Consider the following 60948-nt stretch of genomic DNA (forward strand, 5'->3'; position numbering starts at 1 on the left):
ATATTTTCTTTATCTGGAATTTTAAACAAAAATCTAAAAAATCAGGGAATTTTATTACAAGATTTGAGTAAATATTTTGTCAATTTTAAAAATCACGAAGCAAGATTACGAGGAAATAACTATATTTGCGTGAATATAAATGCGCCATCGTTTTTTCTCAATTCGAACAAGTTAAAACAAAATTTCACGATTGCCGAAGAAAATGGTTATCCGCTGAAGTTAACGTTCTATGATATAACGTCGAAATGTCAAAATTTAAATAAATGTCAAAAGTTTTCCAGTCATCTTTCGTTTGTCGATCAAAGATGTAACGAGGTTTCAGTGTCAAATATATATATATTTTTTTTAAGCAGCTGGTAAAAAGAAAGACTTATTTATGTAAAAGGACGTATTTATGTTTCAACGATTATCAAGGGACGAAATACGAACAATGCTAACGAACACCTGTACGCGTTGCAATGTAACGGGGCGATAAGATCGGAGAAAGTGCATCTTTTTTTTTTCTCGCTTCGATTTTACGATTGGTAGAGGCCAGGTTCGCGATCGGCACAACGTATTACGTGCTACGATCGGCACGGTGGATAGCAGTTTACAAATTACGCGATACCGGGACCTGTGTCCAAAGATTGGGTGTCGTTGAATTTAAAAATGCAATTTAAATCCAGATACGAATCGCGCACGGACAGACGTGCGGTTTCCCCGATAACGACGTTTGGACGTTTTCGATCGCGTCGTACCTATATAATATTACCGGTGATAAGATCGGAGGAAGTGCGAGGCGAACGGATCGTTTGTATTAGATGAAAAAACCCCGATTGCTGCAAAAATAGCATTTCAAATAATTCACGGATACGATGTAACTATCGCTACCATAATGGCAGAGAAACGTATAATCGATTATTCCATAACCACCGAAACTATTATTTTTTTAAATGTATCATCTTCGATTTTAGTTCGTAATACATATCGTACAAAAATCTATTTGTTATATTACATTAAATGTCTCTTTGTTAGAAAAGATCGCTTTATAAATATTTCTTTCAATAATAACAGTAACAACAATAATAATTCATCGATTTATCGTTAGTTCCTAGTGTCTTATGAATTATACGGAAGGAATTGTTATTTATTATACACGGTACTCTGAAGTGAATTTGATGACCCGGACAAGAGAATGGTCGCTTGCGATTTATTGTGTTCGAAATTAGACGTTTACGAGGATCGCTAATAAAAGAGATACGTTTGCGCGCGTTTCCGTATATGACGTAATATATCGCTGATAAGATCAAAAGTTCGCAGACTACGTGGGTACGTATATATATACACATTAGTTCGGATCGTTCGTAATAGATAGAAAGATTACGTTGCGATTGGCACGCGGTATAACATTTTCCTTCGCGCGAGTGGGATTAGCGCGAAATTACAGGGATAGAGAGACGTGTACTCCCAGGGAATCGCCTTTTGCGAACGGTTCTCGAAAGCGGACCTTGCCGACAACTTATAATTCAATCAGACATTTTATTATCGCGCAATAAATGCGTGAACGAGAAACTTAGAAAAAAACATGAGGAAAGATTACTGGCTTCGAAGCCGATTCGATTATCGTATCCAGGACGATTGTTTGCCATCAGTTTACGAAATAATCTGATGTAAGAACAAGTGATTATATTTTTCAAATTGTGTTCAATTTTGCCTTATTTCGTTCTTTTTAAAAACGATAATTCAGGATCTACTTTTTAAAAAAATATAAAAAATCTTAAATTTTTAGAGATTTCTCGTGTACTTAGATAAATCAGGAAATTTTATTGGAATTCAGGAATTTAAAAAAAAATTTTTTTTTTATTAAATTTTCTTCTTATATTGAATCGATTCGCCAATAAGCCAAGTTGTGAATTATGTGTTCGAAATATATGAAATAAATATATATTTATATTTCTGTTCATTTATTAAATTTAAAATGTCTGAACAAAATATTGAATATGCAGTACATATTCTTTATTGTAATTTATCGTAATTTTTAGTGATAAACAAAAAATGAAAAGTCATGAAAAATGTTTATCTTACGAAAGCTACTCAGTTATTTTTTTCATACATTTGCAAATTTAACACTTGAAATTTAAACGGCTCTACGTTTTTTTTATGTGAAAGAAAAACGTAAGAAAAAAATTTTTTTTAATACTTTTAATCTGAAACTTGGACAGAAATAATTAAAATATTTTTTAAGGAATTTTTTCAAGATTTAAGATACCTACCTTTTAATCACTTTATTCTACTTTATAATTTATAGCGCGAGAGGTAAAGCCATTTCAGCACAAACGATGACAGCGCGAGCAAAACGCGTGCGCTGTACTTGCCTGTATGAGAGCCTCTGGGCACAGATGTCCCCGCCTAATTAGGCGGACTCGGAAAAGGCGAAATTACACGTTTCGGAGCAACTGGGAAATGAAACACAATTCATTACCCGGTCCCGTACCTTAAAGCTCGTTGCACGCGCGGGATGCGCCCGTGACCCGCTCAACTATCTCTCCAACTTCTACGTCGGAATACGGTATAATTGGCCCTTAGAATTTCAGCGCCCCGGCAGCTGCGTCGCAGATATACATATGTGTGTCAAAGCTACGAGCTCAGTGAGCCGTAATCTGTCGACTTCTCTCTGTAAAATTTCGCGGTAGCATAATCATCAATTATAAAAGGGTGAAAGGAAACGCACGTAGCGTTCTTGAACAATTTAAGGTAATTTAACGATTCAAATTTTCTGCAATTTTTGCCAACAGTCAGTCTTATTTAAAGAAAACAAATTCACAAAGTAAGAATAAAATCACAGTAATTTCAATAAAGTCGGAATAGAATTAAATTAGAAATAGATAAGAATTTCACGCTTTTATTTGCAACAGCTCTACTCTCGAGAAATTAGCGAGGGGGAGAGGGAGAACGTGGAGAGACGTGGCAAATGCGGAGAGACGATGCACCCCACAGCTGCCCCCGTACAGTCGCAGAGGGGGTGGAGGCCATTAAGAGAGGTTTGCCCGAGACCGTTGTTTACGCGGCGGAAGTGGACTATAATCAGACCGTGGTGCACAAAACCGCAAGGCAACGATATTACTGTCATTTGAACGCGGACTCGCCCCCGCCCGGACGAGGAGGAGAGTCCTCCCTCGCAGTCGGCACCGAGGATACCGGGAGAGACCTGGAAATTAAATGCTCGAGATCGTTCCGTTATTATCCAGAATAGAGGGGTGGAAGGACGGGAAAAGGGGGGAGGGGAGGGGAAGGCAGTCTCTGGCGATCGGACTCGGATTCGCGAAAAAAGCTCCTTCTGATTGTCGGAACGACGATGTCGCCGGCGATCGACCATAGATCGTGACCAATCACGGATCCAGATCCTCTGAGTGTGTGTCCATTATTATAACAAGTTCTTATTATCAACTCCAGACGAAAGATCGCTTACAAATCGTTGGAGGTGAATCGCTGGGAATTAAATGCCCGCGCGAGTTCGTGCCGGTTATTACGTGGTGAAATATTAGACTTTTATCAATTATCCTTATAATGGCACCGAAAGGGATCGTATTGTTACGATGGGATGGATGTTGCTCTTGCCGGCTATTTGCGAAATGATCGTCCACAATGATTCCTTAACTATCGATTGCAGAAATATTTCGTATAATTTGTCATTGAAGTCGATCGATTTATTATTATTACTATTAAATTATTAGTAAAATTGATATTATTATTATTATTGCAAAATACTGTTCTACTATTTCTTATCTTTCTTTCTTTTTTTTTTTTTTTTTTTTTTTTTGTGTGTGTGTGTTAATCTAGAGAGAATTTCTCTCACAAATAATTGTCTTTATGTAATCATTACATTAGATAGCATGGTAATTAATTAACGCTTCTCTCTAATAACTTGCATTAAAAGTGCGTTAATTAACAATTCTCTGTAATTTCCTGGTTTGAATAGACTGGTAATCAAACAATTAAATGGAATAAGCCAAGGAAAATCAAGTAAAAACATCATACTGTCGATGAATATTGAATAACTCGTACAGTAGAGCGTAAAGGAGCGTATTAATTGGATTATAATTTCTACAAACATATAATAAATAAATATAAAGAGAGAGAGAGAGAGAGAGAGAGAGAGAAACATTTATTTAGCGCTTTGAAATAAAATCTTAAACGCAATAACAAAACTTACAAAGAAAGAATTATATTACAGTTCACATAAATCATTACTAATTGTTAGTGCATATAAACCCAAAAGGTCGAAATTATACAAAGAAATATTGTAATTGTATGCAGAAAAAATAAAAGGATTAGTTCAAGACAATATTCATATGCGCAGATGCGAAGAAGAAGAATATTCTTAAAAGGTGAAAACATTTAATAAATGATTGTTTAATAAATGATTTGTCAAAGAGAAAAATGAACCTAAAAGAAATGTACATCGAAAATGATGTGTCATTATATTTCTATCAGGAGAAAGTGAATAAAAGCTTTAAATTTATTGACGATTTAGAAACTGTTTACAAAAGTAAATAGTTTCAGTAGTTGTGAAAAGATCGTTTAGCTCATTGTCAATCTTGCATTGAAATAGTATAAAAAGGTCTTCAACAATATTAATATCTGTTACAGATCTTGAATAAAAATTTTTACGGAGAAAAATTTCTGTTAGAGTTTTTTTAAATGGGGATTTAAAATTTAAAAGGTTATTAGGTGAACTCCTCCCCGTAACTTATCTTATATGTACACAACAAAATCAATTCTTTTAACATCAATTTTAAACCATCTTCCACAATATAAAATGCATATCTTTTTTTTAATTAAAAAATTAATTTGACGCAGGCTCTTTTGTGAGATTCTGTCTTTGTGAGTAATTAGATCTGGTAAAGATATATACTCATAAAGAGAAGAAACATATAAATGAAAGATAAATTAGAAGTATGACAAGCTTTTTCTTGTTAAAAAATTACTTGTTATACATGCTGTCTTAAGGTCCATTTACACATGTCTTAAGGTCCATTTATACATATCCGTTCCGTATCCATACCGTATCCGGCAAAATCAGATTTGATTGTTTATATATATCCGAATCACATTCGTGGATTTTTTGAAACAAATTCAGTCTTCAGACGTACGTAATTATGGCAAATCTGTCAGAAGATGACTTAGCTGTAATAGCGTCGAACTCAAATATGCTGATTTTATTATACTTGCAACATGTGTGTTATATAATTTTATTAAAGAAATTGATGAAAATCATACTATTAATTTAGCAGATAATAACAGGGCTGAAGATCATACAACTTTGCAAAATATAAGTGTTCGTGATGGAAGTAGTACGCGAGTAGCATTTACAGTAAAAGAAACTTTTACAAAATTTTTTAACTCTTCAGCTGGATCTGTTATATGGCAAAATGAAAGAATGTAATTTATGTCTACTGTCTTTCTTAATCGCTGACGTGCACGATGCAGATACATAACGGATATGTATAAATGGACCTTTAGTTTCAATTGATTGTTCAAAAAACTTGTTTTGTCGTTCATTATTATCTTGTTTTAAAACAATGTATTCATATAGCGCTACTAGATTTATTTGAAACAGAAGAGAAAGAGAGAGAAAGAAGAAAAAAAAGAGAGAGGGTTAAATACATAAGTGAAAACTTTTTTTGTCATTCATTATTATCTGGTTTTAAAACAATGTATTCACACCATGAGCCACCAGATTTATTTGAAAAAGAAGAGAAAGAATTAGGCACATAAGTGAATTTCTTTGAATTCACCTTTAACACATTTAAAAAACTTGTGTTCAAAACCTACAATTATTATTCCTTTTGTTAAGTTTTTTCCTTTGTAATTTCGGAAATTTAGGACTTTTCAATAGAATTACATCTGTTCTTAAGTGCGAAGAGCCTCATGACCACCTAGTCTGTCTCAGCAGGTGATGTCCTCATCGACAATAATGCGTGGTGTGGGTATGAATGATATCTCTAGGGTTGTGCTCTAATTGTGGTTTTTCTTTTTCTGATCTTTTTGAAGTCGGTGGTGAGAAAAAAACCGCCATTACGGTAGACCGAGAGAGACCAAAGGCAAGGAAGAAGAACCGAGACATCAAGATCACCGAAGGAAGAAAGGAGAAGAGACAAGTGAGAAAGGGACGAGAGGGCGGCCTAGGTAGAGATGGGAAGAAAGACAAATGAACCGCGAAACAAAAGGGCACATGCGGACAGCCCGAAGGGGTGGCTGTCCAGCGTTGGAGGGGCAGTGGCGTAGAAGGGAGGGGGGCCTCAGCGCGGGGGCGTGGCAAACACGGTATTAAGCAACCGCGCCACCGCATTGTAAAGGGCAAAGTGTTATTGTTACGACCGCCGGCTCGACCCGAGACTCGAGTTAATTGGATTTAAAGGCGAATTGTTCGGGCACCTACAGAGGCACGTTTCTCTCCTCTCCCCTTCCCCCCCCCCCCGTGAGAGGACCGCGACGACGCTTGCCTCCCTTTACCCTATCTGCTGCGTGCCCGGGCTGCGAAAGAGGGGGCGCATCTCGAGTTTACTGGGCAATCTTCGCTGATAAGCTTCCGCCGCTCCGGCGAGTTTCCTATATTGCGATTGTGTGTGCACATTGAGTTATCGAATCAGTCTCAGGAAAAAGGATTCCTCGATTGATTAGAATTAACCCTATCACAGTAGAGACAAACAGGAAGAGACGTTCTCGCTATTCTGTGAGTGTGTGTGTGTGTGTGTGTGCTAAATTATTTTCTTTAATGGCACCTTTTGCTTAAGCACGGTATTGTCAATCCTGATTTTTTTTCGATATATCGAATATAAGTACAATAGAAAATACATTGAACAAAATTCATCTAGAAAAAAAATATTTTCCAAGACTGTGGGGTGGAAGGAACTCGTTAAAATATTTGTGAAATATATGTATAGCAACTATAATGTACGCTACATTAATTACTATTAATTTAGATTTGCGTTTGCTTATCATTTATAGAGAATTGCAAATAAAAAAAAAATACTGTTTATTCTCTCATTACTCGCCGACCAGTTTATCGAGAGACGACCCAAGTCATCACAAATTTGCCGAGGCAATGTATTTTTTTTCCCCTTTGTAACGGTATAAATTATGCATATACATGCGCATCACATTCAACCCCATTTTGCACCGGATGCAACCTAACCGGAACCAACGAAGAAAAAAAAGGATAGCGGCAGAAAAAGACGAAAGACTAAGAAGTGTCGGTGAATAACGCGTAGGACGAAGAGGAAAACGCGCGACGGAAGGGAACGAGACGACGTAACGCGCTCTCGCCCGGCTCATTGAAAAAGGTGAGAAGGTGTACCGGGACGGTATATAATTAGAGTTATTACCTTAACAAGCCTGTTACAACCGGAGGAGAAGAGAGGAATCGCGCGCGGGACCGGGAAGGTAGGGCAGAGAAAGGAAGGAGAGGAACACGACGGCGACAAAGGGAGGGAAAGGGGGAGGGAGAAAAAGGGGCACGGCGGTCGGGGGGGTAGTGGTAGGGGAGGGGGAGGGTGGAGGCCGCGGTCGATGCATTGTTGCCGGCTAATGCAGGCCTTCTTTGCATCATAAAGGCGATGTGCAGCCCCGGCCTTTCATGCAGGCGGCCGTGCACGAGGAGATAGATATATGCGTACAACGACATGCACACGCGCCTACGTCAATTGGTGCGACACCGATACGCGCGGAGAGACGGAGAGGCTCCGAAAACTCTCTCACGTGTGCATACATGCGTGCGAGCGGCACCCGATCGGGTCTCGGTCCTCGGTCCGGCTATCTATATGCTAACTTATCGACGCCAATTAATTTCACTTAACCAGGCCCAGCTGCTCTCCACCTCTGGCGACATGCTTTTTTTTTTTTTTTTTTTTTTTTTATTAATGCCATTCTTCGGCGTGTAAAACCGATGTAATGTCCTTGTGAGCTGTGAAAATCTCACTTACGGAAAAGATTGAAGAATTCCGTGCGGTTGTTCGCTTCATTAAATCTGGAATCATTTATAATACTTCAATAATATGCAGGTAGAAGGTTTTCTTTGTCCATCTTGTATAAATTCTGGAACACGTGCGTGACAATGTGTTATTATACTTTTATTTTTCGGGAAAGAAAAGTTTTAAGAAAATGGAAAAAACCCTTTATCTCGTCGAAAATTCTTGAACTCTTTTATTGTTAGAAATATATAACTTGACGAAAAATTATTATAGAATTATCTTTAAAAGTTAAGAAACAATAGATGGTATAAAGATATGAAAAACTTTTAAAATCCTAATAAAAAAGTTTTACGCTTTTTATATCGAAATTTTATAGTGAATTCAGTAAAGAAAATTTTCAATTTAAAGTTTTTTTATTTCAATACTTGCGTTAAAGCTGGACTTTTAAGAAACATTCTGTTTATTAATCGAATACAAATTGTATTCTAAATTTTTTGAAGTATAAAAGTAGAGATGCTGTGCTTTTAAAAATTTACAAATTAAAATTTTTTTATAAACAACCATGTATGCGCATATTTCGATTTTTATCAAATATTTTATTGCCTAAAAAAATATTATCCTATTATAATATTACGTATTATCGAAAACATATCCTTTTGTTGCACAATAATTTTTAAAAGTACTAATTCTCGTTAATATTTTGTTCATAATTTATTGTTAATGCAAAATAAAATAATATATTTATGTTATTATATTCTTACACGTCTCGAAAACATGCAAAAAAAGATACAAAATAAGTAACATGAAATGATTATTAAATGCGTGAAAAGGTGGAAAAACTACAGAAAGACAAGTATCCCATATATGGGAAAGAGTTATACTCTTTTACTTTGTCGCACATGTAATCATCGCGCACGTCGCGGTCATTTAGAAGCGGGACGGTGTCCCACGGCGTTTACGCCGTCAGAGATAGAGTCGTCACGATCCGAGCGATCGGCACACACGCTGTAGAGCTGCGAGCATGTAGGATTGGCACGTTTTACGATTCGCCTTGGGATTCGCGCGGATTGCGTTCCCGCGATTTCCTCGTTCGCGGACGTTTTTGCAGGACGTTCCGCGCTCGTAAAACGCGCGCGGAGAGCGAAGGAGGCGCCGTAACGTCCCGTGAAATAAGACCGTTCTCATGGTGAGAGCTCTAGTCGGGGTGCAATGGGCCGGATAAATCGTCAACGTGTTTCGCGGAGGAATTTCGTGACGCTTCATTAGGCCGAGCCACGGTCGCGCTGTGCCTGTCTCCTTGACAAGTTTGACAAATTATTCCGTCGCAGGTTGCGTAGCCTGTGACGTCCTCGCGCCGGCTCGACTGAGGGGAAGACCACGATGAGAGAGGATCAGACTTTTGCATTACGTGAGGATATGAGCGTCGGTAGGGGGAAAGATGATGATTTCGCCGCGCAGAGTGTCTTGTCAATTGTGTGTCATAATTATCATATAATAATCAAGAACAGACTCATGTATGCATAAGTCATACATCTCTTTATAAGAATGTATTATAGGAGAAAAAACAATAATCCCTCTCTCTTCTCTCTTCTGAAAAAGGCATGTTATTTACATATTGTTGCCTCTTTTCCGAGATGCTGATTGGTTGTCTCGATGTCTCGTTGTCAAGTGCGTTATTGCGACTTGTTTCGCGCGTGTCGTCTGTAGCTGTCAAATTTTGACAGTTTATGTGACAAGTTGTTACAAAATTAAATTTAAGAAAAATTTTTTTAAAAATTAAAGAAAACGAAGAAGAGAAAAAGAGAGACAAAAAAAGGTACATATATTATATATGCATGTATTGTATATGAACTTATGTATAAACTTTTCCCATGATATTATATGTATATATTTAATATATAATTTATATTTGTGTAATTAATATAAAAAAGAAGAGATGGAAGAAAGAAGGAGAAGGGATATAATATTAAATAAAGAAAGAGGAAGAAAAAAGGATGGTTTCTTAAAGCCAACCGTAAATATTAAAATTAAATATTCAATAATCAATTAGCATTGCGGAAAAGTAACACTTAACTTTAACATGCACAATAATAACCATACAACACAATATAAACATGCACAAAATAAATGGCGCGCGTTTAAAATATTTTAGTATATATTATAAAAGGGAATGAAATGCAGTACCCAATTTGTCTTTATTTTTCATCGTATAGAAATGATTAAAATTTATTTTCGGTAAGTTTGAAAGATGAGTCATTTATACAAAATATACGATTTATATATAAAATTATAAATTTCTATTTTAAATTTTGTTTTGAATTATAGATTGTTCAAAGTGGGAATGAGAAGTATAGAAAATATAATTGTCTATTTTATTGTTTCGAAGCATCTATAGATTGTCGTTAGAAATCGCACGCGCATAGGTATTTTATTCATTCTAACAAAAGATCAAGGCTTTCGGTGACCGTATCTGCGCAATATTTTCACTCTTCATATCTGTACCTCCCTTGATCATACAACGATATCGTACACGATACATTCCAAAAAGAAATTCGCGATTCGGCGTTCCATCCAAGCTCGTTTGTAACAGCCCGAGCACAAAGTCAGTTCGGGCGCAAAAGTTTTTTGCCGTATTATTTTTGCAATTAAAATTAACAACCCCGGCACGCTGCCAAATTAGCCCCCTAATGTACCCACCTCCCGTTTCATCCGCGCGTCATCCGGTCTTGGTCGATCTCTCTTAGCAATGCAGCCGCCGCTGAGGGAGGAGGGACAGGTAGAAACGAGCGGTAGTTAAAAGACGGCAGTGCTACCATCATCAATATGTGTCGCCGACTTATGTGCACGAGCTTCTTTCTCTTCATTTCTGCATTATGTAACGGACACGTGATATTATAGTTATATCGCGAAACATCACCTTAATGAGAATTCCTTGTAACACCATAGTTTTAATGATTCTCGCCGTTTTAGCAGTTCTTAGCAGCCAGCATTTATCTTCTTCCGCATAAAATATTTATACCAACAGCCACTAGCGAAAAGTTATAAGAATCAATCCTCAATCTTTATACTCTTTGTTTAATCATTCGTTCGGTGAAAAACTAAATAAATAATTGAGAAAATTTTAATAACAAGTAATTGTAATTTTTTTTTTTCAAATATTATACACAAAATTCATTGACTTTTACCATATATGTGCATCTCGTCGAATTTCACGCATGGCAAAATTCTTATCCGCCACCGTATGCGTACGGTAGGAAACAAAGAGGCGAGATATCAGTTAAAAGATGTGCTACCATCATCAATATATGTCACAGAGTTATGTACTCGACCCGATATGCGCACAATATGCCACGAATACGCACACAGAGATCGGCGTTTACTATGTAGCACCTTAATTATCCTGCTGTCTTCCCTTTTGACGCGGCTAGGCTGCTCGACCTCTTCTGATATCTGCCGCGATCGCTTGTTCCTTCTAACGACGCGGACCTGCCGGCTTTTGGGCATATATCGACTCTCCGAGTGAGACACTTTTTTCGACACGTTCCCTTCATCTCCTGCTATCTCTAATATTCTCGCAGAAAAAATATTATAGAAATTAAGATTTAATATTATAGAATATTTTATTAATAATATTATTAATTGAAATTATTAATAATAATTAATATGTAATATACAATTAATGTTAATATTAATATATAATATATAATTATTAATAAAATTATTAATAATCTTAATAATAAAATATTATTAATATTATTAAAGTAGAACCTTCTTATTGAACAAAAATTCAATTTGCTCGATATAAAACAGGTTTTATAGACTTTGTCTGAAAAACACTTATTGCACTCAAAAGTAATTTACAAAAGGGCCTTGTATGTATACAGGGTGTCAGGGTAATTATTGCGCAAATCGCAAAATGATAGAAGACTTTTATGTTCAGTTTGACCTGCTCTATCTGTCCTAGAGAGGTGGAGCGGTAATTACCAGACACCCTGTATAATGTAATATTATTTTTATGGATAAAAAAATTAAAACATCTAGAAATTCTGAAGCTTTGGCTTTCCTCAAATGACCACTTGTCGCAATCATCTGAAACCGGTAAAACTAAGTGCGACCGATGCAGCTGCTAGCATGTCTTATCGACGAACAAGTGCATTCCCGCCGATAAGCGCCATCATGGTTTCGTGATTTCTCAGACCAGAGAAGGCAAGATTACAGTGTATCCGTTAAGAATGCAAATAACCTCGTCAATTAGCAGCGGATTAACGCTAGTTGTATCGAGCGATCGGTATTCTTGAATTAATTTGCAATCATCAGCTGCGCTTAAAGTTCGACGTGAAGAGAGGATGTTACATTAATGAAAGAAAGATTACATCAGAAGAGAAATATCTCGCATCATCACAGAGCAGATAAATATATTACACATGTGTAAAAAATGTTTATATATTGATTTACTTACATATATAATATCAAAATCTTACATAAATTCCATCTCCTATATTCACAGTATTTACCGTAATCGCTGATTAATCTTCTCTGTAACGGACAGTTTCACGAGCTTCCTTTATTCAGATGTAAAATTTTTCTTTTGTAGACGTAACTTTCAATTACATTTCGCAGTACAGATGATGCGCTTTTGAGCTTTCCCACATCTCGACGAAGCATTAATATAGTTGACTTACATGTCATTTTGGATACAAAGAGTACGTCAATCCAATGGGTTAACGTCCGTAGAAGAAACTTGGCACTTTCTATGAAGAACTCGTTTTATACATAGTTCGTAAGAGGAAACGGGGCCCGTCGCGCCGATCCGGTTGCGCTCAGAAGCGATTCGAGAGCGCCGTATTAGCGACGCTGCCCGTAGGACCCCGGCCATCTCGATCTTCGTAGACGATCGTTGAAATGATTCCACTTATCCGCTACGGGGAGTCGCCGAAGAATCCGAGTCAAGCCTGGTACAAAAGCTGATGGAAGCGAACTCGATCGCCGCGGGACGCCCGGCTACCGAAGATATTTCATTTACCGGACAAAAACTGTCCTCCCCCTTCCCCGCTTCTTCTTCTTCGTATCTCCTACTCACCTGGTCTGGTCACGGCAGACCAGAGGTAGGAATTCGAATTAATATTCGGCGCTGACGTACGAAATTACAGGCAGTCTTGTCGGCCGTTCGTCGCGTTGTTGTTGTTGTTGCTGCTGCCGCTGATGCTGATGCTGGTCGCTGCTGTTGCTGCTGCCGTCGTGCCCCGCCAGGAAACAAATGAGCGTCGATCATCTTGTCCACTCGGGGCACAATGGAAACGACGACCTGAAACCATCGCCGTTACGGCGTCCTGGATATTGGATAACCGGCTGTTACTCCGCCCGCGTGTCTCTGTATGCGTGCACATCCAATTTAGCTACCGAGTTTGGTGTAATTGACGTAATTGCGCGCGAGGCATTATTGTGCGCCTTTCCTGAAATGGCGAGATGCTCGAGGAACGCGGTCTCGATAATTGATTTTTGCATTCTAAACATTGTCGGAGTGTAAAGAAGACGAAAGCGAGATGTTGGATGACTTTTCGGATAGGCAAGTTGTTGGGAATAAATAGTAGAGAGGGAGAGCTATAGATGAAAGACAGATTTTAATATATAACAATTATTATGTATGTATAATTGTATATTTTACATAATATTTAATGCAAAGTTATAAATATATTTGTGAAAAAATATACTGTAAAATATAAACGAGATAATTTTGTTTTCTTCTCGACTATGGCGATATCACTTTAGTTCAGTTTGAAGATTCGCGGGATCAGATCTGAGATTCATCCGCATCCTCTTTCCGCCAGTCGGCGCGTCGCGAGGGCAACGATCCTCCTCTTCCGGAGCAGAAACACGAAGCAAAAGAAGACTTCTCACCTGTTGGGCCCATTGTCCGCGAGATAATTTGGTTAAAGTAACTAATCGCCCGCTCCTTTTCGGGCCCGCCGCCCGATGCGAGGAACCGCGGTACCTTTCGTCATAATTAATAGTTCCTTCCCGCGCGATAGTCCTTACCGCTCTTCTTCCCTAAATGATTCTTCATCCATCATCGTGGGTCCTAGTCTTCGGCTGCCTCTTCGGCGCTTCGATTTCTCAGAATCTGCTTCCCATCGCTCGACGTAACGCGTTGGAGTCATCTTCGTCGTCACTTGGGAATAGTAACAATTGTTCCGAATCGCAACGGACGGAAGAGATTATTTTCCTACGTTTCTCTCGACTGACTGAAATTTCACGATTGTCCTTGCGGACGCCACTTTTGTCCCGAAGCGCTTTTCATCGGCCGTTCTTTTGAAACGCCGACTGCCAATCGCATCGATCTGTGGCAACTCGAAAGTCATCTCACGAAGCGATGGTAATTGTTTGTTAATTCGACTAGTAGCAGCAGCGTCTTTCTTTACGTCCCATACAAAAGTACGGAATTGGAACGAACTCGTAATAGATTTCGAAACTCGATCGATTGATCAACCTCGGAAATTTTCTTTTTTTTTTTTCACGGAAGAGCTTGCTATTCTCGCATTGCTAATAAATTAATTTCTCGTAAATGAATTAACGACGGATTTATATTGTTATCAATACACAATCTAAAGGAGACGCATTTAAAAATTGAAGAGTATAAAAAAGAAAAATATATGTTGATGTTATAGGCAGAGTATTTTAAAATTATTAAATTATGTCTTTCAACAGTAGATTCGATCAATTTGCAGACAATTTCTAGTAATAGCAAATATATCGAGACATCAGTTTTCGAGTTATAAGCGATTGAGAAAGAAAAGCTTTTGTAGAATTAACAGATTGATAAAACTACATTTTTTAATTAATTTAAATAAAATTTAAATTAGTTAATAAAATTTTAATTTGAGACTTGTTACTTGCAAAGATATAAAATGAAAAAAATTAATAAATTTAAAAAATCGACTTTAAATTGACTTAATTAACCAGAGAATTTATTATTTATTAAAAGAAGTTTTAGGACATTCTATATATTCCTTTAATAGCAGATTTCTTTGACCATTTTTTAAAATTGACTCCTTAATCGCTAATGTAAAATTAATTCCTTAGTAAAATCAATAAAAAGATAATGTAAATATAAATGTGTTACATATAAAAAGTATTCAGAAATTCACAAATTGGAATACTGCAACATCAAAGTTCTTGAAAAATCAAGTAATAAAAATATTTGCAAATTTCTATTTCAAAAAAATAGTTTTTGAAATATAAGGATTTAAAGTTGATCAACCGCTAGAATAAGACTCTTTACACAATCGCCTGTTTGTGAACCATACATGTGTCATTAACATTAGCTTATACGTAATTCATGAACGAACACAACTGTCTAAACATAGTCTATGATTGTGGTCAATTTTTTATATATTTTTATATTAAAAAAATTACTATTTGAAATAAAAATTAGTTATTTTAATATTAATTAATCCTTTGAGAACTTTTCTACTATGATATTTTAAAATTTTTGAATAAAAGTGAGAGAAAAAGAGAGACACTCTGTATACACACATGCGATATAAAATCTTTCTATCGTTATAATTTAAGATTTCTAGTAATAAAACCGAGGAAGAAGGGGGAAACTGATTTCTGAATTATAAAAAGAGAGACTCTAATGTTGAATTCTATGCGCTTTAAATTCACTACTGTCGTGAGACTCACGCGACTAATCCGCGCAATCGTTTTCCCGGATCTCGCCGGAACTTCCGCTTCTTTTACGCGTGACTCTGGTGATCGAGATTGCGATCTGAATTCGTTGAGAACGAACGTAAGGTGAAAGAGAAAGTGCGCGCACAGGTTGGCGTCAGGATTAGCGTAAGTTGCCAGAGGAGATGCCTCAGGAATATGGTAGGCACAATTTAGAGACTACCGTACCAATTGCGACGTCCGCATGTAGGAAGGATGCCAAGTGAAACAATTCTCCAGTGGTTCTCACCCAATTTCGACCACATTCTCTCACAACGCCCAATTTCTGTTTTCATGAGAACATGGTAGTGTAGTGTTGGCTTTCCGTGTTACCTTGTAAATGTAAAATTTCATTCTTTCGTCTATTCGGCGCTTTTCTTTTTCCACGCCTTCAATGGAAACAGTGCCCCGGAAAATGTGCCGCGAAAATAAAGTAACCGTGTTCCATAGGAAAGAAAGCAATTTATAAAAAAATTGATGAATTAATTCGATCGCATTGTATATATATTATTTACTCCATTTTTTTTTCTTTTTTTTTTTCCATACGTACAAAGGAACAATGAGCGGGCTTTGTTTGTAATTTCATTTCGACTAAATCAAGAATCATATGTTACTGGAACTTCAATAATTAAGGCGCTAATTACACATTACGTCCCAAGTGTAACGTAGTATAAGTGTGTGATATTTTTAACGTTCTCATTTCGCGCGTGTCTTTGCCATCTTCCGGGCAAAATCTGACGTTTCCATCTTTCCTTTCCTCGCTCGCCAGCTCTCTCGATAGCTATTATATTCCGAGATCGTCGCGCACACGCGAAAGTGCGACTGCACATGCAATCGCATCTCGATGACCGTTCCCGCAGGTGATTTAACGACTTGTCACCCACTTTATCAATTTACCGCCGCTGGAGACCATAGTTTCACGTAGGTACGTGAAACACGTGCACGCCGTGTACTGATACGCGGCGTATCGAATTAAATCTGTTTTTATGTCGACCGTAAAACCGATTCAGGCAGATCGAATGCGCGCAATCGGGTCCATTATTTTATCGCATCCACGCTTATTTGTCTTGAACAAAAGGATGCTGCGTATCTGGAATTATTCCATCATCACGCAATATCATACACTCTATATCGATATTGTTATCATAAAGAGAATTTTCAGAATTGCAGTTTTAAATTTAACTTTTGCAGCATATAAAAAGTTCTTAATTAATAATGAATGATAAAAACTTGCTTAACTTCAGTTTATATATATATATGCATATATTTCCATTTGCTCGTAAAAGCAAAGTATAAAGGTGTGATAGTATCGAGAAAAAAGTGGGAATATGAAACAAAATTGGAAATATAAAATGGACATTATTTCTAAAATCACTGCAGTAATTATAGTAATCATAATCAGGTTCCGTTTTTTGATCACTAGAAAGTATTGGTATTACATTGTTTACAGCTTTTACATTTTTTTAATTATCAAAACTTTTCGAAGTAAGATTCAAAAATTTTTTTCTATCTTTATTAATAAATTTAACATGTTATTCATAGTGTGTTGTCTTATTCAAAATGATAGACTAATTAATTGGAAATATTTTTCCTACATTAAGATTGAATTATTAGAAGAAAATAGCGTTGGGCAATATGAAAGATTTGTGGCAATATATTTAAAAAAATCGAAATCTGGAGAACTTTGGATTTAATGTGTCAATGAATGTGAACTGATGTTTCTATTCGCGACTTTTGCTCAAAAAGATTTACCCGCAATTTGAATTAATATTTTTTTTAATTTTTAAAAATATTTTTTTATTTTTTTTAAATGTATTACTTTTTACATTCAAAAAAATTATCTTAATAATAAAAGATTTATATATATATATATATATATATATATAATAACAAAAAATTATGTTTCTGCTTGTTTTATATTATCCTGTTTTTCAAGACCCATTCGCATTTTGCATTTTTTGTTAATCAAAATTTTTATGCTCTTTCACCAGTTTTATTTTTGTTGCTAATTACTAATACTACGTGATAAGAGATTGTATATTTGCCGACACTACTGACGTTTAGTCATGCAATAATATTACACTTTAAATTAAGTATTTTATCTTAAATCAAAAAGTGATTCAGCCATTACCACTTTTTCCCTTACGTTACAAACTTTATAAATCGACATTTTTATACATTAAAGTCCCGGAAGCTACATTACATACAAAGGGCCAGCGCAACACAATGTTTCTGAGGACTTTTCCAACGAACCCAACGCGATCGAAAATGGCCGAGGGATCGTGAGCGCAGATAAAGCTTGTCGTGCTTGCCCATGTGATCCTTCGTGTTTTCGGAGTTTTGCGCCGGTAATTGACCAGCCATATGCTCGCGCTTCGAGCTCGCCCACCGAAACGCCGGTGGAGAACCTTTCCGTCTCTCATCCCGATCTCGCTCTCATCGCGATTACGCTCTCCTTCTAATTACAATATTTAAATTTCGGCCGACATGTGCTTACGGGGCCAATTGGGCCGAGCCGCTGAATGGCCGCGTTATCGCCCGTCGACACGCTCGCTTGCACGCGTGTGCGTGCGTGCGTGCGTGCGTGCGTGTGTGCGCGACGCGTTTTACGCACGAAAATTACGACGCGGAAGGGAGGCTGTTGGCTAAACATTCTCGATCGGCCGCGCCGATAATTCATTACTCGGCCGGATCAGATACGCGCCAGTTGCGCGAATTACAATGTGTCGGTGTCCGGATCGTTCCTGATCGTTATCTCGGATCCATTTGTTCTTGAGATGGTACGTTTTTAACGCCGACAAATTTTATGCGATTAGAGAATCCACTAAACGATTTCTCATTTAGCTTCTCCGCTGTCTTTGATACTGTAAAGATCCTTCAGAGATATTAAACAAGCAATGTTTCAACATATTTAAAGATTAAAATTAAAAAAAAGGTTACCAAATGTTTATCTCGAAGTAAGATAAGACAGAACGGACGTTTCTATTCTCTTTTGTATACATGTTCCTTTATTAATTATTTCATGAGTGAATTTATCATCTTAAAGGTTTAACCGATAAAAAAGTTATTCTCAACAATCTGGCGATAAATTAATCGATTGCATTCGAGTTAATTACAATTCGAGTTAATTTAAAGATCGTTACAGATTAAAATTATGGACCATAAACAGCGATCACGTCAAACACGTGGATCGTTTTTTTTTTTTTTTTTTTATTTTTTAGAACAACGTCAAGGTCGGATCCGTTTATCGAGCAATGTGATCGATGTGAGTTTTACGAGCCAGAAGCGCGCCCGTTAAAATGACGCCATTAGTATTGAAACGATCCGGTCCACGTCGATGATGATTTGTCGTCACGAGGGGCAACCATGCGAGCGACAAATCTCGCTCGTGTGGCACATTGACGAGCATCGATAATACGATATACGGGACCGATAATGACGGAGCATCGTCGATTACATCGGCCCCGTTAACGCACCTGCGTAATGTCCCTCTTGAAATTGATTGCGCAAATAAGACGGTCGATTAATAACAAATTGCGCATATAATGTCACTTTAACGCCTGTCCGCGAAATTTTTGCCTGCAGTCAGTTCGATCATCTATATATTGATATCTTAATACAATAAGGAAACTCATGTTTGAAAGATGCAGGTAATTTTAAGAAAAAAAAACTAAAAAATTTTATTAAGAGAGAGAGAGAGAGAGAAAATTTATTACTCGCGATAAAAGATATTAATATATGAAAAATACAAATGAAAAGAAATGCATTAAAAAAATATATAAATGCAATGTAAAAATGAGAAAAGAACGGTTGACGTAGCGAGAAAAATGAAAAGGCGCGAGAATATCCAGATGGCTGTTTCTCAGGTTTGTCATTAAATAATTGCTTTATCAAGCGGACTTTGTGATATACTGCGTGAAGGAAACGCACGCAGCAAAGCTTTGTCGATCGAAGACCACGAGCATTTGCATGCTCGCGCTGATTATGCTCGACTACCCTCCCTCTCCCCTTTTCTCTTTTCCACATTCACTTTCCTGTTCCGCGAGTCGACGGACTGGTTTCGTCTTAATCTTCTTCGATAAATCTTTCTCTCGCTCTCCTTCTATCTCTTCTTACAACGGCGTGGAAAAAAAAAAAGAAAAAGAAAAAAAGAAAAAGGAATGCGACATAACGCGAGGAATGCCTCTACCGTACAATTTTAACGCACGTCTTGCGTATCGAGGCACGATATATGCAGTCATCACGCGCGTAATTACCATAATACTTGGCGAGTATATAAAATAAAATATTTCAATCATATATACCATTTTATGAGATATATTATTATCCATGGTAAAATCTAGAGACTGTAAGTATAATATTTTGGTAAAAAATTCAACTTATTATCCGACCTATAAATTTTCAAAGTATTTAGGTGAATTTTATTTAGAAAAGACTTGCTTAATTAAAAATTATATAATATATACACAAGTTAAATGAATGTTACAAGTTTCTCTTGATGAGATATGATAATTATATCGATGTTGCAGCATTATATCACTGTCTTCCGTTTTACTAGAAGTAACTTAGAAGGCGTAAAAAAATGAAATATATGATTAGATGGTCGATATAATTGAGTTGAATAATTAAGTTTATATTTCTTATTCTCACGCTCAACAATAAGATTGTTAAAATTATCAATTTCCTTGTCGTGACCCGATGTTATTACGTGCTATCATCTCTGTTCTCTGTTGATTGGATGAATAACGTTTAAAATAGTATACGCATAATTATATAATGTATAATGCGCGCGTTATCGCCGCTTGTCATTCATAAAACTCATTTTATATTCTGTCACATGTCATTCGCAAAATTTATGTCAGCGATACGATATTGTATAATTAACCGCAATCACATTATTACGCGTAATCCGCTGCATAATGGTATTAATAATACCGCCAAGTTATATTGTTAACATAAATAATATTCTGTCGCCTAATTATCTATGCAATATGTCGAGCCAATTTTTTCTTCCTCGCACCGATATAATGCAACGAATTATCGGGCAGATCGCGCAGGTCAATCGAAAGCGAAATTTTTTACGCTTCCGTTTTTGCGGGCAGGCAGATTAAATTAAAGACATCACATTTACTTCTAAATAAAGCGCAGCTTGACTGACGTGTCGGCCGTTTAAGCACGATGTTTGCGTTTTCTGGACGAGATAAAGGGGCATAAAGCTACCGGCGACTCAAGCGTTCGCAAAACTCTCATCCCCGAAGTAAATGCGTGCTCTTTACACGCGCACGTTACTCACCAGGTTATTTACCAGGCCAAGAAGGGGGAAAAGGGAAGAAGCGGCGAACCGGAAGTGGGAGCAATTAACGATATAAGTGGTTCGCTGGTCTCGAACGCGAGATAAGATCGGCTTAGCTGCTTTTCTTGCGACCGCTCCTGCGATGGAGGAAGATAACGAGGCCTCGAAAGAGGCAGGTGCATTTTCGACACATTATACGTTCTTGTGCTCATCTCTCCTCCCCTCTTCACCGCCGGTCACTTTTCTGCGCGCGCGCGCGCGCACGCATGCGCGACAGAGAGAGAAAGAGAGAGGGAGAGGGAGAGAGATCCGCGCCCGCGGTACCTACGAATATAATAACTTTATTTTTGCGCGCTTTAAACCGGCTCGTTTGCATTTTATCAAACGGCGGGTGATAATCATGTCCGAGAGGACCGTGGCCATTTTTTCGAACGAACACAGCCGGCTTTTAATATCGAGCGGACATCTCCCCTCCTCTCGCCCCTCGCCACCCCCTTTCCTGTCCCCCCCCTTCCCCGCGTAATTGGAATCGCGTGTGGTCGCGCCGATGCCGATCGGCACTCCCGCTCTCGATCCGATCCGATCGATCATATTTATTCATGCGCGAATTATTAACGCGCGTCCGCAATATATTCGTCCGCGTAATTTATCGAGGCACGTGACATGACCGTTTATCGATACCGCGCGCTCCACGTCGTTAATTTCTTTATTATGAAAGAGCAACGCGCGACGGACATATTTTCCGTCTAGAGTAAATATTCCATCGAGCCCGCGCGTCCCTGATTTGCTATTTTTTTTTTTTTTTTTTTTTTCTTGTCTTTTTCTTTATTGTATTCTATTGTATATCGAGTTTGAAAAATGTTTCATGTAATCTTTTTTTTCTTTATAATTTTTAAAAACAGGCAAAAAATTCTTGCGACATGGCACACATTTTCGTATGATTCAAAGTTTCCTTTCGCTGTAATTTTAAAACTGTGCGAAACACACTTGAAAGTTTCTCTCTCTCTCTCTCTCTCTCTCTCTATCGGTTTCCTCTCGCAAAGGGATACATACGTTGCGAGCGGTCAATCGAACAATCGAAGAAACAAAGTCGCAAAGCGATAGAGACCAAAGAACAGGAACAGGATGAGGCACTCTCGGAGAGTCTGGACACACGTACACAAACACACTTTCTGTTCACCCGGTAATTCTCTTTTGTCGCCGCGCGCGTTTCAGGATGCGCAGGAGAAGCCTGGCAAAAGTTGGATTTGACCGTCGGGTTAACCACATCCTCTCTCTCGACCCTTCTTCCTTTCTTCTTCGGTTTCCATCGGTTCGGGAAGCGAGCCCCGAATGTGGAACCATAACGGACGCGCACAAAGTCGCGAAAAAAAAAAAAAAGCGTGGGGGGAAATAATAAAACTGTGATTTCCTCCCGTACTCTCTTCTCTAATAAGCGCATCCGCTCGTCACTGCAACCTGCAATTATATATATAAAGTTGCACGTGTCCTCTACCTCGTTTATGACGCGTATATCGGGAGAGTACTGTTATAATTTTGCACTTACATTAGCGTCGTACGCTCGCTATTTTCAAGTAAAATTCCCGAGATAAAACAGTGTAATAACTATCATTATCACACGCGCAACCGTTGATCGTTTAGGATCTTTTCGAGTTGACGAGTTTTTTACACGGTGTTACACATACATATGTATATGTATACAAGTACCTGCGATGCAAAGTCGCGATTATATCGAAAGACCCTTGCGTGGCGAAGGTTAGCTAATTTTAGTAATTGTATAATATAATGTAACGTTATATTGCGTAAATTAATTAAGTTTTCTGTAACAAAAGAGAAACATTTATCTCAAATTATGCGATTGACTTGCGATTTAATTACCACGAACTATTTAGGTATAAAAAAATTAATACAATAGCTCTCGTTAATCCAGAGATAAAAAAAAATTGTAAAGAGATGGATATTTTTTTACAATAAGTATACGTATGTGTTGAATCAAAAAGCAAGCGAGATTATGAAAAAAATTACATACTCTTGCGTCTTTAACGATGTTTTATACGTACAATCGTAGTAAAAAGCTAAAATTCAATTTTTGACGAATAATTCTCATATAATTTGAATAATAAAGATTGCGCTTAATCTTATCAATTATTTATAGCTAGAGCGCAGAAATGTATATTTTTGAATTTCTATTGTCTTTTTCAGAGATTTATCAAATTTTCTGAATTATAATGAGAAACTTTTAGCAGTAAAATAAAATAATAAATAATCATAAAATATAAATATTTGAAAATTTTTTAAATAAATTATTAATATAATTATTTTATTAATAAATTTAATAATTTATCATTATTATATGTATCATAATTTGTTGAATTATATTCAATAACTTTTTGAACCATTCAGTACTTGGTGAAAATTAATTAATCAAATATTTCTTTTATATTTGATTTAAACTAGACTTTTGCAAATTTTAAACTAATTCTCATAATTCTTTCTATTTATTTTAGCCACTTGAATCAACGCGATCACATGTTTTCTACGCTGAGTAAATTTGTTGCAAATTAAAATCCTTATAACTTTCGATTGCTTCAGTGAATCGACTCTAGATTTTTTTTATAAGTCTCCAAACATATAAGTGAGAACAATCTGTAAAATTTTCGTTAAATTTTAATTTTCCTAATATTTCAAAAATAAGTATTAAATAAATATTAAATATCCTTAAGAATAATGCTCGAAGAAAAATAATAGAAATTTAAAAGTACACTTTTGCGCTCTAGTTATTGAAAAAATGATAAAATTCTGCGCAATTTTTATTATTTAAATTATGAGAGAAGAGCATATATTCATCAAAATCAAATTTCAGTTATATTTTTTCCTACGATTATATGTATAAAATATCCTTAAGAAGAAACGTCAAAAGTTACATTTGATATATTTATTATAAATATTAAAATTTGTATTTTCATGAATTTTTGTGTACAGTTACTATATTTAAATTTTCATGATACTATAAAAAGTTCAACATAAATAATATTATATTTATAATTATATCGTAAATTATAAATATAATGTAAAATATAACATTATATTTAAAAATAATATTATATTTATAATTTTGTGAAATTAAACTATATTCTACAAGGCAAATCTTTAACTGTCAAATGAATTATTAATTAAAAATTTTTAAGACTGAAGATACTTTGCAACGTTAACATCAATGCGAATCTCGAAATATATATTAACTTTTGACATAGCTGATTCGTACAGTTCCTCCCTTAATGATGCCGAGACGCGATTAAACATTTCCATAAGTTCTTTTCACGCACGACGCGTATTTCGCGGGAAGGTGCACTATCGTGGCATAAAAGTATGTTGGGTACATATATACATATGTACATATATACAAGTATGTATGTGGTCACGAGAGAGGCCGCCTCGTTCGACCGTGTCCGCCGCTGGGGAAAATCGTTAGTGCCCCGGCCGACCGCTAATGGGGCCCAAATTAATTTCACGTAATTGTGGGTACACGGTAGTGTGTGTTCCGTCCCCGTCCCCGGCTACCCGTTTTACCCTAATAGGAATAAAATAAGCCCTTATGCGCGCACAGGGAGTGCGCGGGCGCGCGCGCGCGCGCGAGCGCGTTGCCACATAATTGCACCGACGGAAATAAGCAAACCCGATTAAGCCCCGTGCACACTGTCACGCTCGCCAGGTTTCGTCTTCGACGACGTTACAAGGGCTTCGCCAAATTACACGTCCCCGAAATTTCGACTTAATGAGCCCGGAGAACGTCTATTCGTTCTTCCGTGAAATTTGTCGTCAAAATATAATCAACAGATGTCTTCTTTTTTTTTTTGCGGGAAATAATCGATGGCAAATATTTTAGAAAGTTTTTTCGGCGGGTTACGTAGACGCAATCGAGATAAGATCTGAAATAAGATTTGTGTGTAATCGCACGGTGATACGCACACGTATGAGATAAAAAATATATGATGTGGTAATGTTCCTTCGTAAGATTTGACATATTGATTATCGTCATCGAATTAATTAAGTTTAATTTTTTTAAATTTAAAAACTAACTGACATTGTATCATGTTTACAAGATTTAATTAACTTTTGAATTTTACGATCCGGAATTTTATTTGTCTTCTTCGACATTATATTATAAGCTCTCCTATTCTACGCACATTTATATACTCAGCGGAAATTGTAAAGCGGGAATAATGATGTAGCAAAATGAAACTCACCGAGGCTTAGCAGAGCTACACGTAACGCTGTAGAAAGTAAAGCTTTAATTGCTTCGAAGTTTCTACTTCGTGGCGCAAAATCATCATCATGTTATTAATGAAATTAGCTGTTATTAAGGAATATTTTCGAGTAATGACTGTTTTGAGAGTTTTGTTATCATTCCAAACATCGGCAAAGATGATGTGAGAAAATACCAATCCGTCTAATTAGCCATTGTTAAATAGATAAAGTCGGAGATGTGTGTAAGAGTATACCGATAAAAACTCCGAATAAAAAATTCAAATACCATGGCATTTAATGTTTTATTAAAAAAGAAAAGGAAAAAGATTTTAAATCGTTCAATTATTATGCTTGAGGAGTTCGAAAGAAGAGGATGTAAGTGAGCCAAAACTACTGAATAATCCGTTAAAGAGCGGCACAAAATTATCCTCGAATACTTTCACCTCTTCGAATGTACGCTGGTTGATAAGAAATCGAGTTGCGAGAAATAATTTTTGACGCAACTCAAGTTTACTCACGTCAATGCAGTTTTACGGTAGCAATCACACTTATCAGTGTTCATCAAGCGCGCTACGTCTCGAATCGTTGCAATATGCATCATCGCGTGAAAATTTTCCAAGTGCGCTTCGTCTAAACGCCAATCTGATCGTCTTATATTATGCAAATCGTCTTATAAGATTGCAAATCGATCGTTAAACGAAGAGACTCTTCCGTGACTAACACAATTTCGATTTTGGAAGCACACTCTTTTTTAAATTATTACCTCACCTTCCATTATTTCTTCATAAACTCAGAGAGTGTAAACACTGTATAAATACGATACTGTATAATTATAACGTGATTTAATTAGACGAAAGATAAGAATCTGATATATAATCAAGACATTTGAGACGTGAATCATTTCGCAAATCCTTCTTTGTAAAAATGAGAGAGCTCTGAGAGAGCTCTTAAAGCAATACATGTGTTAATAATGTGGATAAAAATAAACAAGATGGATCGACTTAAAATCACGAAAACGTCATTCGGGAGATGATAATGAGATAACTCTGAAAGAGGAGAACACAGAACACATTAAATTCAGTATAATATATTTTCCATATAATAATTCTCGCTATACAGACATTATTTTACAAAGCATGATTTATGTACTATAAGTATACTTTTTGCTGCGTTACTTAATTACTAGATGCGCCGTGCGATTTACGACGACGTATTTCGTACACCTTGCGATATCTCCTTCTCGCGCGTACAGCCTAATTTTATACATTTATAATACTGGTATGTCTTTTCGAACGCGAAACGTGTGTCATCGAAACGTCGAAATGTCACGCGCTTTTACCGGAAGCGGAGAGCGCGCGAGATAACGGAAAGAACGACGACATCCGACATCTCGAAAACGTGCCTCGCCTTCGCTACGTCTATTAAAATCTGAAAAATACTTTGAAATATCTCGTATCTCTCATATACTTGGCTCAAATTCCACGGCGAATTTTTCCACTCTGTAGCTTATTATCCGCGATTAATTTTCTTCTTTCTATTTACAGCTTGTTATTTCTCTCTTCCTTTCTTTCTTCCGCGTGTAGATCGTAAGTATTTCAGTTTTATTTACAAAACAGAATGATGCAACTCACTCTCGCGAGTCCAAAGTTGCGGAATCGCCCAGTGTCAGACCAACAGATTTGATATTTAGTGTATAAAAAACTAAATTTTCCCGTTCATTAAGAAATATTTAGCGACGATCTTTTTTCCAATCTTTTTTCTAAAATCTTGGAATCTCCGATTTATCCGATTTATTAATCAATCGATCGAATGAAAATTGCCACGATCTAAAAGTAGCTCATTTCTCAGAGTTTTTCTTACATGTTAATTGCCTTTTTTTCAGGCTCGACACACTAGTTTCCTCGCAATGAAATCCTAGCAATTTTCTGTGTGAGATTCTAAATAGATCTGACAAGAGGAGGATGTCGCGTTTCGTGCAATTGTTTCTTCGCGAACATGTAATTGTCGTTTGACGCAAACATCGCATCGTCATCGTCGTTTAATCCGTGCGAATCGCATGTATATTACGTGTGTCATTTAATGACAGCAGGGACACCAACGAGGTTGGTTCTTTTTGCATGTCGCCTGTACAACGTATAATATTTTATTACTCGCAACTCGATCGATACACCCATTCAAAGTATCGAGATCTCTCTTTTTGAGACTCTCTCTCTCTCTCTCTCTCTCTCTCTCTCTCTCTCTCTCTCTCTCTCTCTCTCTCTTTCTCTCTCTCTCTCTCTTTCATGTTGTTTGCAAATCACCGGTCGGTGGTGTCGTGCAATTTTCGGGACCGTCGCCGTCGACTCGCATCTCATCGTCTCGTCGATATTAATTAACCGGGCCTCCCCCCGGTTCCTCCCTTCCCCCCCTCGGCTCGTTCCGGAGGGAAGAACGGCGGGCAAAATGCCGGTTTCGCTTCGCCGACACGAGAACGCCGATTATTCGAATAGTTGAGACGCTCACCCCCTCCGCCTCTCTCCCCTACTCCCCCTCTACCGTGTTCCCTCGCGTTCGATGCCGCCCCCTCCTTGTCCCGTTCCTTTTTGTCGTTGTTCGCAGCGACCGCGTGTAATTTCGTGTCATTTTAGATTTCTTCCCCCCGGGGCCAGGTCCCCTCTAATGTCATATTAATTGTACATTCGCGTTCGTCCGCGATTGGCTCTCGTTTCCTGGCGCGACCATAACCGTCCTCGACGCACGAAACCGTCCAACGAAACCGACCCGGATTCTCTCAAACCCGGGATATTTAATTCTATGCTGCGATAACGGCACGTTGAATCAAATATATACCTGGTAAATTTGAAAAAAAAAAAAAACACCGAATTTCGCCGTGATTGAGAATATCAATCGCAGTTTCTATGCAGTTGAATGAGTTTCTTTTATTCTCAGACACGAGAATTTAGAATTTAATTGAAAATTATAAAATTATAAGAGAATTCGATTTTTACTTCGCTATAACAAAATAATAGTTTAACGTATATATTATCTGCTTGTATGTATACTAAACTCTGTGCCTTAACAATATTTCGCAAGGAAACTTTCAATAATGAGTTGATGTCTGAAACATGCGTATAATTATCGCGAGACAGGGATATTATATATATATATATATATATATATATATATATATATATATATATATATATATTATCTAATTATGAACATTTTAAAGAGAACAATTTGCAATAAAATTAATCAATATATCTCTCTCTTCGAATTAAATAATAATTATCACAGTATAATCAACGATAATTGTGTGACCGAAATATAAAACGCGTAAATAAAAGTATTGGAAAATAAATATACATTTTAAACCCCCTGACAATCATATATTCCGTACGAAGGAATAAAATAATAAACAAATATATAATGAATGAGCATAACGAGTTTCCATTTGTCCGAAGGACAACGTTTCGGGATTTTTACTTTCGTTCGTTCCACACGCTGTGATCGCGCACATTGACTTTGGATATATGTATTGTTTCACAGTAAAACCCGCCGTTCACTCAAATCAACGCTCAAATCACGAAGTTCGGTTAACCGCACGATATTTCCTGTTCGCTCTTATTATCTATAAAATCCCGGATGTCCCGTGCCATGTCACTTCCTGTTCTACCTCACGAAATAATCAGCCGCCGTGCGTTTTGTTTGCACATCTGATTTCGTGGATTTGACTTTAGAATTCCGTGTGAATTTAAAGATCTTCTTCGGATGTTGTTGCCTCCTTTTTAAATTTTAAAATGACCGCGATAACGATATCGAATAATTTCTCTACATATGGTTTCTCTTCTCCCTCAGAAGCTTCATTCATACATATCTCGGTAGCCTTTCTCTAAACAGTTTCGTTACGTTTGCTGCATTCGATTGTAATTTGTGATAGCTGCGCGATTTTGATGACTAAGTGCAAAAATTCTCAAGGATATATATATATATATATATATATATATATATATATATATATATATATATGTATATATACAGCTCGAGCTTCAATGCTTGTGTGTTATCGATCGATTTTCCAAAAATCAGGAAATCGATTATACATCTGACATATCGATTTCTATTTATGAAATAAACTGTTAGCTGCTGAAATCTGAGCAATCTCGTTATCTCGTTCGGGATTGACTGAACGAAACTATTAACTTTAAATGTCAACTTTTCGTAATGAGTTAAGTATCAGTCATTTCTTTCGAACTCTCCTTTAGAGTCCATTAGCTGCTCATCCGACTTTCGATCATACATCTCTCGACAGTCCTGATATATAATATTCTCTTTGATTCTGTTTTCTCATCCACCTCCAAATGATCCTTTCACAATCCTTTGCAAAGAAATTATGTAGCTTCATCTTAATTCTTTCGTAGGAAGTTTCTTTCGTCGTCCTTCTCGTCGCCGTCGTGTAACATTCTTGACGTGCCGTCGGCGATATTAGGGATCTCCATGTCCTAGATATCGTGTATGCTCTCGTCATCGCTGTCGGCCCTCACACTTCGAGGACTGTCCTCTCTCTGGATGGGCGATCTGTCTTGACTCTGGCTTCTGTCTCGCTGTCGCGTCCGGTTCATACCTTCTCTACCATCCACTATCTCTGGGCTATCTCGGTAGTAGTTGTTCAGATTCGATAAATTCGAGCCGGCCGCGAGGGAGCCGAGCGGGTTGCTGGGACCCGCCTGGATCATAGCGGGGGGATAAGCTCTGGCGTCCTTTCTTAGGGGTGATCTGTCCCTAGAGTCCGGGCTCTTGCTTCTCTCTTGTTTCCTCGACCTGTCCACGTTCTCTCGACCCTCCCCCAACTCCTCCGGACTGCCTCTGTAATAGTTGTTCATGTTGGGAAGATTGGACGTCGCCGTAAGGGTGCCGAGAGGATTGCTGGGGCCTGCCTGCATCATCGACAGCGGATACAGTCTCGCCTGCTTCCTGGTTGGCGATCGGTCCCTCGACTCTGGGCTTTTGCTCCTATCCCTCTTTCTCGTCGACTCCCGGCCATCGGCTATTTCTGGACTGTCCCTGTAATAGTTGCTGAGGGACGACAGGCTGGAGCTCGCCGTCAAGGAACCGAGGGGATTGCTCGGCCCGGCCAGGATCATTGTGGGCGGATACAGGCGATAGGGGAGCGGTTTCTGCAAAGTTGCCGCCGCCGATGCTTGCTGATAGAAGAATCCGTTCGCGGGCAATGTGTGCGCGCTAGGAGCGTATTGCCAGTAACGTCCTGCTGCGGGATGCGCGGGGATGGTCGCGGCGCCGCTGCCGTACAACTGCTGGAAGGCGGCGACGGCGAAATTGTTCTCGGCCATGATCTCAAAACCCACGATCGTTTGTCGTTTCCATTTCGTTCTGAAAATATAAAGGAAGCGAGTGAGTGAATAACAACGATCGTGAAAGCTTTTACGATTTGTTTGCACGGAAAGATCTAAGATTCTTGAGTATTCAGAGGTTCATATCGGGAGATGTAGTTCTTTAAAGCAAAGACGTATAATTTTTATGTTAGAATACGAGAAAATGCGACCATTCTCATTTGCGTGTGTCATATAAAAATACGGTTTTATATTAAGAGAAATATTTCTAATTATTTAAGAATAAATTAAAATTCCAAATAATTTAGAAACATTAAAAAGGTAAATTGCCTAATAATTTATTTTTTTATAATATTTCACATATTAATATTTGAAACTGTGCCTCTCTTTCGATAATGAACGGTTGCTTATTGAAAATATTTACACATCGGCCCAAGCGTTCGATCGTTATTCTCATAAGGTATAATATCAGTAAAATAGATCTAAGGTTCTGACCAATGTCAAACCCGGCAGACCCGTGCGAGCCGCAATATTACGATAAGGGAGCTTGATCGCCGGAAACACGTGCGAGCATAGCGTAGTTCCACGGTACTTTTCCAGATTCTAACGGTCAACGATAAGATCCGTTCCAAGTATTTCGTTGGTATATAGCCCGTGGTTGGCCGCATAAGGATCGACTAGGCTTTCGAGGCCAGCACCTAAAGCAATCACGGGCTTTCTGCAATTTCTCCCCGGGACCGAGGCACACTCGCCCTCTTCGTCCTCCACCTCCACGTATGTAAATCTCGATCTGGGACAATTACGCTAAAACGGGGTGGCGTGCCGCCAAGTGGTTACGTTGGCCACACTACCGGGAGCTTATTATACTAACAAATAGCCCGTGGAGTTTCAGTGCCTAATCATCGCGTATCATGGCACGCACGCACACAGACACATTAATACATACACATATATATTTGTGCCGCACCTGCGAACGTAAAAGCGCCCTTAGACGCGCGCGAGACAGAGATATATCAACAGGCCGGGGGTTGATACGAACGCGATGGAACACGAAGGGAGACACGAGGCAAAATTCCCGAAGGCCGTGGCATTAACTAAACCATTACTGCTCGTAATGCTGCGAATTATACCGCGAAAATCACGATACTTTCCACAAAATCGAGGCGCGAGTTACAATCGATCGTCTAACACTGTGCAGTGAAAAAGATTATTCCTCCTAACGGAATCTTTGAATAGCGTGCATAAAACGCAAGCAGTTGAATATTAAGAGAAGAACGTAATGTGTATATGGGGTAGAAAATGTCCAACAGGAAGAGAAAGATATCAAGAGTATAGGCGTAGGTTATTTTATAAAAATAATGCACAAAGGATTGTGAAATTACTGATTAAAAATATTCCATACAATTAATTGATATAATTTATATAATATGTTAATTTAGAAAATATTAAAATTTGAAAAAAATTTTTTTTTAATTTGAATAAATTTAAAATAAACGCTGAAAATATTATAATCCCAGAAAAATCATGTTTGGAGAGAGAGATTACACACTTTACTCATATTTCAAATTAATGATAAAAAGCTGTACATTTTAAAAAATGGAAATACAAGTTTATTATGTTTTAAAAATATTTGAGAATAATAAATAATGTTTTTTTTATAACTGTCCCATAATGAAATATTAATTATCATAATAAATTTAGACAAAACGCAATTTGTCCATAAGAGAGAAAGGAGAAAGAAGTAGGTAGTAAATTGGAAGAAAAATATCAAAGTTTCAGATTGCATGAATGCTGTATATTATCAAACTCTTGTGTAACCTTCGTATAAAGTCAAAAACGTTATGAACTTTTTTGATAAACACGATATGAGAAACGCGTGCTCACGCGATTAGGGGAACGACTCGCCCTTTATAAGAGAGAAATATATTAAAGTGCCGCATCGAGCGGCTTAATACGCGAAATACGGTGGATAAGACAGAGAAAAATGTACGCAAAGAGAAAACGGTTGTGAAAGGCTATTATATTACATGAGCCAACCTGCCATAACGTTCATGAATAATATCAAGAAAATTACAACCCTTCCGTGGCAGTGAGGCGTGAATTACATCCGACATTCTTGCTCGATAAGTGCAAGTGTAGTTTTTGCCACCCCCTCCCCCCTTACTTCTTCCTCTAGCGTCGCTCCACGAAAAAAAAATGTGTGTATGCTCCCCTTATCGTTTCCTAGTTCGACCAATTTGGTCGTAATTATGATACAAATGCGTTATCGTGACTCTTGATAAATAAAATGAGACTCTTTGAATATTCGTAAATGATTTGCGCATTTTATCTCGATTTCAATGAAAAATGCGAAAAAGCTGTCGCGATATGAAAATTACTAATTTGTTTGATGAAAAAAAAAAACATAGTATTACAGAGCGTTACCGCTGTCAAACTTAATTAAAATAATCAGCATCTTTTCGTAAGAATTAATCGATAATTATTGAAATTTTATTTATATTAAAACGTCTCGAAATCGGAATGTCACAGTCTTTGTCGATATATCGCCTATGATGAGATCCTCGCTTTTATTCGCGATAATAAATCAAGCCATCTTCCAACCGTACCTCGATAAAAATTCGACAATTCACGCTAACGAAATTCGGGTGATAATTAACGAGCGCCGCCGGCATATACATTTGTTTTACACATTTTTTTGTTAAAACCGCGGCCGCAATAAAAAATAAAAAGATCGTACCTTCGAAACGCGGTCGTGAATGTTACAGGGTAATAGCCACGAGGGGGGAGAGAGGGGGAAGGAGGAAGAGGGAAGCGGAGAGCGGGATGCACTTGGTGGTCATAGTAATTAATAATCAAGAGATCCGCGCCTGTGTGGCAAAGGACAAAGCGGCTCTAACGGATATGCAACTCGCACGGAAAATTCGACAATTAATATATTTCGTGGGGTTGCGAGCCTATTCCCTCTCCCTCTCTTCCCTCCCCTTTCTCTCGCGATCGTACTGATGTATAGTTGCGAATGTGGGCCACACAATCTTTCTCTCTCTCTCTTTCTCTCTTTTCTTCTTTCCCTCGATATAGTCCTGTTCGCCCTTTTGTGACGGGTTGCGATAGGGGAGGTTGCAGTAAAATCGTTCATGAATTTTAAACAGGCACCTCTCTGAATCGAGCCACGATCATTTCTCATTTTTCTGCCGGCACGTCGGAGGTGTAAGAAGGACGAGCGTGTCCAAGCGCGAGATTCAGAGAGAAAGAGAGAGAGAGAGAGAAAGAGAAAAAGAGTGTGTGCAACGATACAGACAGCTCGAGAACCGCTCGTGCGATTATATGATGAGTAATGTTTTTTAATTCCCCCACTTTTCGACTAGGGTTGTCCGGTGATTTTCGAGTGCAGCCACTCTAAAACACCCTTAATTGCCCGTTGGCTTTTTATGGTTATCTGTTAGAAGCTAGGGGGCCGGAAGTAACAGGGGTCGCGAGGGAGGGGGGACTCTCAGGGAAAGAAAGAAGGAGAGTGAAGAAGAGTCATTGATTTATCGCTTCTGAGATGCTCGAGGGTGCTGCTTGATCTCGCTCGACTAAAACGAAAAGAGGATGAGGAGAGGGTTGGAAATAGGGAAAGAGAGAGAAAGAGAGAGAGAGAGAGAGAGAGAGAGAAAGTGGCAAAGAAAGTGTAACAATTGCTTCCATCGCGCTTCTATCCTAATGATGGTGCAGTTCTCCGGATCGTGGTGGAAAAAATTCCCATCCTTCCTTCCGGCGACATACTCCTGACAATCGATCGTCTTGCCCCGAATAACGCCTTCCCTCGGTCGTCATCGTCGGCTGTCAAAGTGACATGTTGCTTGGAAATCTTAGGGTGACTTACGTGATATACCCTTCGAAAGAAGTGCAATACGTCAAAGCACCAATCGACTTGAAAATTGCTCTCTCGCGATGATTCAAACAATTTATTATTATTTTTATTAATTTATTATTTTGTGTCTTCTTTTACACAACAATTACTTGTCAATAATTAATAATTGAAAAACAAAAAGGATTTAGTAGCGAGTATTATTTTTCATTAAACGTCAAAATGTTACAAGTATAAAAAGAAATAATTATATATAATATTTAGTGTTATTCTTGTTTTTCAATTGCAATATATGTATATATATATATATATATATTTAAAAAATTAAATCCAAACTATCATTCAATTATTTACTGACATCTCTCAAGCAAGCAACGAGGAAAGTAGGACGATTAGCGAGTCGAAGAGCGATAAATGCGATTCGCCAAAGACGAATATCAAAAACGTCCAGCTGGAACAGTCGAAGGCAAAAAAATGGCACGGTAAGAAGAAGAGGGCGAAACTAAGGGGAGAGTTAATGCATTTATAATGGTGGTTGGGTCTGTTCGTTGCTTTTGCGGTTACATGCCCGTGCGACACTAATGCGCCGAAGCCGTTGGGTCGCTTTGTGATAATAATAATAATGGCGACAGAGAGAACGAAAGAGAAACAGAGAGAGAAAGGGTAACATATTTTCAAATTATTATTCGCTTCAATGATTACGAGACACATGTTTCACAATTGGTATCTTACTTACTAGATTGTACGTCACTTTGTCCAAAATCGCAGATGACAGTCGGAACGATTATTATATACCATATAATATGGTATTTTTTGCCATTCTTTTTATTTGTGAATTCTGTGGGATATTTATATAATAATATATTTTATAAATTATATTATTATTGCCTTTGTCCTTTCAAAATGCTTTCCCGTATATATCGAACACACATATCATGTTAAGATAAAGTACAAAAAAATTATTATTTGTAATTGAAACTTATATCATCTTTGTAAACATATAATTTAAGAAAATAAATTTTAAAAATTTGATAACTAAAAACGCTTTAATAATCGCATCTCTACTATACTCTCTTTCTCTCTTAATATATAATACTTCCTTTGTATCAAATATTGAATAAATAGATTGCGTACAACCCGATTAGCCCGATAAAAAGCGTGAAGAGTCGCAAATTACCATCGCCGGCAAAATTACCAAAAAACAAATGACCTCATTTCGAATGAGAATGCGCACGTTAATTAAACCACGTCGATTAAGCGTATCCCGTAGAATAAAAGAGTTAATCAGGTGATTATATATCCAGGTGGACGGGAGAAGGGCCGACAAAACGCGCATGCAAATACGTCGTTACCGAAGGGGTGGTACGGGCTGACCGTTGTTATCGCGCGCCACCCGATTAGCCCCGTTTTTCTAGCCGGTATTTCGTGAAATCTTGCACGGCACGAAATGGTATCACGACGCGTGACGCAAGAACACGATCGAAACGAGCGCATTCGACACAAGTATCCACGAAATCAAGGCGACCCGTTATGAAGCGGTTTACCGGAGGCGTGGGAAGCCCGCTCTTCCGGCGACGACGCAGAAGCACAGAGGACTCTTGGAGAAAGAGAGAGAGAGTAAAGCGAATTCTCTCACGATCGCGACATATATACGTCGGCAAAATGTCGTCATTGAAGACGCAGTGTCGTCCGGTTATCATCAGACATGAGAGTATAGATCCGAATATATTATAAAAGATTCCCTAAATTTTCAAATATTTTTATTCGAAATTCCAAGTAAAAGGAATATTTTAGACATTTTTGATAATTTTCTAAACTGAGTTTTTTTTATCGTATGCGTTTCCTAATGTTTTTCACTCGTACAAAGAAAAAACACAAGATCACTTAAGGGTTTCAAATGTCGGATTTGCAAAGGTATTACAATTTTCATTTTTTATCACTAAAAATTTCAATAAAAAATACAAAATAATAAATATTTAATATTTAATATTTCGTTAAGATATTTTAAACAGAGATATAGGTATTTGTAATATTTTAAACATTCACATAATTCACTTGACTTTTGCTGACTGTTTACAATATAAAAAAACAAAATGCTCAAAGGGAGAATTTAAAAAAAAAGTCTTAAATTCCAAAATAAAATTTTCTGATTTTTCCAGATACAAAAAAAAATCCAGGTTTTCTGAGGAACAGCTACCATGTTTGATGCTGATAAGTTTCAGACGCGTCTCAAGAGTTTGACATTTATCGTTTATTTACTTCTTCTTACATTTTCTCTCGCGCGTGTCAATGCATTTGGAAAAAACAAACCGAGATATATTTGCAATACCTTGATCGCCCGTATATGAATTAATAGTAATGTGCGTTCGCGTTTTTTGCGTCAGATTTATCGCTCGTACATATTATCATTAATCTTGAAGCGGGACTGTCGCCCGAGTGTAAAACGCGAATAATTCTTCTCTTTCATTTTTAGAATTTCCGTTCGCGCGGCCTTATCACGGGGGACGTTACGCTGTCATTAGTCATTCGCGGCGCATTTCGGCGCCGTTATCCCGTTATAGATAATCCTGCATTTGCATTCTTCGCGGACGCGAGTTATCGTTTCTCTCTGGCTATAGTAAAATACCGCTGCGCGCACATTTACAGTATGTAATACTTGATGGCATATAACGAGCGCAAAACCGTGTGAAGGATTTAACCTCGCCGAGGTCCACGTGTTTCTCGTCTCGGCGTACTTTAAATTGCGCTCCGAGGATCTTTCCGAGCCGAGCGGAATATTTCTCGCGGAATATTCGCGGGAACCTGTGTCACGAGCGACCTAATTTCTTTGACACTTTTCTATTTCTTTTTTTTTTTTTTTTTTTTGGAAAAGAGCATTAGAACGATTGCGGTTTCGTATGTTCAAGTTGCTCGGCAAATAAATCATCAATTCTTAAACCTTACATTTGCAGCCGCATATCTACAGCGTAATTTTAAGCTCAAATGAGTTTCTTCCTACTTCTCGTTAGTTTTACTACTATGATGTGGTGAGAAGATGGAGCAATGAATCTATCATTACAACTTTACAAGCTTTACATTTAAACCTTCGTCAGCGCGAATATTCTGTTATTTTTTTTCAATGTCTGTCTATTTTTTTTATATATTTTTTTAGCGATCCGTCTGCTAAATGCAACGAATTACGCGACAACGCGGAAAACACGAACGATGGAGACGCACGGTAATAGTCTCAAAAAAAAAAAAAAAAAAAAAAAAAAAAAAAAAACAAGCCACCGCATAATAGTACTCTGAAATTACGAGTCACGTCCCGAGGGCAGAATCCACTCTCCCGCGAAGCTTGCAAAAGGTGAAACAACGTGTATACACGGGAACCATATAAGCGCACATATGCGCGCAAAAAGACGAACGGCGACGTAAAAGCAAACCAGCTACCAACTAAAATTGCACTTTTTCCTCAACCTTTCCATAAATTACCTCGAAAACGTGCATTGTTCCAAATAGTCTTCTTTGTACGTCATATCTTCAACTCACAACTCACAAGTTTTATTTTCACATCTCATTTCAATTATATGTATACACGTTGAATTAGACGCCAGAGTATTTTAGAGATCTGAAAACGAACCATCTTACTTTATCCCCACTTGAAAGGATAAATTATTATTTATCAAATCATGATTTTCTTTGAAGAAATAAGATAAGTCTTTATTTAACACAAATTTAAAAATATATGTGTTATAGATTTGAAAATAATAAACAAATAAAATAAAAAATAAATAAAAATTTTATTTTTAAAAGACGCGTATAATTGTCAAATATAATTGTCAAATAAAATTTAATATAAAACGTATAAAATTATGAATATTTTTTAAGAAACACAGTGAATATAGATAATAAAAAAGAAAACAATGTGTTAAGAACATAATTTTCGCTAATCGTTACAAGGTGGCGATGATAAGTATCCGCCGCTAATTTTCTGTGGAAGATCAGCATAAGTCGCGCGTTCGAGCGGATAAATCTCAACGTGCGTTACGAATGGCACATGCGCGCCGAGTCTCGTTGGTATTGCGATTAAAATGCACTTTCCGCGAGCTGAGCTAAGCACTCTGATATTAAAGATCGAGAGGCGCACGCTCCGTCAACGTTAGCGTGTATTTACCGCGGCTCACTTATGGCCGAGCGCGTAATTAGCCGATAAGTAGAAGCGATTTGCCGCGAATAACGTAACGAGTCCTAATGACTTCTAAACAACCAAATGACCGTGTGTGCTCCAGGGCATGTGGAAAAGCGAGAAGAACGTTTATTGTTGGAAAAGCGCTGTGCGAATGAATCGCTGGATATTTAGCTTCTCGTCAATTTTTATAGAATGTTTTAGAAAGACATCCTAGTTGTGTGTGTGTCTGTGATTAACGTACGAGCACGTGTGTTCAGAACGTCTACTTAAATCTTGTAAAAGAATTTCCTGAATATTTTTATTGATTTTTCAGAAATTTTTGTTCAAAATTTTCAAGTGAAAAAAATATTTTAGAGATTTTTCCGTGCAACTTTCTATAAGTTTTTTTTTATGCATACGTTTTCTACTATTTTGCACTTACATATGAAGAAAAAACACAGAGCTACTTAAGTTTCACGTTAAGTTTGCAAATATATTGAAAAAAACTGAATTGTTTAAATAGATAATATTTTTCACTTGCATAATACATTTTCATATTTACTGCTAAAAATTATAATAAAAAATATATATTATATATATTCACATAATATTTTGTTAACATATTGAATATATAAACAGAGATAAATATATATTTTTAATATATTTTAAACATTTACTTGTTTTATCAACTGTTTACAATATAAGAAGAAGATTATCAAAAAAAGAATTTTTTTTTTTAAATTCGTTGAGTTCCAATAAAATTCTATGAGAATTCTTTGATTTTTCCAAGTACAAAAAAAATCGCTAAAAATTCCAGGTTTTCTAAGGAATAGATATCCTGGTATCCGCAATCGTGTCAAGTGACTCATTGTTAAGCGCGATTGACGCGTGATTTATTTACGTACGTATTAGTTGATCACCCGATGAATAAGACATCAGCAAATCGAAAGCTAAATGTGATATTTTCAACTATTTAGCGTGTATATGTGTATGTGTATGTGTGTGCAAGTTTGAAATAAATATAGAAGGTTCTTTTCAAGCAAATCGATTCTTGTACACGGTTTGATAAATTTAACTTCTCTTACAGAAAGAATCTATCTAATATTCATGAAGCAAAAAAATTAAGACATCGCGCGTGAGTCAAGTAGTTGTTCAGATAATTCATTGAGCATAATTAACGTACAATTGATGATCATCGCGCGCGCTGATCAATGATTAAATAAGACGGTTATAAGAATGGAAAAAAAATAGGAAAGAACACTCATTAGAGATAAATCCATACACTTCCAAGGAAATTACTATGATTCTTGTTAATTACAACATCTGTGAATTATCCATCACAAAACACATCTATCTACATCATATCCATTTATCTTCTCTTTCTTTCTCTTTATATACAATTTTTCTTATGTTCGAAAATCAACACCTGACTAAATAATTTTTACCCTACTCGTCTTATATACGTAGTTAATTAAAAGCAAGTCGACCTTCTCCGGAAAATTATTATCCTTACACCGATAATATTTTAGGAAACTTGTCACCAGTGTTTCACGTAAAGATAAAGATAAGACAAATAAATTTTTATCTCAGAAATAAAGATAATTTATTTCAAGTTTATCTATAGATAATAGACGAAATTATAAACCATATTATTTAGATGATTTTCAAATATTTGCATTGCTTCAAAAAAATAATTAAGAAAAATGAAAACATTATAATTATCTTATATAATCATTATCGAAAGATATGGTAGTGTCTTGCGTTGAGTTCAGGTTTTTTAAGCAAGACGCGCATCGTGTACCTTTACACGAGTTTGAGAGTATCTCAGATTATAAATTTTGCAATAATGGCTGAATCGATCGAGTTCTTATTAAGCTTAATCGATTAAGCTTGGCTTTGAATTATATATAATAATGAAAGTGTTTTTATTTTGCTCTATATACTCTATAAACGGAGGTGTAGTGATGCAAAGTCCCAAAATTGAAAATTTTCTTTTAAAAAACGTCACTGTCATCGTTATAATTATTATAATTTAGCAAAACTTATCATCATTTAGTAAATGCTGATTCTTTAATATGATTGAAGCTTACCTTTAGTTCATCCTTGAATCTAAATGTAAGGACCAAACATAATAAAGAATTATAAAGTGCTTACTAACAGCTGAATGCAGCCATTATCTAAAATAATTTAAGAAAAATAACAAAGTTTTCTATCGAAGATAACGATATAAATAATACATTTCATTATTATCTAGAGAAAGATGAGATAAGGCAGTTTCTTTATCTAAAAATCTAAATGATTATATAGATAATTTCAATAACCGGAAAACATTGCTCGTCACATATCGATCTCGATTTAAAATCCGTCGAATTCGAATGCAAAACACAAGATTGATTTGAGCCGGCTCTAAATATATTACATGCCGACATGGATGAACCCTGAGCTTCTGTTTCCATGCGTGCGTTTCGGGAAAAAGGGAGTAGAAAGGGCCTCTCTCCCGTCGACGTGGCGCCCGAGGTGTGGCCGGCGCCTCCGCGAAGAAGCGCCGAGTCACACAATCGCATCGGGACAAGGATGCAACGAGCAGCAAAACTTTAAGCGGGCACTTAAGAAACCGCCTGTCAGTCAGGAGCGTCACTAATTTTCCTGGCTTTTTGCCCAGCGCGCCTGCCTCCCTCCTCCCTCCTCCCTCCTTTCTTTCTCCCGCGTCCTTTCACGCGGGCACACGTGCCCGCTTTGAGTATCCGTCATTTTCGTTCTAATTAAGCACGGCTGAGTGTCAACATGGAGAAAATTAATTAGCGCGACGCGTACGTCCTCGGGCTCGATTTCACGGGACCCGAGATATTGTCCGAGAGGGCAGGTAAGATACCATGAGATCGATCATGCACTGATCATGCTGATCTGAGTGTAATTTATATCGTTTTTCTCAGGAGCGATGTATTTTTTACATTTTATGGTATTTAAAGCGTTTAGTATAAGAGTGTTTACTGTATTGAATTATTTATTCTATTTAATTATTTGTGGATATAATATCCATTTCGCACATGTGTGATTGAAACATATGTCTGTTGTAAACATTTGTAAACATTTCCGAGAAAATTATGCGTAAAAATAATTCGTTCTGAAGCGATAAAATTGTTTCTGTTTTTTTTCTTTTTTAAACTATTTTTGTGCAATAATCGATCAATTATTAACTACTCATTCGATCGGACGTTTCACAGATTTCTGACACGTCACAATTCAGAGTTATTTTTTCCTTTAAATAATGATACAAGGAATACAAGAAATAAGCTAGAATAATTACACTAACAATACGCTGAAAATAAAATACATATTTATTTAGATTTTTTAGATGTAAATAAAAATAATCTAACAACAAATAATCTAAAACAATAATCTAAATAAATCTAATATATATATATGAAATTATAAAACAGTAATTTGCGCACTATACAAAGAGTTCTGAATCAGAAGCCATTCTTTAGTCACTGCTGTCCATTACCTACATCGATTCAACGTAATGAGCGAACAAACTGCTGGACTGTAGAAATAAATAGCCATAACGATTACAGCGTGTACAGTACGTGCGTATGTGCGAGCGAGACCGCCGTGTCATGATATGGGGAACGAGCCAGCGTCTTTGAACAAAAACAAAAAAAAAATCGTGAATGGTGCACTGAAATTGCGCTTGAAAAATTGAACAGCCACCGAAATGCAGGTAGAGTGGTCTCCTTCCACGAGCGGCGCAACGCTTGGCAGCGCTCGCTGCCTGTCATTACGCCATTCGCTCTCCACCGGTAATTGACAGTCTAATGACACAGTCTAGAGAGTCTGCTGCTCGCCTCGTCTTTTCGTACATCACGATCGTACGGGGATTCTCCTCATTAATGATTCGCCTTCTTTCTTTGTGCACGATCGGCCGCTTGTCTAAACTAAACGGCCGCCGGCAGAGAATCGCGAAGTCATGACTTGTGGGTGTTCCCTTGCTAATCACCGCGCGTTCAACAAGAGAACAGTGATAATTAGTACATAGCGGAATTAATGAAGCGAATATTTTGCACATCGAAAGCGAGGATATAATATCGAGATTTTACATGGCGAGTCGGAATTTTAGTTAAAAGCCTATGGAATTTCTAAACCTTTTTATGTTATGTTTAAAAAAATAAGTTTTTAATTTTTTTGTAATAAAAAAAAAAAAAAAAAATAATAAAGTTTATCCTTGTTATTATGAAGAAAACGGCAAAAAATTGTGAATATGTTTTAAGAGATTTAAATAACGTATGATAAATAATATCTGAATGTGTGTTTCAGTAGGTATTGTTTGTTCATGAAAGGGAACTCTATAGAAAATCTTTCCCGCCGATGTTACACTCATTTACTCGTGGACAAAGCCGTGTCGAAATGATTCCGAAGAACTATACCGTGCGCGATTTTAATTTTGCTCGGTAAACTTTCGATGCGAGATTGATGTGAGTTGGACCAACGGAACTTGATGATTAGATTGTGGAAGGAGGTGGATGGCCCATGAAAAATCAGGAGCACGAAACTACCACAGGCGCCACTGGATGACTTTACGAAATCGCATTTACAAAGGATGCCGCGGAGGATTTGGAAACCGACTCCAACAGCGTAATCTTACTTTCGTAAAGGTACCGATGACGGATTTAAAGCGTTGGTAATGCGATGAATATAAAATGGCCATTCCAATAGTTTCAGGTGAAATTCTATTTCTTTTCCAATATCGATATATTTCAATAAGTTTTAAAATAAATTTAACAAAAGAATGTTTATTACAAAAATGTATACATAAAATTTTATATATTTATTTGAGCAAAATAAAATTCTTGTTAATAATATAAACAAATCCAGATAGATGCTAGTGAAAATAAATCACATATATATTTTGATTTCGATTTAAAAATTTTTTAAAAGATTATTTTCACGCATTCAATGTAATATATTATATTATACAATTTTTAATTACACGCATAATTTTTTCGAACAGAAATCTATCATAATAATCGAAATTATTTTTCACTTACACAATATATTTATATTCTTAATGTATATATAATATATATTCTTAAGTGTTGCAAAACCGGTAATAGAGGCGCATGACTCTCGAGATGTTTGCTCGAGTTTTGGCCAACGATCCTCGCGTTTAACCACGTAAACAACGCCTTTGTTGGCCGCCGCGATTTCCATTTACGGATTCGACACGCGCCGGCACAAAGAACCGCGCCGCCATGCTTCCGAGACCAGGGGATCGTGATGCGGAGCTTTCTATCCGATATTCAACAATGTAACGCGAGCATCGAAGGGTCGATCGATCGTCATGCTTTGTCTCTTTAAAGTCTCTTAAACTTTTAACGGTTCCAATTTTTTTATGCATGCACAGCGTCGATCTCGCGGAAAAGGCAGACCTAGTAATTATTTTAAAATAAAAATCTCGTGTCACATATCTATATATTTGAATGAAAAATCACATTGAAAGACTCGAACGCAATATTAAAAATTATTTTGAAATTTTTGTTCAAAAGAAAGACTTGTTATTAAATATGATACTTGTGACACACGAGATAAAAAAATTTCCAAAATTCACCATTACAAAGTTGAAAAAAATCTCATTGATTTTATTCATATAATTAGTTGTGTGTCAGCCCTAAAGGAATTTTTTAAAATATAATACCACTATCATTATATTGCGATCGTTTACACGTCCGTATACGGCGGCCACAAAATTAATTATTGTCTGCATATGTCACGCTTCGTGTCTCGTTTTTAAAAATTAGTAACGCGCCTCCTCTCCTTCGCGTTTCGCTTACCTTCTGTTTTGGTACCACGTTTTCACTTGCGTGTCCGTCAGCTGCAGTTTCGCCGCCAGCTCCATCCTGTCCTGCACGCTTAGGTACTTTTGCCGCTCGAAACTCTTCTCCAGAGTTTGAAGCTGATGATCCGTGAATGCCGTACGCGCTTTACGTTGCTTCTTACTTTGTGCGGAGCCCAAAGAACTCGAGGACGAGCTTTTAGGGTCATCCTCTTTGCCACCTGAAATTACAAAACTGTTTATATTGAATGTCTTCTTGCTTTCCTACTGTCTCGTCGCACAATCAGCTACAAAGTTACAGCAAGTTAAAGCAACTATATATTTTGAATTATCAAGCATATGTTATTTGAATATATGTGAAATTTCATTATAATTATTATAATTATTTGTTATTATTATTTTTATTATCATATTTAATTATTATATTTTTATTTCTTATTTAAAAATCTATTGTACAAAATATATCCATACGTAAGATTTTTGGTTTAATTCTAAGCAAATTTTATATTTCAACTCATTTTTTAATATTTATACTATCAAAATTTCCACAGTGCTCGTATATCAACGAGGATGATTCTGATACAATCGTTTTACCAAAAAGATCGCTATAAAGAATCGTCGGTCTATTGGGCCTGTAGGGAAGGGCTGTCAAGGGCCGAGTGCGGCTTTTGTTTTCGCAGAGGGTGGAATCGATGCGCGTAGATTATACGTCGTGGTCGTTTTTGCCGTTGCCTGCATGGCGATTGCAGTTGCCTCTCTATCGACGAAAGAGAACAAGAGAGAGAGAGAGAGAGAGAAAGAGTGATCCTTTTGTTCTCAGTTCGACTCTCTCCGCGCAGCCGAAAGCCGATTGGCTGATATCGCGGATTGGACCACGCAGCCGCGTTGAGACGCCGCAAATTATCCCCCCGATACATAGCCGTATCCGAAAAGAGATAGCGAGAGAGAGAGAGAGAGAGAGAGAGAGAGAGAGAGAGAGAGAGAGAGAGGGAGGGAGGGAGAGAGAAAGAGGGGAGGTGGAATTCCCTGAGGAGACCGATTACACCACCAGGATACGAGTCACGCTCACACAATCGCGCGCTCGTTCTCATTTCATCCCTCTCAAACTTCATCGCATCCCGTCATCCTTGTTTCTGTCACAGAAGGATAGTGGGGAATGCGCGTGATTTTCCATTTTACGCGTCATTTTGATGGAGCGGAAAATTAAGGACGATTATTGGAGACAAATGAATGATGTATGCATCGATAATGCGGTGAGAAGCAAATTACTTTCCAAAATTGTTGGCTTTTAATCAAAGCAATGGAAAAATATATACAGAGTAAGGCATTTAATTTGCACATCTTGGATAACTCGTAAATTAAGTGCATTGTATGAAAAATTGTTACATACAAAAGTTGCATGATTTCGAGAGTCAATAATGTAAATATTTTTTTTTTTTTTTGTAAATGGAGCTGTTTCAGAGATTTAAAGTCAATTTCGTTTTTTAAATGGAATGTCATGTTTTTATATGCCACAGTTAGAATGTAACAGAAAGAGAGAGAAAGAGAGAGAAAGAGAGAGAGAGAGAGAGAGAGAGAGAGAGAGAGAGTGTGTGTGTGTGTGTGTGTGTGTGTGTGTGTGTGTGTGTGTGTGTTTTAGGTGCCTCACCCTGTATATTTACTGTAACGCAAGAGAAGAGTGTACGGACTTTTCGACATTAATATATAATAATCATGATACTTTTAATTCTTATAAATATTGTTGGCACTGCATTAACTGTTCAATTAGATATATAATTTTTAAATTATGATGCTAGCATTTCAATTTTTTTCTTAAGTATAGCACCGCCTCCGATAGACCATACAGCCGAATCTTCGAATTTATCCCGCAGCCGGAGGGTGTGTCTTGTCGCGAGTAAATCGAGCAACTTGCTGAGAAGTCCCGATCAGAGAAAACCATCGAGACTTAATCTCCCACGGGAGAACGGCAAGTCCGTACAGGCTTCTGAAAGTATCTAAAGGCCCGTTGTCGCGAGCTCATCGATTGGAACGGTCGTGGATGGCGCGGGAGAGAAACATTCTGTGCTCGAGGTGGGAGAAAACCCGGGGGTGCGTGGGATACAGCCAGGGAATAATATAGAGCCGGAAGGAAGGCGGCGGACGGAGAAGGACCAGGAGAAGGGAGAACGAAGGAGAGAAAGAGAAAGAGAAGGGAGGGAGAGGTTGGGAAGATAGAAAGCTCCGTGGATTGAGTTAACCCGGACGAAAGCGCGGCTCTTAGCCCCCGTTTGATCGGCCAGATTCGCTCGAACGGGTCCAGAGCCTGCTGCGCCATGTTGGCTAACACAGCGCGCGCGCGCGCGCGCACACCCGATTTCCTCCCCCGTTCGCTTCCCCCTTTCCCCTCCCCCTTCCGGAAATGCCTCGAGCAAGGAACCTCGTCGTGACACTACTGCATCGGCATCGTAGCTCGACTCCCGTGACTCGTTTCCTCCGCGAAAACGACGAAGGAAAGGGGTGGTTTGCAAGAAGGGAAGGAAAGAGAGAGAGAGAGAGAGAGAGAGAGGAGAAAAAAAGATAAGAGTGGAACGGTGGAAACGGAGGTTGGAAAACTAAATTTACTATGTGATATACTTAGAGAGCGCAGGGGGTTGGGGGCGGAAGGAGGGTGAGAGGGGTCCCTCCAAGCCGGTCGGAGTTTTACTTTTGAGAGAGACACTTCCAAGACGTTAGGCGGACAACTTTTCTCCCTCTCGCCCCTAGCCCCTCGATCCTTCTGACTCGCACGCTACGTTTCGCGTAGCGAAACTCGAGAAGCCCATCCGCGAGAGAAACACACATCCGTCTCCTCTCTTTTTCCGCGCTACGTTTGTCTGCGTGGCACGTAAGCCCCCGGACGCGAGCGGCTTATCTGTGTTTCGCCTCGTTCTTACGAGCGTGTTCACGCGCCACCCTTTACCCCGCGTTTTCACTTTGACGCAAAATGGCGATCGGCTTTTGCGCAAAGTGGTTTCCATCCCGGAGTTGAAGTCACGATCTTGCGTTTCGATCCTTGAGTATCATATGTCAACGTTTCGAAGAAGGATTTCAAACATGAAGTATATAGCAGTTTAAAATGTCTTGTAATCAACTAAAATATATATGGCAAAAGCCATAATCTCTAGAAATATCTATGTTTCGTAAATAATACGTCATGAGTAACATCATTAACCTTCCGTCGAGATTCATTTTGATCTATATATTTTTTTATAAAGTTTATACAATAATAAAAAACAGATGTGTCATGTGTACGTTGCACAGAATTAGAATAACAATATCATTAGTTTTGATTTTTTAAAATTATTATAGTATTTTTTTTTAAGAAAAATATGATAAATTAAAATTTAATATAAGAAAAATGTTATTCTGATATTTATAAAAGAAATTTTGTTGCGGATCAAAATTAATTTAAGGTCCATCATATACCTGTCACGCTATATGTTTACAGTATGTTTGAGATTTAAGAGAAAATTTAGTATTATTTATCTAAAAAGCAAAAATTTTAAATTATAAAAAATTCTTTAAAATTATTCATTTATAGTAATTTATTCCTTAACATTGTTATTCTATTAAGTTTTGTATAATTTAATAATTCTTTTCAACATAATTCATATTTTTTTATTTACATAATAATTCTCGCTCACATTCTCTCTCTCTCTCTCTCTCTCTCTCTCTCTCTCTTTCTTTTAACATCACAAATTTCACGTTATTTATTATGCTATAAAGTTATAAAGCCAATTATCGATACTTCCAATATTATTTAGATCAATATAATTATGCAGTATTATTATACATGGTCTCATCAGAATAAACTTTCTTTGTCAGTGCAATTCATTGATAAAACGCGTCACTCATGATACGCTGAACTGATGCGCTTGTAATCGCTCAAACAAAAGTTTAGCTATTTAAAATGAATTTTAATCTATTTTGCAGACAGAGTGGTTTAGATATGCTTGACAGATTTTTCTCTCGCGTAGAATTTTTAGTAAAGTTTTCAAAATACTTTCAAAATGTTTACGAGAAGACGATTTGTCTAGACGTTAAAGAAATTTATAGCATCTTCTTTTGAGAGTCGATTGTGAAATCAGGTTTTCCTTTATCTTTTTAGTTTTCAATATAATCAAATAATTATCAGGTTTATATATATAGTTTTATAGTCTTATGATTTTAAAATGTATTACGATATTTTAGATTTCTCTCTCTCTCTCTCTCTCTCTCTCTCTCTTTTCTTATTTTTAATTAAATTTATAAAATAAATTTTCAAATATTTTACACTTTTTTATTTATATATATATTAATAATAATTTTTTTCCTAGATTTTTGTGTCAATTTCAAGAATTTCCAAGCAGATTTTGAAGGTGGTATAATTTCGAAAAATTTTCACATCCCACATGTAGAACATATAAAAATAATTTTTATTTTCATTCATAACGATAGAAACATGACAATTAATAGTAGTAATGTATATTTTTTCATACTTAGGGGCATGAAAAATGTCAAGGTTATAATTAATAGTTCTCATTCTTAATTTTTCAGGTGAAAATTTAATGTTTTAAGTACGCCTTTTTCTCGTTCTTATTTTTGCGTGAATTAACACTAACGCTCGTGGAGAGTGTATCTTCATAAGTCACGATGGTAAACATTCCGTTTCCATTGTGTTAGGGGACGAAATGTATTTTAAAGGTGGGCTCTCGCAAACATGGCGTCGTAACGGATGCGTCGCGTATACGCGCCAGTGAAAATCATGACGTGTTCTCAAGTCGTATTACGAGAAGGTGAAAGAGAGCGAGAAAGAAAGACAGAGAAAGAGGGAGGAAATGAGGGACAGAGGGAGGTAGAGGGGAGACTTGCGTGCTGCAAGCATTGCCGCGGTACAATGTATGGCACATAAAAGTGAGATTAACAGGATGTTTATCGAGCAATTATGCGCCGTTGCAATTAGTGCCAGCATGTTGCCGTCGTCGTCCACGTCGCGGTCAAATCGTTCACGTCATTAATGGTAATGGTCTCCGCGCAATATTGTGTGATTTATTATATAAACGAACGGTCTACAAATTTTAATCGGAATAATCAGGTTGAAATAAAAAATAGAATCTTAAAAAAATTATTGAAGAGATTGCATCGATTTATAAATTTCAAATCTAAATGATATGTAGTACAATTTAATATTTATTTATTATATACAGATAAATTTATAATTAGATAATTAAAAATTTATAGTTATAATAAATTCATATTTTAAATTGTTAAGGAATAAATTACTGTAAATGAATAATTTTAAAGAATTTTTTACAATTTAAAACTTTTGCTCTTTAGATAAATAATACTAAATTTTCTTTTAAATCTCAAACATACTGTGAACGTATAACGTGACAGCTATATGATGGACCTTAAATCAATTTTGATCCGCAACGAAATTTCTTTTATAAATATCAGAATAACATTTTTCTTATATTAAATTTTAATTTACTATATTATTAAAATTATTGTTTTCTTCAAAAAAATGCTATAATAATTTAAAAATATTCAAAAATATATCGAAAACAAAAGATTTGATTTTTGTTAAATATTTGAGTGATTATTAATGACAAATATCTCGTGTAGTATTCCTTTCATAAGGAAACTATATTATAGATATAATTGAATACACATGTATATATAATGACAGGCAACTTCCCAAGCAATCGCGCTCTTCAGTATCGTTACTGGGCCAAGGACTGCATGCAAAACTCGCAGATACTGCGACGAAGGATACGGAGAGCGCAGCTCTAGTAGTTGCAGCTAGAGAGGAAGAATCAGCCGGACGGATCGTAAAAATGAGAATAATAAAACTTTCGCGAAACGTTGCCTCTCGCACTTTATGATCTTGGTGGCTGAGAGTGGGAAAAAGAGAGGACGGAAAAAGCCCGGAGTTTTCATTGTGTCTCCCGATTTTATTTGTTTATTGCTTTATTTCGCACCTACTGCGTCACATAAGTAATCCGCGGAAGAGAGTTAAGGAGCTGTACGTCTATATTTTACATATGAAATTTTTATTAATTCTTTATTAAAAGAAGTATGAATTATACGTTAATGTCTCCTCTCTCTCTCTCTCTCTCTCTCTCTGTCTTTTGATATATGAATTAAATATGTAATCTTATTTAAAAAATTAAAAAAAAAGAATAGCGGATTGAAACAAACACAAAAATGCACCGATTTTTTTTAAATTATAGAGCTAATGTACGTTTAATGATGCATTCTTTATCAAATATTTATCGTGACATCCTCTAAAATTACATTACATCGTATAAATGGAAATAATTTATTTACTAATTGTAAGAAATATATACATTCAGGTAAGGATCTCTAAAATATAAAAATATTTTATTACATATTGTATAATCTAAATGCCTTAAAGAAAAATTTATTTCGACAAACAATATATCGGATACTTTATTACGTATATAAAATACGTTTTTTATACACGAGTTAAAATTAAATTTGTTAGCGAAATTAACGACAAAGTTTTTTCGAGGGTATTATTTTTTCACATAGAAGCATTTAGGGAAACTGCTGTGGAATTTTGCTTACAAATACAAGTCACACCTTTTCGCTTGGCCTCGTGTCGTACGGGATGTTCTCTTACCATCGCCACCTACAACCCCTCGGATCGTATACAAAGGCGGTGGCCCTCGACGGGGCAGAATCTGACCCCTCTTCTGTATTGTATTACCGCGTCGCCACCTTTGGGGGAGAAAACACTGGGGATAATGTTATGGGGGCAACGTTTTATTGCCTGCCCACTCTATTTGCAGCGATCCCACGGGGAACAAACTGTCGGCGAGAATTTTAAAAACAAACTTACAGGATTGAACCAAATTAGTGTCCCATACGTTGTACAGTCGACTTTTGATTGTATTTTTTACAACTGCGTTATATTTTCAATACCCTTATCAACGTTTTTAATTTTGTGCGTAAACATAATAAAGAGTAAATAAATAGGAACAAAGAAAAAGAATAATAAAAGAATAACGTAAAAAACTTAAAAAAAATGGTGAATAAATGTGATGTATAAATTTATAAATATTATATAACGGAATTTATAAATATAGTAAATGTTATATAACGTTTGCGGATAAGCAATAATTAGCATTATTACATCATACATAAATGATATAGTTACCCGTGATAATGTTATGAGATCTGCGATTATCTTGCGCGATCATAACAATCCTTCGATAGCTATCGCGTAATTTGTTTAAATATCTCATAGCATAATAAGGATTGAGAGGTGTCGGCTTACACGACACAAACTATCGCAGCACGGAAACTTTATAGGAAAAAATGCAATCGAGTGTTACTGTCAGATCATATTATGCTTAAGCCTAAGGTTTCCACGGGGTGCGTAACGTTCGTGTTTCTCGAATTTCACGAACGCATTCCGCGCATGCGGCGAATAGAAATGCAACGATTGCATCACTCACGGCTACTTGCGAAGATATCAATGCGTTCATTTTATAAAGATCGATTTGGAAACGTCTGCCAATTTAAAATTAAAATTATAGGCAATTATCTATAAATATTATCTATAAATATTTATGTTTCGAATAATATATTTTTTGTAACCTCAATCTAAAATAATTTAAAAGTTTTAATAACTGTAATAATTAAGAAACTATTTAATTAGGTATGTATACGTTTATATTTCATAATTATAACCAATATTATATTGTTTAACAATGAAATTGAATTTTGCCTCTTTTTGTTATTTTTAATTATTTATACAATTTTGTCTTTATTAAAATACTAATAAGATTTCGCAGTTTTATCCCTCTTGCAACAAATGTATTGATATTAATGTAATAAGTCAGTCGCAAAAAATTAATACAGTTTCTTATTGCCAGCTATAAATTATATTATTTATTCCAAGACAATTTTTAAACCGTTCTATACTGCATTATCTGCTAATGGCAGATTCTTGGGATTCTTCTTCATTTAAAGACTATTTTTTTTCAGCAAAAAATGTCAAGACATTAATAATTTCCGAGTTATAAGCGATTCAAAAAAGCTTGTTCTTACAAACTAAACCTTATGAAAAGAGAGTTAAAAAAATTACCAAAATTATATTCTTTAGTTAGTTTCAGGTAGAGTTTAATTTAAGGCTTAGTTACAAAGATATGATGGTAAAAATATAATGGACACTATATAAAGTATATAAAATACTATAAAACTTGTATTCGAAATCGCAAGAGGGGGAGAGTTTCTTCCATGACATTTGATCGAAATAAAATAATATCAAATTAACAAAAAGTTTCAACTTCTAAGCGCAAAGTCCATATGAAGTACGTATTTTTTTATTTTTAGCTATTCTACGACGTATCCAAAGCCCATGAAAATCGATGAGGAACAATTCCGACCCTTTCCTCGTTAGAACGAAAAAATATTACAATTGTCGACGTAATTGGGAAGTTTCGGATCTACCGCAGTATACACATTAGGTAATAATTACCTCGTTATTTTGAGCGCACACGGCTCGAGTCACAATATACGACCGGACTTCGCTAAAAAGTTTCTCGCCGACAGGTGTTTATCGTCATTGTCGGGATTCGCGTGGTTGTTTTCCAACGTTCGCCTAACGAGATTCTCAAATCCTCTTAAGCGCCCGGTATATCCGCGTTGACAGACATGACCTCACATTCTTGAAATCGATACCGACTTTGAAATTACGCTATCTCCGCGACAGGCGATTCTCGGGAATTACATAGGGAGAATGATTAATTTTATCGATCGAGTCGCCTTTAATGTGGAGCAAATCTGAAAATGATTCTTGCGTAGAATCGATTTGAATCATGAAGTGTAAATGATCGCTTCGTTTCGGATACCGCGAAATTCTTCATCATCAGACAAACAATGCGCAGAAGCGCATTGTTACCTACGTAAACGTTTGCCTCCGACGGAATAATTAATCACTCGCGCGTAATCTAAGATCACCCGCTTTGTAAACACGATATATACCCTTCCTACGCGTTGTGAGCTAATCGCGCGATCACTGTCTACGATTAGATTTATCATGATATTCTGTGTAACGTCAAATCATGGCAATTGCCAAATTTTAAACACGTTGAAACGCAAAATTAAACATTGGTCAATTCGTTTTAGATGTGATTGAATCTTTTACATTTAAAAAAAAGTCTCATTAGTACTTTCAAAACAGAATTTTTGCAAAAAATATCTTATTTTATATTTTATTGGCAAAATTATTTTATATTATATTATTTCTATAAAACTCTAGATATGTACAGAATATTTCTAAAGTGACTATTTTAATAAAATCAGAGATATTTAAAAAAATTTTTATACTGGCATAATAGTATGTCTATTGTTATACAAATTTAAATATTTATAAAAGTTCAATTGCTTTACACGATTTTTTGTTAATTCTTTTTATTTCTTCTTTAGACTTACTGTTAATAAATGTGCAAAAATAATTAAATTAGATCCATAAAGTATGCATTTTGTTCAAATACATATATTTTTTTGTCTTAAAAGTATTTTTTTTATACTCTTTACTATTTTGTAAATAAACAGTCATTTTAAGAACACTGTATATTTTTAATATTTTTTAAATACAATCGCGCTTTAATTTCCATTTCTAGAAATATTTTTACACAAAATTCATACGCATGCACTTTATAAATTTACATTTTTTCCTATTTGATACTCAGATATAATCGGTCTTCTTTTTTTTTTTTTTTTTTTTTATACGAGTCACTCAAAGCCTTCGCTCTTTGGCCGACATTGCCGCCGTTGAATCTTTCCTCTCGGCTTGATATTCAGATCGCGGGATTAATTCCGCGTAGATTGTGTCGTCAAAAGTCCGACAGCCGGCTTGCAAAAAGCGCGCCTTCGGGATCCGAAATTGCTTTCGTCTCGCGAAAGTCCCTCGGATAGAACTGCTAATCCGCGTCCGGGATCTAAACGGTTGCCAATCATTTCCGGTTCTCGGATTAGTCGCGCGTCGAAAAGTCAGCGAGCTCGTCCGTAAGGGCGTGAAACGGCTTCTGGCAGGACCTTCCGTAGACCCATGATACGGAGATGACAACAATGTGGGGATCCCGGGGACGAATGTGTCGGCTTCGTAAGCGGATTACAAACGACTCGCACACGCGTCCGAGAAATGATATTCTCATGCGCGGAGAAAGATCGGTCTTTTTTTTTTTCACGCCTTTCTCAACCGGCTAAAACGGCAGTGCATTGATCCGACGTTAAGATTCGTATTAAAAAGAGAAACATACGTAGGAGAAAGTAGAAATGAGAAATGTCTATTATATTTTAAACGTATGTATATATTTATATTTTAAATTCAATATGCACATTAGAGAAATGTAATCATAAATTAATTACATAAAGATATATGTAAATTTGTAACTTTTATATTTGTCATAAAAGAAAGATTGAAATTTTAATGCTCTTTGGAAACTTGTCAGATTGAGAAATTTTATTTTTACAATCTTATTTTCTCTTGTTGGCTCGTAAAAAATTAATTGCTGTCAAGTAGTAATAATACAATACACAACTGTTACATAAGTTTTTAATTATCCACACAAATCTTACGGTATAAATACATAATTAAGAAAGGAATCAGGAGAAATTCTAATTTTATAGTGATATTGTAAGACTCACGTGTATATAAATGATAAATATAAATTAAGATTAAATATAAAATATTTTTCCTTATATGTGCGCACATATGCGTGTTCCGGTCTGTGATTAGAACGGCGTCGCTACATTAAATTGCCCTTATTGCGCTAATACTTCCTTCGCTCATCAACGCGGTGTAATTGTCGCGTAAGGACATACTCGGGGATACGATAATTAGGGGTTCGGGATCCCAGCGAGAAGTAAACAGCTAACGAGCGATCAGCGGCGTATATGATCGATGCGTAAATCCGTCGACAATTACGTCTGGCTGTTAGTCTGACGTTAATAATTTTCTAATCAACGCCGCGTGAAGGATCGATCGTATTTGTACCGTGACGTGCTGCTGCTGGCCGCGATGATGGCGGAATGTAATAATCCAGACGGGAAATTGGAATGAACGTCCCCCTTCGGTAAAAAAAAAAAAAAAAAAAAAGGAAGAGAAAAAAAATCGCCTGGGCCAATCTACGTGAAAGCGTGCGGCGCGGCAATTACGTCGGCGTTACTCCTCCTAATTGTCCCTCATTAATAATTCCGCGATCTCCCGCGGCACGGATGGCGTACCACGGAAGGTAGATATACCATTTACGATTATGGTCGCGCGCGCGTCGGCCGCTGACTGATAACACCAATAACGAACGCGCGTTATTAGCTTAAAGGAAAAGAGAGAGAGAAAAAAAAAAAAAAAAGGAAAAACGCTTGGGGTTTTAATATCGCTCGTGTGTGCTCGCGCGCTTTTTCTCGTGGAAGCGTTACAAACTTTTTGCAAGATCTCTGCCTTGATGTCGTTCGCGATGCGAATTAGGGCTCCGTTTCTATATGCGTATGTATATATATTAAGAAGCTGGCTCGACCGCAATGTAAGCAACTTTACGGAAATGTTTCACCAACATGGGACGAACTTGTTAATAATATAATGAATATATAGCACAGTAATGGATTTTTAATGGATTTTATATGATTCATGAAATGCAATACCTCGTTATTAATTTTTTATTATCAATTGTTATTAATTTTTTTCTCATCTATATTCGTTGTAAAGTAAATATCTTTTTACCGATATATGTTTTTCACGTCTATAATGTACTTAATACTAAATGTGCATTAAATATAACGTGCTAATAATATGTTGACAAACAGACCAACGTGGAGTTTACGTAAGAAGCATTATTTCACCTATATATTTTTAAAATACAATATTAATATAATTTTACACAAACATTTAGTGCTAAAAACATTATATAAATATAGCACGCTACTTTCTTTTCCAAAGTATAATTATAGCACGCTACTTCAAACAAACACATGAATCATGCTCTAAAGATTTGCTCTTTTGGAAGAGAGCTTTATATAAATAAAATTTCAAGATATGTATATATTTTTTTAATCTAACATTCTTTCGCATAAATTACTGTATTTAATCAAAGTTTAAAGTTTATAATGAAAACATAACACACATGATCGTGTCGATTTTAGCTCACTATAGCCCCTTATCGCACGCGCGGACACTTTTCCCTATTTCTCGTGTCACCGTAGCCGAGGCAAGGACGACGATTATCGATTACCATGACGTGACTCTCGAGATTTCCAAACGCCACACTGCCGGGGCTTTGGTCATTGGTCTTGTCCGTGAAACACTTAAGGGACGTTATAAATAGCGATGCGGTGCAAGGTGCGAGCCGTCGCGGCGAGTCAATGTCGTGGAAAAATTGGCGCCTCTCTTGGCGGCCCGCTGTTTGTTTTTGCATTTGCAACGACGCCGCACCGGATTTAGCGCTCCACGAGTAAGAAGCAGTATTAGTGTCGTCGTTTCTAATCACATCGCCATCGTCCGCGTAATTGTTGGTAATACGTTTCTTTGAGGAAATAAAGCGATTATGGAAACAAACAGTCGTTGTTAGCGAATTGAGGGCTTCGCGTTTAAAAACGACTATGTTTTTCCTTTCTGGATGAAAAGAGGGAATAGGTAAAAGAAATTTTGAATTAACAGAGATTGTACCTATTGACAGGTCACCTTAATAGTCTCTTTGATGGAGAGAAAATGCAATATTATTTTTTTTTTTTTTTTTTTTAGAAAACGTAATGGAAATCGTGTAGCGCAAGTAACACTCTTCAGACAACTTCTATATTTACATTACGCGTTTACAATTTATGTGTCATAAGCCTAATAATTTGCAATATCTATTTTCCGAGTCTTCGAATAATTAATAATGTGAAAACTGCAGTATGATTGAGAATCGGTTCTATCGTTTCACTGCATTTCTATTACACGTGTGTGTACGAATTTCTGCGTAATACGAGTGTTCCAGACATCTTACGAAATTCGGCATCATCCGATCAAAGAAGTTAACGACGACTTAGCACTTGTTCAGCCGGAGGGATTAAACTCTGGAGGACACAGCGGCAGACAGGTAGAAAAGATGAATGAAACAAATGAGGGTAACATAATTAAAGCTTTCGAAAATGCCGAGCTCCAATTTAGAACCATTAGAATTCCTAAACGTTGTCGGTCGAATAGACCCGACAACTTAAGATGAGAAAGAGAGAAAAAGAAAAAGAGAGTGAGAAAAAGAAAAACGTTTACCTCTCTCTGCAGCGAGAGATACATCTGATTCTCGAAAGAGAGGTCTATACAATCACAACTAGCGACGGTCGACGTGATCTCACCGATTGGAACATCCGGTCGAGAGGGACCATGTACCCCGTAAATATCCTTGACACTTTCGTAAAAGTCGACGCAAGCGATCAGATAAAGTAGATGAATTCTCAAAATATAATGTTCATATATTTTTTTCTTTCAAAAGCAAGCGCCGTAAAGTGACTCGTCTTTCAAGCAAATAAAATTTTGACTACCCAAATAACCGTTTTAGATATTGAGAAAACATCGTAAAATTTTTTTTATTTATCTGTTATCTTTTAAGGATAATTAATTATGTAGTAATAAATTATACATGTCTTGAGAGAAGAAGATGGAATCTATCAAATAGTTATATAAAATTTAATTTTGTAACAAGTGTAAAAAATTCATTAAAAACTCAGAAATAAATTTAAGTGGCTAATGCTTAATAAATTTTAAAGTAATTACTGAACGTTTTTAATACTTAAATTTTGCCATCTAAAGCATAAAAATATGCAACTTTAATCAATTGATTGGTGTATTAAATTCTGTTTCCTCTATCCTGTGTTTTTCGCAAAATTTAGTTTATCCGTAACTCGTTTTCGAAATGACACTCTTTCTCTCTCTCTCTCTCTCTCTCTCTCTCTCTCTCTCTATGTTGAAGATATCCTTTTTCCCGTTTAAAATATCCGGACATATAAATATCATTAGAGAGAGAGTTATATACACTGATATTGTTGCGGCTTCATTACATCGTTATAGCGAGCGACGAGCAGTTTTGAAAGCGTGTAATAAAGTATGATTTACCATTGGACGTAACGGAAGCGCCGTCGTGGTGGCTGGCGTCGCTGTCCTCGTCTAGATTACTGGTGCTCAAGGACGTTCTGGACTGATGCCTGACACTGAGGTCCCGCGGCGTCGAGGGTGGACTTCCGGGTGGCTCCTGGCTAGGCAGACCGGACTGGTGCATCTTACTGGACGCGCCGCCCAGGATGTCGGTGATCATAAACCTCGATCTCTGCGGCATCGTCGTCGAGGCATCGCCCCGTTCTAACCCGTTGTTGTTATTGTTATTATTGTTGTTGTTTAGATTGTTATTGCGCGAGTCCAACCCGTTGGAGAGACGTTCGATAGCAACGCCGTTTCGATCAACCATGTTTTCCAGCCGATGGGCCTCCAGGCCGGACATCCTGCTGAGATTCAGGCCGTTATTGGCCACGGCGACGCCACTGAGAGCGGCCACGTGGTGGTTCTGCTGGTGATGGACCGTCATCACGGTAGACGCAGGTGGTTCCTTCGGGCTACGGGCACCTGCAGGTGCCTCTGTCGCCACCCCAGGACTCGCCCGGTACCTGGGAGACAGAATCTTGCCGACGGTGACGACGTAGTCTACGCCAAGAAGATCGTGCCCTCACTAATTCAATTTCACTTCACTGTAATTCCGGATAGACTCGATCTCTGAATCACTTCTCCCCTTCTACGTGTGTGACGAGCACCTTATTACCGGACATTCTTTATCTCAGATATGTTGCGGTGCGTTGATTTTTCGTTGAAAAGGTCAAGAAACTTGGTTCGTTCGCTCGTTCGAGGACATGAATACGCTTATCGTTTTAATAATTCAAATGATCAGAGATTCATTCAACCTACATCGGGACCTTCAAATCGCGCAACCGTTCAAAAACTATTTAGTGAATTGACTGGTCAAAATCGTCCAGGGAAAATCTGGCATAAATGGCGCGTGAAACCAATACTCGCGTCGGGATGCGTGTGCACCTTGCACTTCCTCCCGTTCACTCGGTCGCTCCACCTTCGCTACCACCTTCTTCCCAAGCAATTAAGGGGCCGCTCGGCTCGGCTCCCTGGTTAATTGCTAATTGGCCACTTAACATAATTGCCGCGCGTAAGAGCGAAGCCGCCGGCCATTTCCGCTTTCCTTTTTCTCCTTTTCCTTTTGCACGTTTAATTATTAATTATTTTTATATAAGAATCCGTCCCTCTCACTTTTGCACAATTATGAGATGGTAAAATATGACAAAATATTTATTCAAACCGGTTTGAGACTTTGAGTTTGACCTTTTATTGTTCGCTGACTGATTGTCCAACTATGGAACAGACGTGACGAAAGTTCTAAGAAAGAATTCCTGGACACGCCCCCCGCTTTTACCTTGCCACAATTGCGTGCCACATAGATGACCACAGGTAATTACATAAATCAAAGCCCTATCAGTTCAGTAATCGTTCACTCAATTGGTCCTTTTTTTCGTGTTTATTTCGAGAGTTTGTGTGTGTAAGCATAGACTTTTTTCACAAGTGCCCGTCACACGTGGCACAATTGATCACTTTTGCGATGAAATCTTTATCAGCGCTTTATCGATTTCAAACTGTCAATACACCGTTACAGCCTATTGGCACTGTTTTCTTTTAAATCGCACTGTCACTTGGTTATCGCGTTAGATCATTTCGATTATTCCAGTCGAATTTTGACGAATCCTTTTTTAGGCTGCTCTAAAAATCCTGATCTGATGACAACAAACTATACAAGGCTTTTCGAGAAATAATTCGATTAACCGATCGACAGCGCCTTCCGAATTCACGGAGCAGCTTCGCGAACGATTGCAATCCCGATGTAAAGATCAATCTGTTGCGCGAGAGACACTTCGCTGTAAGAAGAACCGCTCCGATCGGTCTGTTTCTAAAACTTTAAGAAACGTAGTTTGTAACGCGAGGTGTGCGTGCGTGCGTGCGTGCGTGCGTGTGCATCGAGTTGCCACGACTGGTCTGTCCGTACTGAGGACGACGGGAACCTCTGCTCGTTCCTGGGCGGCCATATCGCGACTTTGGCACGCCCCATGATCACCCCACCACCGTTCAATCCGAGCCAATCCCGCATGTTACCGTTAAGCATCCCGCCAATCCTGACTAAAGCAACCACGGCGCCTCTGCTACGTGGCGCGGCTACGCCCAAGTAATTTGAAATGTGTTTCAGCGGTAATTCGATATAAAATTGTAGTTAATATCTTTCATTATAGTCCGGGTGGGTGAAGGGGAACAAGGGGTGTCCAGGTTCCTCGCGCGAAAGACGACGATGGTGGGAGAGATGTCGGGGCAGCGGAGGGAGATTGGATAGAACAGGAGAAAGGATAGAGCAGGAGCGAAGGGTGGAGCGGGCAATGATACTGGGCCTCCCACTTCCAGCTTGCTCTCCTCCGAGAGCTCTCTTCGAGATGGAACGACGATGGATCGTCGCGAAGCGCGCGGGACAAGCGGGTGGGGAGGGGA

The 60948-nt window shown here is 37.2% G+C and overlaps 1 protein-coding gene across 1 annotated transcript; it reads right to left on the reverse strand.

Moving 5' to 3' along the window:
* Positions 1 to 27554: 27554 nt before the first annotated feature.
* On the reverse strand, positions 27555 to 60625 carry LOC140663682 (uncharacterized). Its single transcript, XM_072888041.1, has 3 exons — positions 58477 to 60625; positions 44356 to 44578; positions 27555 to 30570 (listed from the first exon to the last, which is right to left on the reverse strand). The coding sequence occupies exons 1-3, from the start codon at positions 58940 to 58942 to the stop codon at positions 29682 to 29684; spliced, it is 1578 nt and encodes a 525-aa protein (XP_072744142.1). The 5' UTR covers positions 58943 to 60625; the 3' UTR covers positions 27555 to 29681.
* Positions 60626 to 60948: the final 323 nt, after the last annotated feature.

Source organism: Anoplolepis gracilipes, chromosome 1, assembly GCF_047496725.1.
Source record: "Anoplolepis gracilipes chromosome 1, ASM4749672v1, whole genome shotgun sequence".
Classification (NCBI taxonomy): domain Eukaryota; kingdom Metazoa; phylum Arthropoda; class Insecta; order Hymenoptera; family Formicidae; genus Anoplolepis; species Anoplolepis gracilipes.

Excerpts from the sequence above, each read along its gene's own strand:
- LOC140663682 (XM_072888041.1), bottom strand. The coding sequence starts at position 58,942 with ATGACGGTCCATCACCAGCAGAACCACCACGTGGCCGCTCTCAGTGGC. Across the intron at positions 44,579-58,476 it reads CGCTTCCGTTACGTCCAATG|GTGGCAAAGAGGATGACCCT; the intron begins GTAAATCATACT and ends TTGTAATTTCAG. Across the intron at positions 30,571-44,355 it reads ACGTGGTACCAAAACAGAAG|AACGAAATGGAAACGACAAA; the intron begins GTAAGCGAAACG and ends TTATATTTTCAG.